Here is a 72,089-nt window from a genome sequence, read left to right on the forward strand (position 1 = left end):
GTCTTAAGATATTTTCTCAACTCATTAATATCATCAGTATGAAAAGCATAAGTAGTTTGAGGTACCTTTGATTCAGCAGCTTCAGAACTGCTTTCAGCACTTGCTTTATCAGCATTTGCCATCAATGCATAATTCTCCTCACTTTCAGAATCTGAGGTGTCTGTCCAGCTTTTCTTCTTTATGACAAGCGCCTTGCCTTTGTCACTCTTCACTTTCTTGCAATCAGGAGATATGTGGCCTTTCTCACCATAGTTGTAGCATTTGACATTTGTATAATCTCCTCTGTCAGACTTTCCTCCTCTGCTCTCAGATTTTCTGAAATTCTTCTTATCAGAACTTGTGCCTTTCCTGGAAAACTTCTTTCCCTTCCTGAACTTCCTGTATGCAATCTTTGTGATCCCTTTCACCATAAGAGCACACAGCTTCATCATCTCTTCATCAGCATCTGTCTCAGGCAAGCTTTCAGATTCTGAGTCATCATCACTTTCAGAATTTGATGACTCAGTATCAGACTTTGTGAAAAGAGCTTTACCCTTGTCTTTCCTTGAGGTAGCTGCCTTGGGGGATTCTTCTTCAGACTTAAGAGCAACTGTCCTTGACTTTCCTCCTTTCCTCTTGCTTCTTTGTTCCATCTCAAGTTCATGAGTCTTGAGCATTCCATAAATTTCATCAAGAGTTGTTTCATCAAGATTATAGTTGTCTCTTATTGTTATTGCCTTCAAATCCCAGCATTCAGGAAGAGCTAACAGGAATTTAAGGTTTGAGTCTTCAAGTTCATACTCCTTATCAACCAGTGACAAATCATTCAAGAGTTTGACAAATATATCATATAAATCAGTCAATGACTCATTAGCCTTTGAGTCAAAGTGTTCATACTCTTGAGTGAGAATTGTCTTCCTGTTCTTCTTAATCGTATCAGTTCCCTGACATCTTGTTTCCAAGGCATCCCATATCTCCTTTGCAGTCTTGCAGTTTATTACCCTGTTTGACATTACATTATCAATGGCACTATCTTAGCATCCTTAGCAATTGATGCGATATCTTCAGCAGTGTAATCACTCTTCTCCTTTGGTACAGTCTTTGCTGCTTCACCTGCAACTGCAACAACGAGCTTGGTTGGTTTGTGAGGCCCTTCCTTGATTCTATCCAGATATTCTGGATCTGTCGCTTCCAGAAACATGGTCATCCTCACCTTCCATATGGGATATTCAGATGGTCTCAATATGGGAACTCTGATAGTCTCATATCGGCATTGAATTTGTGTTTTTGGAGGTTCTTCAGTTTTGGTGGGCTTAGTTGGAGTTTCTGTTTCAGACATGATTGTGTTTGGATCTTAAACTGTTTGTGCATTAACAGATTAGCTCTGATACCACTTGTTAGGTCACACACACATTATAGAGGGGGTGAATATAGTGTATAGTACAATCAAATCGAACTTTAATAACTCAAGTAACAGAAAACATACTTTATTGAATCAATAAACTCTGTTACAGTATGGAACTGTTATCTCTCAGTGATGAACAAAAATATCACGAGAGCTGCTAGGGTTATATTATATAATCTTCTCGATTGTGATAACACTTATAGTGTAAACCCTATGTCTGTGTTTATATACTACACAGTTACAAGATAATCGCTAATTGATATGGAATATAATTCTGCTTCCTAAAATATATCAATCAAATATCTTTTCTTTCAAGTATTCTATTCTTCATAGAATTCCTTCTTCATGCATATCACTTCTTATGTTTGTCTCGATCTTCTCTTCCTGTAAATCAGCTGCTTTCCTTATCTGAACGTCCTACAATACGTAAGTTCTGTTATCCATCTTCTGATGATTATCTCCTGATAATGTAAGTACTGATATCCTTAAGTCCTGATTTCCAGTAAGTACTGATTTATCCTGTTTAAGTAAGATCTGAAAACTAAACATAAACCATATTAGACATGACATTATCAAATATATCTAACATCAAACAACTGGATAAATTGGTCAAAGACTCTGTGAAGATCATAAGAAGTGATAATGACACTGAGTTCAAGAATTTGATCATGGAAGAGTTCTGCAAACACCAAGGAATAAAGCAGGAATTCTCTGCTCCTGGAAATCCACAGCAAAATGTAGTTGTTGAAAGAAAGAATAGAACTCTTATTGAAACTGCACGAACTATGCTTGATAAAGCAAAGTTACCAACCTACTTTTGGGCTGAAGCTGTGCAGACTGCTTGTTTTACTCAGAATGCAACACTTATCAACAAGCATGAAAAGACACCATATGAGATGGTGAATAAAAAGAAGCCAAATCTGAAGTAATTTCATGTATTTGGATGCCAGTGTTTTGTTCTTAAGACTCATCCTGAACAACTATCCAAATCTGATCTAAAAGCTGATGAAGAAATTTTTGTTGGATATAATATTTCCACAAAAGCCTTCAGAGTCTACAATTTAAGAACAAAGGTTGTCATGGAATCTATCAATATCTCTTTTGATGATAAGAAGATTACTGGACTTGAAGATTTCAATGATCATGAACAGCTGAGATTTGAGAATGAAATTTTAAATTCTGATTCTTTAAATTCTAATGGTTTAAATCCTGATACTGCAAACTCTGATAAGTTAAACTCTGATAAGTTAAACTCTGATGGATTAAACTCTGATATTATTGAAACTGTGGTGACTACGACAAAGGAAAATGCACCAGTGCAGGGGGAGCATATTGAAGATCCAACCACATCTCAAGAAGCATCAGAACCTAGGACAGACTCTTCAAATTCAGATTCATCAAGTGCTGATGGGCCAAGTTCTGATAATTCTGGAAACTCAAATTCTGAAGGATCCAACTCAGAGAGCTTAATTTCAGGGGGAGCATTCAATAATGATGATGAAGATAGCATGGATCATGGAGGAGTATCCAGTTCTAGAGATCACCTTCCATCTGCAAGGAAGTGGACTAAAGCACATACACCTGACTTGATTATTGGAAATCCTGAAGCAGGTATCAGAACTAGAACAGCTACAACAAATGAATGTCTCTATCATTCTTTTCTATCTCAGACTGAACCAAAGAATGTGAAAGAAGCTCTTCAAGATGCTGATTGGGTGCAAGCAATGCAGGAAGAGTTAAATGAATTTGAAAGAAATAAAGTCTAGACCCTAGTGCCAAGACCAAAGAACAGATCAGTTGTTGATACAAAATGGGTATTCAGAAACAAAACTGATAGTGAGGGCATAATTACAAGGAATAAAGCAAGGCTGATTGCAAAATGATATTCTCAACCGGAGGGAATTGATTATAATGAAACATTTGCACCAGTTGCTAGATTGGAAGCCATAAGGATATTTTTGGCTTATGTTGCTCACAAACAGTTTACAGTCTTTCAAATGGATGTAAAAAGTGCTTTTCTTAATGGAGAATTAAAAGATGAAGTATATGTTGAACAACCTACAGGCTTTGTAGATTCAAAATTTCCTAATCATGTCTACAGACTTGATAAAGCACTTTATGGCCTTAAGCAAGCTCCAAGAGCATGGTATGAGACTTTAGCTCAGTTTCTTCTGGAAAGTGGATTTAACAGAGGGACTATTGACAAAACATTGTTTTATCTCAATCATGGAAAGGACTTACTTTTGGTGCAGATATATGTTGATGATATCATTTTTGATTCTACAAATGACAGACTTTGTAAGAAGTTTGCCAAGCTAATGCAGTCAAGATATCAAATGAGTATGATGGAAGAACTCAACTATTTTCTGGGCCTTCAAGTCAAGCAGAATGAAGAAGGAACTTTTATTTGTCAATCCAAGTACACCAGAAATTTGTTGAAGAAATTTGGAATGCAAGACTGTTTAAGAGCATCCACTCCCATGGCCACTGCAACAAAATTGGACAAGGATACTGGTATATCAGTAAATATTACTGATTACAGAGGTATGATTGGCTCATTACTCTAACTGCAAGTAGACCTGATATCATATATGCTACCTGTCTTTGTGCAAGATTTCAAGCAGATCCAAGAGAACCTCACTTAACAGCTTTGAAAAGAATTTTCAAGTAACTTAAGGGTACAACTGATCTAGGATTGTGGTATTCTAGGGAATTAGACTTTAAGCTAATAGGTTACTCAGATGCAGATTTAGCAGGGTACAAAAATTGACAGGAAAAGCACAAGTGGAAGCTGCCAATTTTTTGGAGGCAGATTGGTTTCTTGGTTTAGCAAGAAACAGAAGTCAATTTTCACATCAACTGCAAAAGCAGAATACATTGTTGCAGGAAGCTGTTGTGCATAGATTTTTTGGATGAAGAATCAGTTACTGGATTATGGGTTAACATATTCTAAAATCCCTATTTACTGTGATAATCAAAGTGCTATTGCTATGACAGGTAATCCAGTTCAGCACTCAATGACAAAGCACATCAACATTAGGTACCACTTCATAAGGTAACATGTGATGGAAGGTACAGTGGAATTGTATTTTGTTCCAACAGATCAACAACTAGCAGATATCTTCACAAAACCACTGTGTGAAGCTACTTTTACAAGACTGGTAAATGAACTTAGAATGGTTTCAGGTTCTTTCTTTAAATCTGCTTAGTTTATGTTCTGATACATCAGACTTTATGATCAGTATTTACAGATATTACTATCTTTGTGTATTTTATGCTTAAATTGAAATTTTCCTAAGTGCTGATTGTTGTCTGATGTGAATTTCTAAACTCTGATAGTGATATGAATGTTTCTATGATTATTCAATCCAATGAGGATAACTGTGCTAGATGCTAACCTAGTAATCTCTAATATACTAAAGATCCCATGTTTGAAGTAATTGTTTATGTGGAAATCTGTCAACACAAGCAAATTCTAATATTGAGCTTGGTTAGGTTTACTTTGTGTATCTTATTACTAAGTCAAAAACTAGAATAGTGCTTCTTATCTGTTAAGTTCTGATGTTGGTAAATCTTATAGATGTACTAAGTGCTGATAAGCCTCACTTATCAAAAGAAAAAGTAGAAAAAGAAATAAATGACAGGTACTCCTTTGAGATCTAGAGTAAAAATGTGGAAGGGAAGACTCAAGTGCATTTCTGGTATTAAGTAATATGCATTAGAAAAGTAAAAAAATTTCTTGGTGACTTTTAACATTCTATGATTACTGGAGAAATAATTTGACAACAACATAAATTCTGATAAGCAGTTGTGACTCACTTACACTGAGAAGCCACTGTAAAAAGGAATTTCAAAAGATGCATAAAATGAGCACAAAACAGTTGAGGGAGACTCATGCATAAACTCATTATATAGTGGACTTCAAAATAATAACAGATTTTGAGCACAGTTCTTAGTTATGCCTTATTTCTAAGATGTACTGAAGTGAATCAGACTTTACTCTTTGTCTGATATTTAGCTTAAAGCACACACTTACACTCCATATGAATGATAAAAATTACTGTGGTGATAAATGTTGTTTTAGATGAACAGTTTAAGTGTCATTTGCATAAATTCTGAGGACAGGTTCTGATGAAAGTTCTGATGATTAAGTTCTGAGGAAACCATATCAGTATTTGTGTGAAGAATTACAGAAATAAACATTCACTTTTTGAGTTAAGAAGCCATATTCTGATGACCTTTAAATTCTGATAATAATCAAGTTCTGATGCTTACGTGGCAGTATTTATTTACTTGATTTATTTTTGGTCACTACTTGAACGGTTATATTTTTCAGAATATTGGATTATGTGAGATAAAGTAGTAATAATCATTTGTTTAGTGGGAATAGTTTTTTTTGAAAAACTGAACGTGCAAAGTATCATTACTTATTTACCGTGCCCATTAACTTTTGTCTTAACTGCTGCATGGATGACAGGTGTAAAGTCTGTTCCACTTCTCAATAACTGTTGTCATATGGGGTGTCTAAGTAAAAGAGATAAAAGATTTTCAAATCTTTTATTTACATTTCTATTCCATTCACTCTCTCTCTTTTTCTTATTCTCTCACATTTTCTGACGGTTTTCTATACAAACATTTCATCAAACACCTTTCAGGCACTCTCACTTTTCACTTATTTTTTATGGTGCCCAAGGATTTAATTGTTGATGGAGCAAAGTTCGTACCAAATAACTACTCTGCAATCCTTAACAAGGCTGAAGCTCCATCAGATCTGCACTTTGTATAAGATATCTTAGCTAATAGTGAGATTGGGTATGCTCTAACTCAACCTCAATCTATTTCTGGCAAACAAGTGCTCACGTTCTGACGAACTGGGCTATATGATGATGGTGGTGTTGCTGGTTCACCAAGCATCATTTTTACATCAGGAGATGTTGAGTATGTGGTTACTAAATCAACTGTTCGCAAAGCTCTCCATTTACCTGAAGACTGTACATTCTCTACAGTGGAAGAGCCGGTTTTACAGCAGCTTATGGCAAGTTTGGGCTATGAGCAAAGCTTGGGAAAGCTAGGTCAACTGAAACGACCTTATATCAGAAAGGAATGGAGCTATTTCTTTGACTGTATCACCAAGGCATTCACCAATAAATGCTCCAACTTTGATGCTATTCCCATACTGAGTCAGCAAATCGGGTATGCCCTTATCAATCAAACTCATTTTGATTATGCAAGTGTTGTGCTAGGTTTCATAGGGGATAGGATGACAGAAGATAGGAATGTAGTCTATTTTGCTAGATTCTGTCAGCTTAATATACTTTTTGTTGTGCTGATGAACCCCAACTAGCCAGTGACTTAATTTCACCCTTTAAGCTTGCAAAAAGGGCCTTTAATGACCTGTTAAATGCTGATAACAAGAAAAAGGTGCTGAGACCTTTACAAATTCCTCAATCAGTAAAACAAGTCTTGGTAAATGCTGATCCATCAACCTATACAACTGTCTATCCTGATGTCTAACCCACCAACACATCACAGCCAACATCTCAGCCATCAGAAAATACCATCTCTCACCAACAATCACCTCAAACTCAAACACTACCATCAACACATCCAGTGAAGCCTTCATCTTCAAAAACCAAGAGAACACAGACTGTGCCTCAGCCTCAGCAGAAGAGAAGGAGAATCATTCTGAGAGATAAGTCAGATAATGAGGAACAGGTTCCACCATCAGAACCTGTTGTTGTAGTAGCTGAGAAGGTCTCTTCTCAGAAAGCAAATGAAACTGGGAGTTCTAGGCCCCTCAAAAAGCAAAGAAAGTTAAACTGAGATGATGAAGCTCCCAGAGTCTCTACTTCAGCTAAGAGACTTAAAAAGCAAAGATCCAGGAAGGCTGTAAGTGAATCATCAAACTCTGAAGAAGGCCTGGAAGCAGCAGCTGAGGAAGGGGGTCAGGAATCTCTGATCCCAACAGAACCTATTGTGATTGAATTACTTCCCAGTCCTGAACCAGACCTTAATGAAGCTCACAAATCTCCTATTCAAGAGCCAGAGAATATTCCAGAGCAAGTGCCTACACCTCCTGTGTCTCCTATCATTGATCCAGTACATGCTGAAGACTCAGGTACAAGTGATGAGATAGATATTCACAACTTGGTTGTGCCTGAGGTTCTGTACTTAGAAGCTCCACCCACTCAACTTACTCCACCAACAACACCAATTTTAGATGCTGATTTCAATATAGATATTCCAACAACACCTCTTCTGAATCTAGATGCTGAAGATCAGATATTAGGTGGGCATCAGAATTTGGATGTTGATCAGAACTTAGTTGCAGATCAACACTTAGAGGATGATTTTGAAACCTCTATAGCCACACATATTGTTCTTCTATCAGAGGATGCTGATTCTACAGGCTCTGTAAGTTCTGATGCTGCAAATGCTGACCATACTAGTGAAGCTGCTACTAATGTTAATACTGATGCAGCTGGTCCATCTGGACATGCACCTCAACAAGTTCTATGCAAAGCTGATCTAATCAAGAAGTTTGTTAGAGAGGATGCACCAGTACCTTGGAGTGAAACTCAAAGAGGAAAGGAGTGGACCAAGGAGTGGAACAAAGTTGATTTTGTTCCTACTATAAATGTTCTTGCTGAGCACCTGGCTAAAGCTGATGAAATAATGATAAATGATGATTTCAAAGCACAGCTCAGAGTTACTGCATTGAGTACAAGGCACCTTCAAGATCAACACTCATTAACTTAAGCCAAGGTGGACAAAATTCAAGAATCAAGCAAGACATGAATGTCAAGTTGGACAAGAAAAGGTTTTTCAAGCCAACCTTTGACAGAATTGGGTATATTGAGAAAGCTCAGGAGAAGCAACGAGCTCATATTTCTGAAATTTTAATGAATCAAGCTTCTCAGCAAACTCAGCTCAATGAGATCCAATCCTCAGTGGAATTGCTTGTCTCTCTTCTTCTACCTGTTGATGCCAAAAAGGGGGAGAAAGTAATTAAGTCTAAATGCAAATCTATTCAACCACTGAAGGGTAAGGATAATGAAAATGATGACCAGGGAAACTCTGAAAAGGGTAGAGGTCATGGTCAAGGCAAAGGTTCTTCATCTAGGAAAGCAGGAACTTCTACACAGAGATCAAGCTATGATGTTGATAGAAGAATAAATTCTGATAAACAAGTTTTGACTAAGCCTGATGTTCTGATACAGGGTGACAGTCAAGAATCACAGAAGTTTATACAGACACTGAAGCTCAAGGGGAAGGAAACAACAGTCTACTATCAAGACCCCAAGTTACAGAAGCTGGATGAAGAAATTTCAAAAAGATTATTTCTTAAAGACAATCCAGGAAAGGACCTTGAAAGTCTGAAGGAAGAAGAAGCCAGACTTAAAGCAGAAAATATCAAATCCAAGTCTAAAGCTTCTAGTACTGAAAAGAAACTTCCAAAGCCTAAGGGCATTGTGATTAAAGAGAAGACAAATTCTGAGGCAATCAAAGCCAAATCACAAGTGGAGGTAGATCCAAGGTTCAAGGGAAAAGCTAAAGTTGATGATTCTGTAAAAATCTATCTGCCAATCATGGATAAAGAAATAATTGATGAAGAAAATACTAGTCTTACTCTGAAGAAAAAGAAGATTTCTCAACCAACCTCTGACATGGCTCAGGTTGTTCAGAGTCAAGATGTAGTAAGTTCTGATATGACAAGGAAGCAAGCAAGCTCTGACATAGCTCAAGTTGGCTTGATATCAAAAGATAAAAAGAAGGGTACATTAACCTCTAACAGTGCTCATGTTAAACCCAGTACTAGTCTACTACCAAGATTCACAAAAGCTCAACAGAAGATTCAACCTTTGAAGACTACATCAAGTGGTTTTGAAGCAAGAGTTATTCAAGGAAAGGAAGCAAGAGACAAATCAGGATTGGATAGTTCTGATGAAAGAAGAATACACAACACTCCAATGATCCAACTTCCTTAAGTGAACCAGGAGTAGGAGCAACTCCTGAAAGATTGAATCAACTTGAATCTGTACAAATGGTCTACCACTCTGTATTGAAAGAAGATATCATGTTATACTTTATGACAGATGGGAGGATATTTCAGATGAGAAAGAATGCTATTCGTTTGAAGTATTTTAAAGAACTGGAACATGTTCTATTTCTACTTCAAGTGAAGAACAGATCAACAAATGGTGCTGCCAGTTATTTAAGATCTAATATTCAAAGACAGAAGAGAATTTACTCTGTAAAGTCTGACAACCCATACTTTCCAAAGTACAGATCTCACAATGGTGAAATAGTTGAGATGAAGCCTAATACCGCAAAAATCACTACATTTCTTGGTATTAAGGGTCTTGAATTCAATCTAGAGTCTGATAAAGCCTATGTCATCAGACTGGATCAGGAGATAAGAAAAGAAAAAATAAATGATCTCAGAGCTGCTATCTTTCAAACTGAAGAAGATACAGTTGAACTCAAAAATGCTAAAAGGAGGATGATCAATGAGCTTGAATATGCTGAGAGAACTCTTTTGAAGAACTATCCCAGAACAACTCCTGACATCAAAGAGATCATACATTGAAGCCAAGTCAAGAAACTACAATTGCTAAATTCTGAAGGATATACAGACTAAAGCTGATATCAGACTTTAAGGATGGTAAAAGCTGCAAGGACTGTAAGTTGTAGTTATCTAGTCAAATTCTCATGCATTTGTACTTAATGTTTTTGACATCATCAAATATCTATTGAACTTGTAAATTATGCTAATTTACAAGTTGGGGGAGATTGTTAGATATATTTGTGATGTCATGTCTAATGATTTGTGTTAAGTTTTTCAGATCTTAATTAACAGGACAAATCAATACTTAACTGGAAATCAGTACTTATACTGAAGTCAGAACTTAAGATATCAGAACTTAAGTTATCAGAACTTAATTTATCAGAAGAAATTCATCAGAAGATAATATCAGGACTTAAGAAGACTTTCAGATAAGGAAGACGACTGATTAAAGGGAAAGAAGATCGAGACTAAAATAAGAAGAAATATGCATGGAGAAGAATACTATGAAGAATAGAATACTTGGAAGAAAAGATAACTGATTGATATATTTTAGGATACAGAATTATATTCCATATCAATTAGAACTTATCTTATAAATGTGTGTCTATATAAACACGGCATAGGGTGTACACTATATGTGTTATCATTATCGAGAATATTATTCTTTGTAACCCTAGCAGCTCTCGTGATATTTGTTCATCACTGAGAGATAATAGTTTCTTTGTAACAGAGTTTTTTATATTGAATAAATCTGTGTTCTGTTACTTGTGTTCTTAATTCGATTTGATTGTAGTATACACTGTATTCAACCTCATTCTACGGTGTGAGTGACCTAACATAAGAAATAAATATGATGTAAACCCTAAAAAATTGATAAAGTGTGATGTACTCATGTCTATTGATAACATTTAGCATTTTTAGAATCGAAAGGGCCAAAACCGATTAATTGGCTAAACTACCAGAAGCCAAAGCTCAAATTGCATCCTCTACTTGAAGTGCCTCCTCCACTGGGAGTGCACTCGTTTCTTCTTCTGTGAAGTTCCTTAATTCCTTTCAGAATCATTGCATTCACATATCTATAAGAATGCCTGAATATTAACATTGTAGCATTATATCATTTTACAAAAAGGAAAGTACAGTGATCTATCTTTGAGTTTATATTTGTGTTATCAAATCTGGCAACACCAATATAAAAGAGGCATATGTATAAAACTAACAAATTAAACCATAGATAATCAACACAAATTACAGCTGGCATGGCATGGCTTTGAGCAAATGACAGAAAATGTGTATGTGCCCATCAGAATTGTAATAAACAAGCCCAACTTCCCAAGCATAAGTTTGTAAAATCTTACTCACAGTTAAGGAAATAAATTACTGATTATAATTAAAAATTCTAAAGTGCTTTCGAATATATTTATAAGTCAAATAATCAACTAAATTATTGGGTTTGCATATTACAAAATCATACTGGACCAAACTCTTATCAGGGCTTCTTCTGTTTGTTTACTAATCAGACCGGACCAGACTTTACAATCCTTGGAGTTCCAAGCTCTATACCTTATAATATTCAATAAGCCAGATTTCATATATTCATTTTCAATGCCCCTAACAATTACAAGCCTTTGTCGTGTTACATTAAACTTAAAAGTGTTACAATAACAATTATTCTAGCTCAGCATTGAAAGTACTCTAAACATAGCATGATCTGCTACACTTACACTTATCAACTTTGACAAGCCTATACCCTGGTTCTTATCTCCTGTACCACAACCGAAATTCACTACATTCTCCTCTCTTTCGTTAATTTGTTTTATCTTTCCCTCGACCACGATCAACCCAAATAATTCCACCGATTCATTTCAGAAGCACATACATGATTCATCACATAATTCATTAAAGTAAAGCATAAATAAAATTAAACACATTATCTTATTTTGCTCAGATAAGCCACTTTGATTTTTTGAAAAAATCTGATTATAAGAACCAATAAATTTGGCCACTTTTTCATTGATTGTATATCAGCGGTTACACAACGAATTTGTCGTTCGATTACTTGAAAGACCTGCTTTATTTTCATTATAGTAGTTCCAAATCTTATCCCAATAACACGAATAAGTTTGATTATTTCCTTGAATCGGATCATACTAATATTTAACCAAGCATAAATTAACAATATATCTTCTTCAATCAAGAAATTCTTCGATCTTCTTCCTTTTTTTCATTTTGTAGCTTCTTGTTGGTTTTGGCTTTGGGTTTGTGGGGGTGGTCGAGAAAATATTAATTTTTCAAATGAACCATATGTGAATGAACCTTCCATATTCTATCAACAAAACACAAGATGCTGAAAATTTGAAAAACCGCTCAAAAATCCCCAAATTTCTCAAAACTAGAACCCTAATTTTATATATATATATATTTGTGTGTGTGTTCCATCAGTGACAAAGATTTGAAAATTAACATATAATAATAAAATCAAATGAAATAGATTAGAAATTAGTAACTCTAATTGAAGTAAAATTAACAAATTAGATTTGAGACATACCTCTGCAGGAGAAAATAGAGTGGCGGGAGAAAAAGAAAAAGATGCGGGAGAGGGAAAACTAAGCGGGAGATGAGGTGGATGCATATAAAGAATTGATAGATAACCAATTGATATAGAAGAAGAGCAGAGAATGGGTATAAATTTAGCTACCAAGAAAGCAGCGTTTGGAGAGGCTAAAATTTTAAAGATTAGGTAAAAAACTACCACATCAGCAATTATACGTAAAAGCTCTCTCGCTTTGGAGATGCTCTTACCTGCCGTCCTCTTCAGAAAATGTTATTTCATTCTTGGACAGTGTTTCTGGTTTAGTGGAGGAGGAAGAAGCTGTGCCATAGAAACGTTTTCTTGTAACAAAAGCTGGTTCCTTTGGATTTGGAAGGGTCTCAGTTTCACCGCTCAGCATAAAAACTACCTTGGACATGTCGGGACGATCATTGGGGTCGTCCTGTACACACAGAAGCCCTACGGTAATGCACTTTAGTACTTCACTATTATTGCATGATCCCACTAGCATCTCATCCAGTAGAGTCATTGGCTTCTCTTCTTTCCACAAGTTCCACGCCTGAGGCATACTTTCGGATCAGCAAGCATAAATCCAGTGGCTAAACTAATCTAATAAATTTTTAAATTTTACTTACATAACCTAGAAGACTCAATGCAAGTTGGGAGTCGAAGAATGCAGTGATCTTTTTCCCAGTGATTATCTCGAGTACAACTACTCCAAAGCTAAAGGCATCAGACTTAACTGAGAACTGGCCTTCTAATGCATACTCGGGAGCCATATAACCGCTGCATTATATATGCCAAACAATCAAAAAAAATTGTGCCACCAAACATAGGACTTCAGCTTACACAATGTTAATATGGTTGATGTATACTTACTAGGTTCCCATAACTCTGGTGGTGTTGGATTCTGTGTCTCTTCGCCCAACGATTCTTGCCAAGCCAAAGTCAGAAATTTTAGGGTTCATCTCATCGTCTAGTAAAATGTTGCTTGCTTTCATATCTCTGTGAATGATCCTCAACCTAGAATCTTGATGAAGATAGAGGAGACCTCGAGCTACTCCTACAATGATGTCAAATCGTGTCGCCCAGGTCAATAGCATCCTTAGCTTTTCGTCTAGCAAAGTTTTCACAAATCCAAACACTGAGTATTATTTTCACTGACAAACATTCTTATGAATACCAACTTTAGGATATTGAAGTCTAACCAAATAAGAAAGCATCTAAACTCTTATTAGGCATGCATTCATAGAGTAAAATTTTTTCATTCCCCTTGATGCAGTACCCCAAAAGTCTGACAAGATTTCGGTGTTGAAGTTTAGCAATTAACACCACCTCATTCTTAAACTCCTCCAAGCCTTGCCCTGAGTTGCTTGACAGCCGCTTTACAGCAATCTCCGTTCCATCTAGAAATTTACCCTGAAGACATAATCTTAACACGTGATTATTACTGATGAATTACAAAATGTACCAGATTACTGCTAATTTAAGCAACCTTGTAAACAGGGCCAAATCCCCCTTGCCCAAGTTTATGTGCCTGTGAGAAGTTGTCTGTTGCAGCTAGTATGCTTTCCAGATCATAGAAAGGTACGTCGATGTCTTTCTTGTCATCTTCTCCAAACTGATCATCTTGATCCATCAAATATTCACTACCATGTGAGCTAGTGGCTTGATTATCTTTGATATTTCGACCTGGCACCCAAAACACAGAAATGCACCTTATAAATTGACATCTCGATATTATACAAGATCTGAAGAAAGTAAACACATTTGATATAAACATTACCTTTTCCTTTGGCCACCGCCCTTCTATAAGAAATGCAGGTTATGCTGCAAAGTAGTGCAACTGCAAATATGACCGAGGTTGCTATAATAACACCCCTTGAAGTTGAAGATATCATTTTCCTTTTTCGATTCCCTGCAACTGAAGAAACATATTGAAGCTTGTCAATTGTCATACTTCAACTTGGTTTAAAAAAAATTATAATATGAACTACTCCCCAGTCACATTTCAGGTCACTTGACCTCTTTATAGTCACATTGATTATTTATTGCTAATTTTATTATTTTTCACATTTTAATAACAAATAACAAGTTAACATTTATATATATGTAAAATTTAGAGTAAACAAGTTAAAAAATGTATAATTGCTTTTATTCTTCACGTCGGTTAACAAAAGTTTTAAACACGGCCTCATAATTTAGTCTCGCCTTAGGCCTCTTAATAACTAGCACCAGCCCTGCTTGATACAGAGAACAAAAAAACATAGATAAATTTGGTAGTGCAGAGAATAGGAGAAAAAAAAAAGTACCATCACGGATGAAGAGGACACGGTCACTATCAGATCCCTCCTGAATATCATCAAGATTATCCAACCAAAGCCAGCACCCACTATTCCCGTACTGCATCTTATTACTACTATAAGAGTAGGCTTGGCAAGTACATTCTTCTTGGCATATTGATCTGCATTCATCCTTTCCAACTTTTTTAAAATCCAGTGTGTTTGACACCATTTTCACCTTTAGTTCGACAAATGATGCATTAGCTGTTGTACATTCATTGGATTTCTTTTTGCAACCGTTAGCAAAATTACCTGACTTCCACTCCTTCTTGTCTGTAGGTTCGAAACCAGGCAAACAGCTGCACAACCGCATATCAGGATTATGAGGGTCAGGATTACATTTACTAGACTTGCAAGTTCTGAAAACACTACATGGCCCATTTGGTTCTGACCATATAACTGACCATCTCATTTGGACAAATTCCCAGCTCAAATATTTTATTTCTCCGTCAAACTGCATAAACAACCTTGTCTTAATTATATTGTCAGTGCTATTTGCTAACAATGAGGAAACCGAAACACTCATTTGTCTAGGTATGAAGCTATCATTAGACTCACCCCCACTCTTCCAGTATGGGAAAATCCCATATTTCTTAATCACGTATCCTCCTTCCATGTCTTTGTCTAATTGAAACCAAAAGTTACCAGTTGCAGGATCTTGGGTACTTCTCCACGACGTCAAAATCAGACTCTCATCCATTTTCATGCCTGGAAGAAACGTATCAGTGGGGTGCTTGAAGCTTTCCCACAATGTTTCACCTGTTATATCATTAGTCAGCACTAAGTTACCATTATCGTGCAGTTTAACTGTCCTTGAATAGTTCTGCGACTGGGGGCGATTTTCAACATATGTGGAGAAATATGTGCCTGTATTACTGCTGTCTGACACCTCCAGGTTACCGCGTTTTATATCTATGCCAAAAGTTCCAGAAACATTACTTGGTATTGGTACGTCTCGGTTAGCCACCCATACAATTATTTCTGAACTGTTGTAATACCATATTCCAACGTATCTGCGGTCCTTCATTCAGTTTCCCTTGGGTGTAAAAAATCCCAGCCGAAAAATGTAGCCTGCTGACACAATTTCATCCCCTTTGTCATACATCCAATTGCCGGAACTTATGTTATCTCTTCCTGAACAAAAGAATTGCAGATGACAACCACATAACAAACATGTGCACAAGAAGCAGATTAATTTACTAGTACGAGCCATTTTAATGAACTTTTTGCTCTGGGAAGAGGGATAGTGATTAGACTTTAAGTATCAGAAGAATTATTCATTTATTAGTTAATCAAACACAGTCAATCATGAAACTACTCTCAGCTATATCACTCAAATTTTATCCTCAGCTATTTGTCTCTATACTACTACTAGAATACAAAAACAATCAGATACACTATTCTACTAGGGAGGGCTACAAAATTTTCCACACCATGTATAAAACTTATGTGGCTCAAAATCGAGAAATACTTTTCTTTGTTTCTGTGTTGTCATTGGAGAGTCGTGGACCGTGGTCATGGTCATAACATAATCATTTACGTATAGAGAATAGAAGTGAAATCAAAAGAATTGGCGACATATAGTGAGATAAATGTAGTTGCTAAGATTCAATCAATTCCCATTAGCTTGATTTATAAATTCCTAACAACTAACAACGTACGTAATTACATTTGAAACATAATCTGTATTTAAGAGTGAGTTATTATAACATTCAATTCTAGACAAGACCTCCTTGCACAGGTTATTCCCATACTCCACCAGCATATATACCTTTAAGTACCGAATAGCAGCAGCATTCGCAGTAGTAACCTTTAAGCACCATCTAGCAGCAGAATTCGCAGTAATAACCTTATGCACCCCATATCAAAAGACCGCCTTCCATTTTCTGCTGCTTCGCGCAATGGATCAAAAATTAAAGTATAATAATTGCTGTATTTATCACTAAAGACTTCAACTTAATATGTTTTATCATTGTCATAACAATGATATCCAAATATATATAGTGTACTTATTATATCTTCTTTGATTATTTATGCAACGAAGTATATAAATAATATTATTATTCACAAATATGTAAATATATATGTGTTTAAAGTATTATTTATATTTATAGTAAATGTGAATTTATAAATATATAAGAAAATATATTAGAATAATCATATTATAATGGGGCTTTTTCGGGCTTTTAATCGGACCGGGCCGGGCCGAAGCCCGGGCTTTTAATCGGGTCGGGCCGGGCTTTGCCTAAAAATTTAGGGCACGTCGAGGCCCGAAGCCCGGGCCGGTACCGGGTCGGACTTGACCGGGCTTTGACCGGATCGGGCCGGGCCAGATTTTCGGGCCCGGGCTTTTTGTGCATCTCTAGCTTCAAGGCTCAATTTAACTGCTCTTATGTTTCGTGACTCGATCTGCCTTACAAGATGCCTACGTACTTTGCTGTGTGCCAAGGATCAAGTCAAAAAACGTAGTTCTAATTGGTGGGGGTGAGACCACTTATATAGATGTTGGGAGTCCTTAAATTGGACTTGGGTTAGGAGACTTGGTGGGCAGGTCTCTGAATTCGAAATGGACTTTGGAGTCCTAGGAAGTAGGAAGCTGATTCATTATCCCATGAGGTTCCTTGGAGGCCAATCTACAAGGATTTATATCCCCACCAGGACTCATCTTAATAGCTGTTTTTCTCCCTTATTAATTAATTACGAAATTAATTAATATTCAGGGTTTTGGGCCTTGTTAGCTGGGCTTCGTTACTGGACCATATCAGGCTTAATTTAATCATTAATTATTTATCTAGGCTATATTTAGACCCATATCATTTGCACCCCAACTTCTGGGAAACCGCAAAAGATTTCGCAGAAGTTAAGTTTGTTTGTTCCCTTACAGGGTATCGTTTTTGCGTAAAGTGTGGAGAAACCTACACAATCACAACGATTTGCCTTGCTCATGGCTCCAGGGTTATTTTAGAACTTCCCTATTATTTTCGTACCTTCTTCCCTCTTTTTTAGGAATTTTCTGGTATTTTTCGGGATTTTTCCCTTAATTCCTGGGATTTACAGTAAATTTTCCTTAATATTCAGGAATTCTACCTCTATTTTCAGAATTTATCCTTTTTTCTGGATTTATTCTCAATTTCTGGCTCAAAATTGATCAGGAGACGTGTCAAATCGATAAGGATTCCTGATCGAAATCGACCAGGATCCTGATCGAATTAACTGTCAATCTGTCACTCTGGTCGATGGAATTTCGACTAGGATCAATGCAAATCGACCAAGAATCCGGATCGAAATCGATCAGGATCCTGATCGAACTAGTTCAAAATGCGCCACTCTAATTGATGGAATTTCGACCAGGAATCCTGATCGATTTCAATCAGGATCCTGATCGATTTCAATCAGGATCCTGATCGAACTAGCTCATAATACGCCACTCTAATCGATGGAATTTCGACCAGGAATTTTGATCGATTTCGATCAGGGTCCTGATCGAATTGTATGTATTTTTGTCCGTGAGGTCTGAGGTGAATAGGCGAGAATTCCTGATCGAATTGGTCAGGATTCTGATCGATTAAAGCATACTTCTACCTTTTTGTTCGAATGAAAATTCGATCAGGATCTTATCCTTTTTCGATCAGGACTTTGATCGAACTAAATGACTTTTTACCCTTTTAATCGAATGAAATTTCGATCAGATTCTTCCCTCTGTCGATCAGGACTCTGATCGAACTAAGTGGCTTTTTACCCTTTTAATCGAATGAAATTTCGATCAGGATTCTTCCCTTTGTCGATCAGGACTCTGATCGAACTAAGTGGTTTTTACACTTTTAATCGAATGAAATTTCGATCAGGATTCTTCCCTTTGTCGATCAGGACTCTGATCGAATTATCTATTCAAAATTCTGGTCAATTTTTGACCTTTCAGTTTCCATTCTTGCTTCTAGAATATCCCCGAAACTTCCCATGTTGGTGGGATTTCCTCAAGTTGGGCCTTGCTTTATGGGCTTTAAACGCCTCGTATTCCGAGTTTTTCGGCTATAAAAGAGAGATGAGAAGTGAGAATTCTCATTTCACTTTTCACTCAAACTAGTCTCAAAACTCTCTCAAATTTCCTCTCTAGAAGGGCGATTTTCGGCGGTCTCAGCTACCGTAGCTCCACCACCTTCAAGTTTTTCTGGGTTTCAAGCATTCTGTTAGATATGAATACAACACATAGGAGGGTGAATGTGTTTTGGCTTAAATGTTTACTTTTTGATCGACTTTGGGTTTAGCAGTTCGTTGTTATCAATGATTTTATAGAATAGATGTTAAACATAAATAACAATGCAAATATATAAAACAAAGATCTTCAAAACTCACTTAATTTTATATTAAAAATCAAGCAGTGTTTTGCTACAAAATCTCTAAGTTCTTGATTTAGAACTTAGCTTCTTTCTTGAGAGAGAATACTTTTTCTAATCTATTCAGTCCTTATTTTTAAAAAAAGGACCTCAGTTAACTTTATATGATAGTTAACTTTCATTTACACAGTGAACAATAAGAAGTGCTAATCACTTTTCTAACATGTCACTAATCACTTCTATTTAAAGGAAAAGTGAGATTTCCATATCTATATTAGCATATCTTCATCCACTGTGTATTGGTTGATCCTCCTTTGTCAGTTAATCTTCACCATTAATCTTGCACATCTCTCAAGCTGCTTTTTGTAGACTTGTCAATCCAGCTGTGTGAATTGTTTGTTGATTTGCAACCTTGGATATTGAACTGTTCTGCAATTATGTACTTAGAGAAATTTCTTCACTTCGAGATCTCCAATTAAGCTGTAGAGAACTCGATATCTCGATAGGCATGTTGGCTGGTCGATATCTCTGAAACTTCATTGTTGACTTGACTTATCGACAACTCTGAGTTCTCTAGTGAATTTTGGTTTATCGATAACTCAGAGTACTCTAATGGACTTTGGCTTATCGATAACTCAGAGTTCTCTAATGAATGTATACTTGTCGATATCTCTGAGTTCTTGAATGGGTATCTGACTTATCGATATCTCCAATAGCATTTCCTGAGTTCTCGATAGACAATTCCTGAGTTCTCGATAGGTCTTTCTGAGTCCTCGAATGACTTCTCTATAACATTAATTCTGTGACTTGTAGAGATCTTGACTTAAAATATTTTTCACCAAACAGAATTATTCAACTTCAAGCTTCTTCATAATTCTTCTGAGGCATGACCTTCTTGATCTTCTTCCAGATAGAATTCTTAGGCTTGACACTGTTTAGGGAAAAATGCTCCAGTCTGCTCCATTTATATTTTACAGACATTAAGTGTTACAAGTATAAATTACAGATTAAGGTTACAATACAACTAATCTTAGGGTTGTCAATATGACTTAAAATAATTGTATTAGTAAGTTAACATGTCGATTTATATAAGTAAATAATTAGGTGCATGCATAATTAGAACTTTATGTTAAAATTTTGGAGTTAAACTTAACTTAGACTTTTTTAACTACATATTTTAACAGCATTTTATTTATTATATTTATATCTGTATTTTGCATGGATTATGAGTTTCAGTTTTATACAAATAATAATATGATACTATTATTTTTAGTTTCGGGCCCGTATTTTGCATAGGTTACCAACTAGTATGAAGTTAAAGCAAATAAAAATAAATCTAAACTCAAAAATAATAAGACAGCTAAAAATATAAGATAAAAAAAAATTGGTATCAAAAAATGGTGAAATCAAAATTTGGTACAAGAAAGGGGGTGCTAGAGTGGCTTGGACTAAGAGCATCTCCAATGGTTGGCACCCTTAAGGGGTGCCAACTTTGTCACGTATTCAAAAATATCATTTTTAATGTTCTCTCTCTTCCACGTCAATTTTGACATTCTTTTTTCACAAAACACTCCAATAGTTAACTTCACAAAACACTTTGTCACCCATGGATGCTAACTTCACAAACTTAACAAAATAAATGTAAAATATAAATATAGCAGGAATATAATTATTTATCATTATTGGGACCACAAAGGGGACCATAAAAGAAATTGGCACCATACTTTATAGGATGCCAACTTTTGGCACCCCAAGTTGGCACCCCATACCAACTCACTTGGCATCCCAATGGCATCCCAACACTCCAATGGAGTGCTAAGAAGAGTGTCAAGCCACATGGCGTTGGCACCCCTTTTGGCACCCATCATTGGAGTTGCTCTAACCTGTGTCTACCTCGTAACGAGGGTGGCCTGGCCATGAAAAATCCTAGAGACTAGAATAAATCTCAACTTCTCCTATATTTATGTCATATAATCTCAGGTCATTCCTCTATGTGGTGCAACTGGATAACACTACAGCTCTTAAAAGATGTCACTTCTGGACTATGGACATCCCTACTGAATGTTAGTGGATATGGAGACGAATTCTGGAACTCAGACCCCTAGCTTGGCAGTTTCTCAAATTTAAAGTTGGAAATGATACTGCATTCTCCCTGTGGTTTGACCCTTGGTGGCACAACTCTTGCATCAACCAACACATATCCCATCATCACGCAATCAGGTATCCCTTCTTCAGCGAAAGTCTCTGCCATCATCCTTAATGGTACCTGGCTCCTACCTCAACCAAGTACGAGAACTCATCACCTTAGTGTTACCTTTGCTTATTGGTTAAACAATTTCGATCCCCCCGTTTTTTACTTAAACACCTCAGCCTTAAACACCTCAGACACCATTTACTGGAATGACTTCATGATTACCAAGTTGAAGACCAGTCACATCTGGGATTCCATCAGGTTCAGACTTACAAGAATTACCTAGTTTAAGTGAATCTGACATAAGCTTCATGTCACCAGGTATGCTCGCCATGAATGGTGGGTCTGCCTTAACAGGCTTCCTACTCTTACCCGCCTTACTGCGTTTGGTTTATCCAACACTACTGCTTGCTTCTTGTGTGTTGGAGGGGTCGAGCATTTGGATCATCTCTTTCTCCGATGCCCGTACAGTAACTATGTTCTTCGAGTTTTATCTGTCATCATCCAGACTTATCCTTGCTGACAGCTCAAATCTTTGCTTACCACATTTGACGAGAACGGAATGTGAGAACTCATAACAAAGGAATTTTTGGCCCTTCTAAGATTATCTCAGCTATTGTTGTAGATATTAAAACTCGCATTACTAATTCTAGTTGGCTTGTTAAACATGATTGTTTAGCTACTATAGCTAGTTGGCTTGTTTGAGGGTGACGCCTCATTTTGCTTTCTACTTTCAATCTTTCTTAGATTGATCATAGATGGTCCCATCTATGACTTGTCATAAAGTTAGGGAATTTTCCTTTTTTTATTTCCTGTTTTTTCTCTAATATACAAAGTTTAGCAAAAAAAATATTATATGTCATTTAAAAGGGTTTACTTATTAATAAAGGTTATTAATTTATGGTCTATGGCATGTCTGACGGCTTTAAAATTACATGCAAAATAGACCCAAAATAAATTCATGCTTATTATTTTCAGTAAAAGGCGACCCAAAATAGACTGAGTTACATGATGCATAAGCACATTTGGGATTAAGCTATTCCCATCCTGCACTAGAGAAGTATCTCTTCAAGGCTTCGTTTGGCTTGATAAAAGTCACTTGCTCTCTTACCGGCCATCCTCTTCAGAAAATGTTATTTCATTGTTGGACAGTGTTTCTGGTTTAGTGGAGGAGGAAGAAGTTGTGCCATAGAAACGTTTTCTTGTAACAAAAGCTGGTTGCTTTGGATTTGGAAGAGTCTCAGTTTCACTGCTCAACATAAATACTACCTTAGACATGTCGGGACGATCATTGGGGTCTTCCTGAACACACAGAAGACCTACGATGATGCACTTTAATACTTCACTTTCATTGCATGATCCCACTAGTGTCTCATCCAGTAAAGTCAACGGCTTCTCTTCTTTCCACAAGTTCCACGCCTAAGGCATAACTTCACGATCAACAAACGTGCAAAGGAGTGGCCAGAGCAATTGAATAAGTTTGAAGGCAAACTAGTACTTTACTTACATAACCAAGAAGACTCAGGGCAAGTTCGGATTTAAAGAATCCGGTGTTCTTTTTCCCACTGATCATCTCAAGCACAACTACTCCAAAGCTAAAGGCATCAGACTTAACTGAAAACTGGCCTTCTACTGCATATTCTGGAGCCATATAACCGCTGCACTATGCAAAATAATTAAAGAATTTGGGCCACCAAACCATAGTATTTCAGCTTACATTATGTTAGATGATTCATGTACTTACTAGGTTCCCATAACTCTGGTGGTGTTAGATTCGGTGTCTCGTCGCCCAACAATTCTTGCCAAACCGAAGTCAGAAATCTTAGGATTCATCTCATCGTCTAGTAAAATGTTACTTGCTTTCATATCTCTATGAATGATTCTCAGTCTAGAATCTTGATGAAGATAGAGAAGCCCTCGAGCAACTCCTGTGATGATGTCAAATCGTCTTGCCCAGTTCAACAGAATACTCAGCTTTTCATCTAGCAAGGTTTTCACAATTCCAAATTTCAATATGTTAATATCACGCCACAAAAAGAATTATAATGTATATCAACTTCAGGATTAGATGGCTAACCAAATATGAAGGCATCTAAACTTTTGTTTGGCATGTACTCGTAGAGTAAAATCTTTTCTTTCCCCTTGATACAGTATCCCAAAAGTCTAACAAGATTTCGATGTTGAAGTTTAGCAATTAACACCACCTCGTTCTTAAACTCCTTTAAACCTTGCCCCGAGTTGCTTGACAGCCGCTTAACCGCAATCTCTTCTCCACCTGGAAACTTACCCTGACATGTTGTCAAACACATGTTAAAATTTGGATGGATTATTAAACGTACCATATTACTTCTAGATGCTAATTCGGTATTGTAGATAATGATGAGGCACCTTGTAAACAGGGCCAAATCCCCCTTGTCCAAGCTTATACGCGTCTGCAAAGTTGTCTGTTGCATCCACTATGCTCTGAAATTCATAGAAAGGTACATCGATGTCTTTCTTGTCATCTTCTCCGAATCGATTATCTTCCGTCAAGTCTTCATTATCAAATAACTGAAGAGCTTGATTTTCTTTAATATTTTGATCTGGAACTCAAAACAATGATATTTACACCTTATAAATATTAGATTCAATCAATCAATATCTTGATAGTATGCGAGATTTATTAAGCTTAAAACATCTGATATTAGTGTCACCTTTTCTTTTGGCCACAACCCTTCTATAAGAAATGCAGGTAATGCTGCAAAGTAGTGCAACTGCAAAAATTACTGTGGTTGAAATGATAACTCCTCTTAAGGTTGAAGGTTACATGTTCCCTGATTGATCTCCTACTGCTGGCGGGAAACTACTGTTTCTTTGTTGATCCCCAACTGAAACAATAGAAATGACATTATATATGTTGATGATATCATGGAAGATAAGGACCGATTCTGTCATAATCCTCTGGCATGAACAGAACTCTTAATTTTTAAACAATATCTATCTATTGAGCTACAAACCTGATAAGCCTCTTCGCTAACTGATCAGTTTTTTGTTCAAACTATGTCATAGACAAGTACAGTTATAAATGTGACATTGAAAAGGATCAGCTTACTGTTGTTTTTTTTGGTATCAAAGAGTTGCTGTTAGCCTGTTATGCAGGACCCAAATCACTTAGTTTATGAGTTTATTGATCACCACATGGCTCTTGACCAAAAAAGTTAAAAAACGAAACATGAAAGTAATAAAGATGAAAACAGAGACAATCAGACACATAAGAAAGTACCATTAACTGAAGGGCGGTCGACACGGATGAAGATGACATGATGATCACCGTCAGATCCCTCCTGAATATCGTTGAGGTCGTCAGACCAAAACCAGCACCCATTTTTCCTGTTATAACTATTAGAATAAGCTTGGCATGCACATTCATTTTGGCATAATGAGATGCATTTAACACCCTCTTCAACTGCTTGAAAAGATTGCGTGTTTGACCGCACCATTGTCACATTTAGTTGGACGAATGATGTATTACTAGGTGTACATTCACTGGAAATCTTTTTGCAACCCTGAGAATTGTCACCTGGCTTCCAATTTTCCTCATTAGTAGGTTCATACCCAGGCAAACAGGTGCACAACGCCATAGTATGATTATGAGGATGAGGATTACATTTGGCAGAAGACCCACAAGCTTTAAAAACACTACATGGCCCTTTTGGTTCCGACCATGAAACTGACCATGTCATATTAACATTATCCCAACTCAAATACTCTATCTCCCCATCAGACTTCATAAATAATCTTGACCTTGAGCTATTGGTGGTATTCGATAACAATGAGGAAGCTGGAATACTCATTTGTTTCGATATGAAGCTATTTATACGCTTTCCCCCACTCTTCCAGTAAGGTATAAACCCATATTTATCTATGGAGTATCCTCCATTAACCTCTTCATCTAATCGAAACGAAAAGTTCCCAGCTGCAGGATCTTCTTCACTTTTCCATGACGTTAAATTCAATGTCTCGTCCATTTTCATTCCCGGAAGAAATGTGTCAGTAGGGTTTTTGAAGCTTTCCCACAATCTTTCACCTGTACGATCATCAGTCAGCACCAAGTTACCATTATCATACAGCTTAGCTGTCCTTAAATAAGGCGATTGCTTAGGGCGAACATATGTGGAGAAATATGTGCCTGTGTTATCACTGTCAGAAACCACCAGGTTGCCACGGCGGTTATTATCTATGCCAAAACTTCCAGAGACATCACTTGGTATTGGCATTTCTCGGTTGGCCACCCATACAATCACTCGTGGACTGTCGTGATACCATATTCCAACGTATCTACGATCCTTACTAATGTTCCCACGGGGTGTAAAAAAACCCAGCCGAAAAATGTTGCTGGCTGACACAATCTCATCATCACCATCATAGATCCAATAGCCTGCAGTTATGTTATCTCTTCCCAAACTAAAATATTGCAGATGACAAACACATAACAGAATAGTGCACCAGAAGCAGATAGATTTACTAGTATGTGCCATTTAGTTTCCTAGGCTCTGTAAGAAAAGAAAGTGAAATATTAAAAGAATCATCAATTATTAGTTAGCAAAACACAGTCAACCTTGAAATTTCTCCGGGACTCCACTATCACTCAATTTTCATCCTCAGCTATTCAGTTTGTCTATTTATGCTAACTTTTCCAAAACACGATTTTCCAGAACATGTCTAAACTCATGTGGCTCAAAATCGAAAAATACTTTTCTTCGACATGTCTGTGTTGTCACTATTGATCATGATCATGACATCATTCACATATTGAGAATAAAAATGAAATTAAAAGAATCTGCGGACTTCATTAGTGAGATATGTGTGTGTGCTGTGACTATTTAGACTCCGATTCTGTTGGAAAAACTTAGAGAAGAAAAAGACACCTACATTTTGCAGAGAACTTGTACTGCTATTTTTACTTACTTTTTTCTTCTTCTAAAACTCAAGGTAAACTAGCCATTATATAGGCTTTACAAACATATTAAAACTAACTATTACTAAAACTAACCACTACTAATTAATGGGTAAATTACATGTCCATAATTTACTCCATAACTCCACTACTCCACTACCCCACTACTAAACAATTCTAAATTAATATTTTTCTCTAATAATTAATCTATTGCTAAATATCTAATAATTAAATAAACAAATAATTAATAACTAAATTTAAGATTATTCCAACATTCACCCCATAATCTTAAATTTACGAAGCACTTTCTCTTCGCCTGTGATGCACTTCTCACCACCATCAATTTTGATGCACTATCTCATCAAAAACACTTTGGAGCACTTTCTCTCCAAAAACACTTTGGAGCACTTTCTCTCCACAACTCTAAAGGAGTGGTTCTCCCTCGATCAATTGTGTCATCCTTTCTTCATCATTCTGAAATCTACAATTCTTTGCCAGATGCCCATATTTTTTGCATTTGTAGCATTGTGGCTTTCCTTTGTACCAGCAGTCTTTTTCTTCATGTCCCATCTTATGACAATGGTTGCATTGAACTTTGTTACCTGTGCCTTTTGAGGATGAAGCTTTAGCTAATAGCAGTCCCTCATTTTTTCCTCCAATTTCTTCCTCCCTCATTGATCTCCTTTGGTCCACGGCGTGAAGTGAATTGATCAATTCTGAAACAGTTAATTTCGAAAGATCTTTAGTATCTTCAAGTGAGGAAATTTTAGTTTCATACCTCTCAGGAAGAGTCACTAAAAGTTTGTCCACTACTCTTTGACTTGAGAAATCTCCACCAAGTAGTTTGATTTGGTTAACAATGGACATCAACCTACTCCCATATTCCTTGACGCCTTCATTATTTTTCATTCTCATCATCTCAAACTCTCTCTTGAGGTTCAGAATTTGCATCAGTTTGGTTTGTTGATTGCCTTCAAATTCTTCCTTAATTTTTGTCCATGCTTCTTTAGGAGTATCACAACTCATAATAGTTGTAAAGATCTCTTCCGACACAGCCGAATGTAGACATGAAAGTGCCTTTGCTTCTCTAGCCACTTCTTCATCACGTTTTTTGATTTGGGCTACTGTTGGATTTTGTGGAAGAAGGGTTGGCTCAACATCACTCTCGATTGCTTCCCACAAACTCATAGCTTTCAAATATGATTTCATTTTGATAGCCCATGAATTATAATGATCTCCTTTGAATAATGGAATAGAGACGGAGAAATTGTTTGATGCCATGGAAAATATTAAGGATAATATATATATGTATATGTGTATTTTTATAAGAGTTTTATAAGCCCCGGATCATACGGCTCTGATGCCAATGTTGGAAAAACTTAGAGAAGAAAAAGACACCTACATTTTGCAGAGAACTTGTACTGCTATTTTTACTTACTTTTTTCTTCTTCTAAAACTCAAGGTAAACTAGCCATTATATAGGCTTTACAAACATATTAAAACTAACTATTACTAAAACTAACCACTACTAATTAATGGGTAAATTACATGTCCATAATTTACTCCATAACTCCACTACTCCACTACCCCACTACTAAACAATTCTAAATTAATATTTTTCTCTAATAATTAATCTATTGCTAAATATCTAATAATTAAATAAACAAATAATTAATAACTAAATTTAAGATTATTCCAACAGATTCAACTCTCATTAGATTGACTGCTAAGTTCTTAACAACTTATAGTGTAATGAACCTACACTTGTAACATAATCATTCAAATTCAACTCTAGACATGCTTGCTTGTACAAGTTATTCACATTTTCTGCTACTTTACTGATTACTGATTATGTATAAGAGAAGCACCCTTTGTAGGTTTTTAACATCGTACTAAATATAAATACTTTGACAACTAACAGGAAACGAGAAAATCCCGTACGAGGAAAATGTATCAAGTGATCCTGAATTCATTATCTCATGTTTTCAGTCTAATAGCTAAGCGAACAGTAGCCAGTAGGTTAACTGAGGTGTCTCCTTTGGGCCTCACCTTCCTGGTATAAATCAATTTTTTTTTAATTAATATAAATAGTTCAAATCCATTATATGTCAGATTAAATTTTTAATATACCTTTTTTTGAGAAAAAAAATATCTGCTTTACCTATCTCACATTTTTCTATTTTTTGAAAGAAATTAACTATCATCCTTGAAAATGAAATCTCTCCATCTAAATTAGAGTATAATATACTTTTTCCCTTTATTTATTTAAATAAATTGGTGTATAGTGTTTACTTTTAAAAAAAATATATATACTTCGAAAGATCATAGTTTATCTGATTAATTCATATTAAATTTCTAAGTTTAATGTATGTTATATTATTTATATATCTGTATTATTAAAATCTTTAATAAAAATGTTAATGATCTTTACATTATTTTTAATTATAGAGTCAAACTTGAATTTGATTATTATTTTAGTGATTGATTTTTAGTAAAGATCTTTTAAATGATTAAAGTATGCATGATATTGTATTATAATTATTGATACAATATATAGTTAGCATATATGAATAACGAATGAATAACGAATAATATTCTGAAATTCGATTGCTCGATAGATAATATAATATTCTAACTGATATGGCAAATGGGACAGTCTCTTATGTAAATGGGACAGACCTTTTACGAATGAGACAGGCAATGAGACAGTCTCAATTACACTGCAGAAAATAAATAACAGAAATAAAATGCAGAATGCTGAAAACTGAAAAGTAAAAACACCAGAAGTTTTCACTTGGTTCGGCCCCTACACCTAGTCTATGGCCTACATCCAAGTCCCTATGCCAACTAGCATCAACTTTAATAAAAGAACTTACATTCTTTTCCTTGATTACAAATATAGCACCTGAAAGAAACCTTTTCCCAAGCTACCTTGCTACCTAACCCACTGCTATTCCTTAGCCTTCTAGCTACCTTACTATACTTTGAAATCAAGCTTGCCACAACCCGGCACAAAGTTGATATGAATACACGAGTACAAGAATAAACAAATTGATTACAACTCAAACTAGGCTTCTTGTTTGACTGGATATTCAAGAGATATAAAACAAGAATGGTGTTTCAGATTATAAAGATAGAACATGGAATCATTATGTGTAATCTAAAAACATGAGATGTGTCTTCTTAAATAGAATATTCAAGAGAATGAAATAAGAAGAGTTTTTCAGAGAATAAAGATAGAACGTGGAATAAGCACTCTTGTTGAATCTGAAAAACAAGATGTGTATTTATATACACAAATCTAACGGGTTTGATTTTCAAAACAAAGAAGAGATAAGATTGGACAATCTATTTGTTTGAAAATATTTGAATAAGTCTTTGTAAAACAACCCGTTAGTTGGTTGTAAAAGATAAACCTTAGAAAGGATAAGATTAGAATAGTTCAAATAGGTTTATCAAGATAAAGTTTGTTTTGGAGATAAACTTGTTTACCCAGTCAAATAGAATTACACCAAACCCCATCACTTACAACAACTAAGACCCATAATCTGCATTCTCCACGTACATCTTGAATTAGGTCATCATCAGAAATCTGCAAATCAACATTCTCCCCCTTTTATGATGATGACAAAGAGAACAATTGCTCCCCCTATCAAAAACACTTTAAGCTCTGTTCAAGATGTTAGTAACAAGAAAATAGCATATGCAGATTATATCTTTATGCAACAAATATAACAATAAGTATAGAATCAAATGAAATTAGTACATAATCAAAATCTAAAAATAACTCTTTCACCCCCTCAACATCATAAAAGGGACAAAAGAACTAATCAGACAAAGAACACATACCAAGTTCTCGACGCATCAACCAAAATCTATCTTCAGCTAAAGGCTTAGTGAAGATATCTGCACGCTGTTTCTCAGTAGAAATATAAATAAGCTCAATATTACCTTTAGAAACATTATCTCATAGAAAATGGTGACGAACATCAATATGCTTAGTACGAGAATGCATGACAGGATTTTTAGAAATATTAATTGCAGAAGTATTATCACAATAAATAGGAATATTTGAGTAAGAAATACCAAAATCCTGCAATGTTTGTTGCATCCACAAAATTTGAGCACAGCAACTTCCGGCTGCAATGTACTCTCCTTCAGCGGTAGAAAGAGCTACTGAAGTTTGTTTTTTACTATGTCATGCAACTAAACAATCTCCTAAAAATTCACAAGCACCACTTGTGCTTTTTCTATCAACCTGTGACCCTGCATAGTCAACATCTGAAAAACTGATTAAGTCAAAGGAAGAGGAGCTTGGATAAAATAATCCCAAGTCACTCGTACCTTTCAAATATTTAAAAATACGTTTAACGGCATTCAAATGAGATTCTTTATGTTGAGATTGAAAACGAGCACACAAGCATACACTATACATAATGTCAGGTCGTGAGGCAGTTAAATATAACAATGAACCAATCATACCTCGAAATTTAGTGACATCTACAGGTGTACCTTGTTCATCCTTTGTAAGCTTAACTGAAGTACTCATGTACTTGCCTTGGTGAGACATGATCAAGTGCAAATCTTTTGAGTAAATCTTTTATGTACTTGCCTTGGTGAATAAATATTCCTGCATTAGACTGATTAATTTGCAAACCTAGAAAGTACTGTAATTCACCCATCAAACTCATATCAAATTCCTTATGCATACAATCAGAAAATCACTTACACAGAGATTCGTTAGAAGATCCAAATACTATATTATCAATATAAACTTGAACTAAAAGAAAGTTATCACGTTTATGAAAAATAAAGAGAGTTGGATCGAGTGTACCACGAATAAAACCATTGTTCACAAGAAACTGACTGAGACGCTCGTACCAACAGCGAGGGGACTGTCTCAATCCATAGACAGAGTTCTTGAGCTTGTAAACAAAGTTAGGGTACTTCTCATGAATAAAACCCGGAGGCTGCTTCACGTAGACTTCTTCCTTGAGATAGCCATTTAGAAATGCGCTTTTGATGTCCATCTGATAGAGCTTGAACTTCTTGTGAGCTGCAAAAGCCATTAAGATTCGAATAGCTTCTAAACGAGCTACTGGAGCATATGTCTCGTCATAATCGATTTCTTCCTGCTGGTTGTATCCCTGTGTAACCAAACGAGCTTTATTTCGAATGATATTTCCATCTTCATCTTTCTTATTCTTGAAAACCCAACGAGTACCAATGATCTTGGCATCCTGAGGAGGTGGAACGAGTTCCCAAACTTCACAACGCTCGAACTGGTTCAATTCCTCCTGCATTACAACAGACCAGTGTTCGTCTGCAACTGCTTCTTGAGCGTTCTTTGGTTCGAACTCAGCAACAAAAACACAGAATGCACATAGATTATGAAGTCTGCTTCGAGTAGAAATCCCTTGATCTAAATCAGTGAGAAGATTATCTGGTGGATGATTCTTCACAGTCCTAGAAGACTTAGGAAGTTGAATATTACTCATCTCTTCCTCATTAGAATTGTCTGCCTGGAAATGAATATGAGTTGTCTCATTCAAAAGAGACTGCCTCATTTCCGCTTGTGAAGATTTATCCGGAAGAATAACAGAATTCACATTTGAAACACTATCGGGAGTCTTTGGAGAGCCAGAAGATTTATCTGAAGCTTGAGTAGATCCTGAAGAATTGTCAGAAGACCGCGAAGGACCTGGAAAGTCCTGACTGTTCGACTTGTCAGAATGAGACTGTCTCTTTTCAGAATGAGACTGTCTCATTTGGGAATGAGACGATAGATCCGCAGTGTCTTCATCAATTTGAGATATATTCCTTGAGGATTCATTGAACGCAATATTGATGGATTCTTCTACTTTGTTCTTGACAGAATTGTAAACACGATAAGCTTTGCTTGTTGTAGAATATCCCAAGAAGATTCCTTCTGTAGATTTCGCATCGAACTTGCCTCGATTATTTTGAGTATCTAAAATAAAACACTTGGAACCAAATACTCAAAAATAACTAATGTTAGGAGTCCTTTTGATGTGGATCTCTCCACAAAGAAAGAAAAGAAGAAGAAGAAAAGGGATAAGAGAAGAAGAGGATATTTCAAAAGAACACGATCAATCCAGAAACGTGAACTTTGAATCTCAAATTGCTTTAGATCAATCCAGAAACTAAGTAATTCGAATCTAACCTTCAAAACAATCCAATAATTGAAGTTTAGAGGGAAGAAAAACTACTCATAGTTTATCTCAAAACAAAAGTTTTATATCATCCATTTTCTCCCTTAAAAGATTACATGAGAAGGGTGTAATCAATAACAAGATTCGCGACATTCTCCACACTGACAAAGTCTTCTTCTTTAGTTTCTTTTGAAAGAGTAAACTCGTGAAGGGAAGACTTCAATTTCTCGTCTTGTTGAAAAGATTCAAATTCCAAAGCAAGATTGCATACATCATTAAACGAGATATATGGACTTGATTTAACCTTTCGATAAATAGGCAAATTCAATCCACGAATAAATCTTCCAATTTTAATTGTTTCCGTCTCCTCCAAGTCACAAATAAGGCGCAATCTATAAAATTCAGAAGTATACTCGGAAACACTCATAGTACCTTGAGAGAGGGATGTCATCTTTATTATACATTCGAATTTATAATGTAAAGGAATATATTTTGCATGAAGTTTCTTCTTCAGAGATGTCCAAGTCATAATCTTTTCTTTTCCAGATCTAACTCTTTTTGTGATTAGATTATCAAACCACAAGCCTGCTTTCTTTGTAAGTTTAAGCGCTGCAATCTTGAATATTCTCATCTTAGTCCAACCTGTAGAAGCAGAAATCTTGTCGACTTGTGTAACCCATTCAACAAAATCATCTATGCTACCCAAACCTGTAAAATAACCAAGATCTATACCAGGATCATAGACTTCATCACTATCTTTCACCTTAACTAAAATTTTATCCAATTCATCAAACCTCGATTCCGTTGAATTAGCAAGCTTTTGAGTACGTTTATCAATCTCATCCAATTTTCCAAGTAATTTTCAGAGCAATTCATCTGTATCCATAAGAAAAATCTGAATTTTTTTTTGATGAATAGTACCCGTGAACAGTGCCAATGAACCGTTCCCGTGAACAGTACTCGTGAACAGTGCCTTTGAACAGTATTCGTGAACAGTACCCCCGTGAACAGTACTCGTGAATAGTAATTTTTTTAAACCTAGCTTTCCCAACAATTAAGAAATTGGAGAAAAAACCTTAGCTCTGATACCAAATTGATGTGGATCTCTCCACAAAGAAAGAAAAGAAGAAGAAGAAAAGGGATAAGAGAAGAAGAGGATATTTCAAAAGAACACGATCAATCCAGAAACGTGAACTTTGAATCTCAAATTGCTTAGATCAATCCAGAAACTAAGTAATTCGAATCTAACCTTCAAAACAATCCAGTAATTGAAGTTTAGAGGGAAGAAAAACTACTCATAGTTTATCTCAAAATAAAAGTTTTATATCATCCATTGTCTCCCTTAAAAGATTACATGAAAAGGTTATTTATAGGCTTAGACAATAACCCCAACCCAATAGAATTCCAAGAGAAATTCAATATCAACTTAAATTAGCCAATATCTGAATCCTTCCAGGAAACAAATTTAAAAACCAAATCCGAATAGAAAAAAGACAAAAATCAAATATAAATAGGAAAATAAAATCCTAAGTACTTAAAACAAGAAAAACCCTTTCAAGTGAAAGGTAAAAATTTGCAAGCAAAATTCGAATTAATAATTATATAATAATCAGCTACTTGTCCAACTTCATGCATCGCTCCTTTATTCCTTGTTGTCCAAGTAAGCTGCATAACTCATGTTTGCGTCCTCTCCAATTGAACATCACCACGAGCACACATAACCAAATCCAAATTAACATATTCATTCATTGATCCTCATCACCTTTTCTTAAGCAATTCATACGGAGTTTTAAGCAAAATAGGACGAATAAGTACTCTATTTAAAACATAACAGGAAGTGTGTACCGCTTCAGCCCAAACTTTTCTTGGAAGCTTACTCTCATGCAGTAGAGTTCTGGCAGTTTCCTGTGAAGTCCTGTTCTTGCGTTCTACTACTCCGTTCTGCTGAGGAGTTCGAGGAGCTGAGAATTCATGAGTGATTCCTCTTGATTTGCAGAAGGTTATGAAATCCTTCTCGAATTCACCTCCATGATCACTACGAATAGTATTGAGCTTAAAAGAATACTTAGTCTCAAGGTTAGTAATAAGATCCTTAAACTCAACAAAAGCTTCATCCTTAGTTCGTAAAAATAATACCCAAGTAAAACGAGAATAGTCATCAACTATAACAAAAGCATAATTCTTACCTCCCAAGCTTACATACCTTTCTGGACCAAAAAGATCTAGATGAAGAAGCTGCAAAGGGACAGAAGTTGATACTTTATTCTTAGCAATAAAGGAAGTTTTCACCTGTTTTCCAAGTTGGCAAGCTGAACAAGGTTCTATTTTCTTGTACTTCTGCTTTGGTAGACCTCGAACCAGATCATGAGAAGATATCTTCTGAAGAAGATCCATGTGAACATGGCCTCGATGTCGATGCCAAAGATTCTGCTGATCTTGAACAGTAGCAAGACAAATTTCCTCCTGTTGTTCATCAAAATCTAACACGAAAATATTTCCTTTTCTTTTGGCAACTAAATCAAACTCGTTAGTCTTAGTACCAATATAACATACATCTTTATCGAACTTAACCTTATGACCAGCATCAGTAAGTTGACTTACACTAATGAGATTATATTTCAAACCATCAACTAAACGAACATTAGAAATAGCAAACCTGTCATTACCAATGGTGCCTTTTCCAATAATTCTGACGGTGTTTGAATCTCCAAGAGTAACTAAGCCACCTTCCTTGGAAACTAGAGATAGAAACTTGGATTTATCACCTGTCATGTGACGTGAACAACCACTGTCGATGATCCATTTATTTCGCGGAACATGGACCTTCAAGCAAACCTGCAAGAATTGCTTTATCTCTTAGGTACCCACTTAAACTTGGGTCCTGGTTAATTAGTATCACAAATCTTATATAAATGTCTATCTGATTTCTTAATCCACATCTGAACAATATTAGCAGATTTATATCTAGTAGATGACTTATAAGATGAGTTAGAAGGGTGGCCCTTGATACCACATAATCTAGATTCAGATGTAGGGTGGCCAGCTTTGCTACAATCTCGACATTTCTCATAAGGCATCTTATATTTCATAGGAGCTCGCTTATACCCTCCTTGAAATGCATGTTTCTTGATTGATTCACATCCTAAACCTCCTTTATCAAGAGAAGATTTTTGTTATCCAAGAAGAGCATTCAAAGTTCCTTCTCCATGGAAACATTTAGCTAGATCCTTTTCAAGCTGTTCGACTTTCTGCTTTAATTCAGGAACAAGGGGATCAGGAGCACTGTCATCTTTAACAGTTTCTGGATCAACAGATATTGACTCTTTCTTCAAGGCTTCAAGGCATACATCCTTCATCTCAATCTCATTTTTGAGATATTGATTTTCTTCAGTGAGTTTTGAAACCCTTTCAAGTAAGGATTTGTTTTCAGCAACCAAGGCTTCTTCCTTCATGGAGTCATCCATTTCACGAAGAACTTCACTTAATGCTTGTTTTAAATAAGCATTCTTTTCTTTTAATTTCTTAACCTGGACCTGCAAATTCAACATGGATGAAGATATACTTGAATTATACTTAATATTCTGTACCTCATCATTATCACTTGAGTTGTCCTCTAGTCCAGCAAAGCAAAGTTGAGCAATTTTATCATTTGAATCTATCTCCACGTTAGATTCATCATCACTCCAGGTAATTAATGCCTACTTTTTGTTCTTCAGCTTGTAGCAGTCCTTTTTGAAGTGCCCTTTCTTTCCACACTCAAAACAGGTATCCTTGTTTTGATTTGTTTTACTCTCTTTGCTCGGATTAGATTTGAAGTCCTTCTTTGGAAACTGTGACTTCATAGGTCGTTTGGAAGCGTTCCGTTTGGCAAGAAATTTATGAAACTTCTTTGTTAGAAGAGCAGTCTCTTCATCAGAATCATCAGGAGACTCGTCTGCATCTGCATTAAGTGCAAGAGTTTTCTTACGAGGAGCTTCATCTTCTTCATCATATCTGCGTAGCTGATTTTCGAATTCTTCCAATTCACTGAACAGTGTTAGAGTATCCATAGTCGAAAGCAGTATTGAATCCTGCAGAATGGTAACCTTTGGAGCAAACTTCTTTGGCATTGCTCTGAGGATTTTTCTATTAATCTCAGATTGAGGAATGATCCTTTCCAGAAGTGAGATAGAGTTCATCAATGTCAGAAACATCCCTTGAGCATCTCGCACGCTTTCATCTCTTTCCAACTTGAAACCTTCATAGTCACTCATTAGCATACTTAATTTTACTTCACGTACCTTAGATGTGCCTTCGTGGCTGACTTTGATCGTATCCCAGATCTGTTTGGTAGTAGTACATGCTGATACTTTTCTTAATTCTGTAGCTACCATGCCATTGAGAAGTGAGTTCATAGCTTTAGCATTGGAGTTCATTGCATTCACTTCTTCAGGAGAAAGATCTTTGAGAGATTTCGGCTTCCCTTCTTTCATAGGAATTGTAAAACCATTTTCTACAGCATCTATTCGAAAGCATCACGCTGAAGAAAGATTTTCATCTGAAACTTCCAGTCATTGTAGTTTTCAGCACCATGAAACAATGGTGGATAGTTGTTTGAATACCTATCTGGTTAAGCCATGGATCACTAGCAAAATAAACACTAAAAAGAGAATTAAATGCACCTGCTCTAATACCAAATGAAATTCGATGGCTCGATAGATAATATAATATTCTAACTGATATGGCAAGTGGGACAGTCTCTTATGTAAATGAGACAGACCCTTTACGAATGAGACATGCAATGAGACAGTCTCAATTACACTGCAGAAAATAAATAACAGAAATAAAATGCAGAATGCTGAAAACTGAAAAGTAAAAACACCAGAAGTTTTCACTTGGTTCGGCCCCTACACCTAGTCTATAGCCTACATCCAAGTCCCTATGCCAACTAGCATAGAGAATGTATTATATCAACTTTAATAAAAGAACTTACAGTCTTTTCCTTGATTACAAATATAGCACCTGAAAGAAACCCTTTCCCAAGCTACCTTGCTACCTAGCCCACTGCTATTCCTTAGCCTTCTAGCTACCTTGCTATACTTTGAAATCAAGCTTACCACAACCCGGCACAAAGTTGATATGAATACACGAGTACAAGAATAAACAAATTGATTACAACTCAAACTAGGCTTCTTGTTTGACTGGATAAGCTTGCCACAACCCGGCACAAAGTTGATATGAATACACGAGTACAAGAATAAACAAATTGATTACAACTCAAACTAGGCTTCTTGTTTGACTGGATATTCAAGAGATATAAAACAAGAATGGTGTTTCAGATAGAACATGGAATCATTAGGTGTAATCTGAAAACATGAGATGTGTCTTCTTAAATAGAATATTCAAGAGAATGAAATAAGAAGAGTTTTTCTGAGAATAAAGATAGAACGTGGAATAAGCACTCTTGTTGAATCTGAAAAACAAGATGTGTATTTATATACACAAATCTAACGGGTTTGACTTTCAAAACAAAGAAGAGATAAGATTGGATAATCTATTTGTTTGAAAATATTTGAATAAGTCTTTGTAAAACAACCCGTTAGTTGGTTGTAAAAGATAAACCTTAGAAAGGATAAGATTAGAATAGTTCAAATAGGTTTATCAAGATAGAGTTTGTTTTGGAGATAAACTTATTTACCCAGTCAAATAGAATTACACTAAACTCTATCACTTACAACAACTAAGACCCGTAATATTCTCCACGTACATCTTGAATTAGAGTCATCACAAATTTGCAAATCTAACATTTTCGTGTGTGCATGTTTTGTTAAAAAAGAAAGTCAGTCTCAAATCTACATTCTATTATTTATTTAGCAACCTTTGAACTACGTAAAATCAGTTGAAATGTGTTATCTTCTAAATATGAAATGAAATAGAATACATCTTGTAAATATATTTTGGACCTTATAATATTTAGTGAAACCGAACTTTTTTAAAAATAATAATATTTAAGGAATTTGGAAGTTGGCTTATTCCCGCGTCTTAATTTTACACTCAATGAATTTAAGTTTATTAAAAAAATAAAATAAATATTTATATATTTAAAAATTATACAAAAATTATAAATACTGAACCAAGACATTATGTTATACATATTTAAAATATATCTAATAAAATATAACATAGATAGGCGAAAAACATGAGAATATTAAATGTTAACAATAAAATAATTATGAGTTTCGTGTGGTTTCGGATTTTTTAATATATATTAAAAAAATAGATTGAGGCCTATGAATGCATAGTGAATAATAAAAACTTTGGACAAAAATTTTGGGATCGTTATTGTAGGCCCAAAACATACGGACGTACTGAGACAACGAGAGTGAGATAAAAAGCAAACAAGAAAGACCGTCTATTCTAAATATTTGAATAGTATACTTCTCTATAATCAGGATGTGGATTGTTATTCGATGATAGAATAAACGGGCCTTATGTTCGTTTCTATCTATATCCGTCACTAGTCATCACTTTTCGGCCCAAATATATGTTAGGTCAGAGTCATATGACTATTTGGCCCAAATATAGGTTCTCGCAAGAACCTTTCAATTGTTGCATGGCCTTTATATGTTTGGGCTTATTTTCAAATTTTTCCCTCGTCCATTTTAAAATTTAGGGTCGACCACAACTAAGAACTCTTATTATATATTTCAAAAAAAAAGAAAAAGAACTCTTATTATTGTGAGATCCAATCTTAACTATTTGCTCCCACCTATTGATTAGTATATCTAGAAGTGTGACATCGATATTAAGAAAAAGTGTAGCTTAGGGGATAAAAATAACAAAATGAATAAAGTGGTAGAATCTATTAATATTTAAAGTATAAAATGAGTGTAGTGGAAAAAAATCGTAGACGTGAGTGGGTTGTTATTTTTATATTACAAATGTTTATTACTTTTGGAACGTATACAGAGTGACGTTCCAAGAGTGACCTTCCAAAAAGAAAATTGTATGGAATTGAAGGGAATACAGAGAGTATTCATTTTTATACCCTATATTAATATCTCACCATAGATTAATTTTGTATTTTTTTAAATACTTTAACATCATCTTCTTTCTTTTTTCAATTACCTTATGGCTTAGACCCATAAATATCAGACCCACGGAAATTACAATTAGTATGGACATATTTTTAATTTAAATATCACATATATCCAAAATATCCATCATAACCAGAATCGTCAAAACATGAAATGAAAAACTATAAACACTTTTATCACTCAATGGTCGAAATAATCATTGAGTATAAACTGTTTCGAGTAATATTTTTCGTACACATCAAATAAATTATGAAGGATTATACATATTATTTTTTAATAAACCCCGTGCAAATTGAAATTTAAAAATTATACGCTGATCATTACGAAATATTGCTAAAAATGGCTCGTGTCTCGCATGGACTATTATACTAATAGTAGAATTAATAGATAGATAGATTATAAGATAATATTAAAAAATAAAAATCTTGTTTTTTTCTAAGTAAAGAAAAAAGAAGCTGATAAGTTATACAGCCACTTGTATTGTAACGCGTGAGGAACAGGTGCCGACGTGGACTAAATCATGGGTAGAAGCGAATCAGAATCTGGAAGAGCAACAATCCATGTCACCCAAAAAATATCTTCATCCTGCTTCCAACAAATTAATACTACTTGGCCTTCTACGCCACACAACCTCTTCTTCCTTTCACACCCTACACGTGTCATCCTTTCTCACCACTAATTTGCCCATTCCTATTACACAATATCAATAGACCCTTCTACCCTTGTCTCTGTTAATACCACAAACAATCTTTGTTTATTTCCACATTCCCCCTCAACAAATACTTTATTTTACACATCCTCCACCTCAAACTCAAATTCTTCAGATTGTTTTTCTTTGAAGTTGTTTGTAAAATGAAGAAAAATTGTGAGCTATGTAAGGGTGCAGCCAGAGTATTCTGTGAATCAGACCAGGCTCGTCTGTGTTGGAGCTGTGATGCAAAGGTGCACTCAGCGAACTTCCTGGTGGCTAGGCACGTCAGGTCTCTTCTCTGCCACTCCTGCCACTCTCCCACGCCCTGGAGTGGCTCCGGACACAAGCTTGGTCGTACTATTTCCATTTGCGAGCCTTGTGTTAAGCCTCGTGTTTCGAATAATACTGAAAGCCGTGGAGCTAATGACGAGGAATCTGAATCTGGAATTGATTATGATACCGATGAAGATGTTAATGAGCAAGATGAATTGGTGGAAGAGAATCGAGAAGATGGTGAGGATAATCAGGTGGTGCCTTTGTCTTCTTGCTCTTCGGAGAGCCACCGATATCGACCTGACATCGATATCAATATCTCTCCGGAGGGATCAGATGATTATGTAGCAGCAGATCTAATGTCCAAGGTATATTTTTATTATTTTATACTAAACAAACGGTTTCATAAAAAATTAAATATTCACACATCTGTATGTTTACATGAGTTTTTTTTAGTGTATGCGTGCTGATAAAATGTACGGAGACCTTATTTACGATTATTACAGATTTTAATTAGGAAAAATTTCCATTGGACTAATTGTCTTTTCTGTATTACAGGATGATTTGAAAAGTTCATCTCCTCGCCGGATGGATACTGTGGCTGGTAGTTGCACTGTAGGTGATGAAGACTCATACATTCATGACTCTTCATCAATAAGGCCTTTTAAATTGAGGAAACTAGAAGCTAACCGAGTCGGCGTTGCACAGAACAGCTCAAGTTGTTCAAGGATCGGGGAGGCATTACGAACATTCAACCATCGCAAAGACAGGAAAATTCTGGGAGGTGGAGGTGGAGGTGGAGCGCATGAGTGCTTTGATTTGGATCTGAACGAGTGTCCTTCAAATTAATCAGATAGGATGTCTAAGCCTCTTGTTTTGGATTTACAAATGGGCTGCACGTTTGTGTCACTGACAACATGTTAGATTAGCGGAACTAATCCCCCCATGTCACTTGAAAGCTCCTTCATTTTCGATATTAGCTTTTGGATTCAAGAGATTTATATGGAATCGATATGTATATGCACTAGTTTGATCATTTTGATTTTTTTGTTAAACATCCGGATATATAATGTAATTGCCGTTTAATGGCTGCATTTATTTGTTCTTGGTTTCCAATTGCAAGTTATATATGCCAAGTACCATCTGATGCTTGGAGATGTTATATCGAGTTTAGGTTTTACATGTTTTATTTGTTGCAAAACAATGCAGTAAGATATCTCAGATAAGTTTGTACATGAAGAACATGAATTTAAACGGGGATGAACACTAATAACAAATTTTTAGTGTGCTCGGACAGAACTGAACAAACCTAGTTTGCAGTCCTGGTTTAGATTTTGAATTCCATTCTAAGTTATCATATAAAATTGTATAGACAATAACTTCAATATTTTGGTAAAACAATTTTTTTATTGAATATTATCCAAACTATATTATTATTTATTCAAATATGTAAAACTATAGCATGACACATTTAACACCGAAAACATAACGCGAGAATTATATGGATAATAAACTACCACACGTTAAAGAGATGGAATACGAGAGCCGTTGTAATTTGAACTGTACCAGAAAACATACTTTATTGATATAGAGAGTTTTAAAATGTAGTAAAATATATTATCAAAAAAAGAAAATGTAGTAAAATAAATAGAGTACAGTGCAGCATAGTTTCTTGTGAGGCGAGCTACGCTACCATCATGACTACCACATATCGGAAAGCAATGAATTTTAAATATGGTATGTGTAGCAGTAGGCTCCATTTTCAATCATACTAAAACATTTTACTTGAGTGTTACGGTTGTATTTCAAACTCATTACTACCTACATAAATATTTCCTACATTTTTTGTTAATCATCTGAATTACTTATTTAATTATCAGTTCATATTTAATCAGGTCTTAATTGTAACTATTAAAAACAATAAAATCCAATATTTCATTACTTCTATTGATAGTTTCGAAGGCTGTCATAAAATTATGCAATGCATCGTTAAACTGGTACTAATGTACTATTAAACACTGATAGCCAGCCAACCAGCCAGCCTCACACTCAATAAATAATATATATCCACAAATTATTAAGGAAATAAACTTGAACAAATGTGTTAACAAAAGAACTGAATAAATGGACCATGTTGAATCAGGGGGGCTCGTTTTGATACAAGCACCCAGTTTTAGTTTTCAGGAAAAGAGAGTACTAGTTTTTTGGATGGTATTAGTCAAGCATAAAGTTGACTTCAAAAACCACTATTTTAATGTTTATCACATAATATCTGTACTTAATGAAGTTGATGTATATATTGTGGGCTATATAGCCAGTATATTTTAAGTCTGTCGTGGCCATGCATCATGCCATGTGGTGTGGGTGTGAATAAACAGGATATTGTCATTTTGTCATACCCTTCCCCATAAACATGACTTAACACATACATTAATCTCATCTTAAACAAGATTAGTACAAACAACATGTATTATTTTACTATTTCCAATTGTGGCTAGGAATTTTCAATTTTCATCACAATCAAATGTAATATACCACTCGTATGTCCCCATTCATTTTCAAACACATTTCCTTTTTTCTTCTAGCTTAATTTTATAATATAAAAATTAATTATATTTAATATTTTATTCAACTACACCAAAACATTAAATACTATTTAATTTTATCATTTTATCCAATTTTCTTACTTTTACTCAATAATTGATACTTTTTTTTGTACTCAATCCAACGTCTATAATTCAATGGGACGAAGAAAGTAATTTATTAGTAATATAAAAAACAATATTTAATCATAAAGAAGAGATGGTTGAGTGAATAATACAGTAGTACTACTTATTAAAGAAGGTTGGAGTATTGTTTAAGAAAAGAAGTTACGGGTCCACATTGTTTTATCTTTGTGGTTGAGAATTGAGAGATATTTTTTTTGATTTCGTGGTTATTGTTGAGTCCTCTCAACAACTATGAAAGATATTTGTATAAAATGGATGGCTTAGACTTGATCTAAGTTTTAGAGTATAGCATCTTTTTTGTAGAGTAGCGTTTAATTCTTTCCTGTGGATTCTGACTATTCCATGACCTAAAGAATTTTAAATAACAATGTGATATCAATGCAAGTTTTCTTATTCTTGTCTTCTTTGCTTGTGTTCCCTTTCCAACCATACATCCTACATACATGCCGCCTGAAGGCTTAATACACTTGTACCTAGACTCTCCCTGTCTCTATATACTTCTCAAGATCAAATTACAGCCACTGGCTAGTCTAGAGTTTAACGCAAGTTACACATTCGTCACATACATGGGGCAGCAAGTGTGATTATTTCAAAAATTACTATACTTCCTGTACCATTGACCAGGACTCCTTACAAGTTCCAAACCGATTTCATATAATCAAGACATAAATTTTGAAAATAATTTCGTTTAATCAAGTCTCCCTCCACCGAAATCGTCATGTTTAACACAACCGAAGGGTGATAATCTAACAATAATAGTTCAAGTGCGCTTTTAACATTGACACGCCACATTATGTATCAAGCGGTTTTTGCATGGACACGCAACAATACGCATCACTTTACCTAAAATTTTATAAATGAGGAGGCATGTAAAGATATGGATCCCCATATGCATTAACAATGCGTCAGCTGTGAAAGTTCTAGTCTCTATATTTTTGGCACTACTAGTATGTACATTGAATTCTAGGATGATGATGGGCATGGTTGCGAGTTGTAAATATACAGGAATCAGATGGTTTTGGTCCACACCACACATCTTGGTAAAGTAGAGTGAAACATGTAGGTGAAACTTTGTCAGTCTACGCCTCACAGTATTGTCAGTTGTCTTGAGGGGAACCACAAAACTCTCTTCCAAAATCATCTTCAGTTCTATATTGATTGGCAAAGAAGTGATGTTATAAAAGCAATGAGATTACACCACTTTACGTAGGCAGATGAAAGACTTTAACCATACAAGCAAAAGAAGGATGGGACTCCATAACAAACAGACCACACACCACACCAACACCAGCAACAACTTGATTAAAGAAAAAGTTAAGCGAATACTGGCAGCTAAGAGCTACACTATATATACCTACCAGTAACAACCTGCACCTCCCCCAAATTAACAACAAATCAACCAAGACAAACTACTATTGTTTCAGAAAATAGATCAATTTACTGTAAAATTATCCAAATTTTAACTACAGAGACATATATATAGAACTTGCATGCGTAAGAAATTAACTCAACAACACCACCTTTAGGTCTGAAGCTATTAGGACTTGAACACCTGCATGAACAATGACCATTATATCCTCCTTCATCTTGGACTTCTTTCTTCACCTGCATGAAACAGCTGTGTCTTGTTGGGTGGTGATCTTACTTACTGCGGAACTTTGCAACAGCTTGTAACTTAAAATTACTTATTTTATTAAAGTTTAAACTAATAGGAATTTTAATTCTTTTGATGCAGAACAAAATTCTAATATTAATTTGTATTTATTTTAGGTTATTAATGAATAATAGCTTTGAATTTTGATTGTAATTTATTATGTATTAGTTATATTAAATAAATAGATTATTAAGAATATTTTAGATTATAGGAATATAATAAAGAAAATATTTTCTTTATTTGAAGCTATGTTACCCGGACACAAGTATGAGTGTTTGATACGGAGGCATATCCAAGTGTCACAATCTTTATTTAAAAATAAATAAATTAGAGCCCGTGGATATGGATCCGAAATTGGACATGAGTGCGGGGATTCGGCATCTAACTTTTACATAAGTGAAATTATTTCTACTTTTTATAATTTTGTTAATTAGTGTCTTCTACCAAATAAAGTAAACATGTACATAATTATTTATGTCATATCAATAGCATAAATCAAGAGGATAACATGAAAGTAGTAACTTATGGACATCACTCTCTAGAATTAAGATATTGTGTGAGACCTTATAAATCATTTCGAACTAGATTTTTTAAGGTTAAAGTGTCCGGTTTCTAAATGAAGGATCCCACACATCCATGTCATGCCTGGTAGACACATGTATGAGGGAAAAATTCAAGAGTCGGGGTAACGTAGATTTGAAGATTTTCACTTGGTGGCCAGATACAAACCAGATATCATAATCATTCATGACAGGCGTTCGTCCACACCACAAATACCCACAAATACATTTCATAATACTACTACAATCTCCGGAGTATACAAAACTTCAATTTCTCCCCAAGTCCTGACTATTCCTAAGAGAGAAATAAATAACATGAACAAAAAGCTTCGCTTAAACAAGACTTGCTATGAAATTTATAAACTTTATAACTTGATCGCGTATAGAAAAGATATGAGTTCTTAAGCCTAAAAGTAAAACGTCATCAAAGCTTTTGCCAAAGCATCTAAATCAAGTTTACGAGAGACTAATTGTGTTACCACATAACTGCTCCAACTCGCTTTCCAAAATTTCAAACAGATAGTTTTTGGTACGCCTGTAAACCCAAGCTTCAGCATTTCGATCCCAATCGAATCTTGATGGACCACTGCAAGCAAATCATAAACATATCATATAGGGGCCAATAGGTGGTTTTTCTCCAACAATTTGCAAAGCATAATTATACAACTCCAGAACAAATGGTCATCAACTGAACTGCCAGAATATCCAAGCAGATTTATGTCGAACCAAATCCTAATTTATCTAACAATACATTGAGATGCAAGACATTGACATTGCAACATTCCCATCCACGCATACACTACATAAATGATAAGCCCCTAGCATATTTATATATTATTTCTAAAAGTTACTTTAAGTAATTGACGAAGAATTCAAATTTTGGCTCAAGATGCAGATGGGCTTGACACAAAGTAAAGATTTGATTGATAATCAGGTTGAGTACATTAGCCAGGCATGACAGTAGCAAAAAACAACCCGACTTATATTTGAATTTCTGAGTGGATTTTAAGTTTGACAGTCACGGAATATTGAAGAAGACATAGTCTCAACATTGCGTGACATAGTTGCTAAACCATCTCCTAATAACATAACTTATTAAACTTGACACTGGCCATGTGTTTTTAATAATATGTTTACTAGTGTTCTAAAATTCCTGCCCTGCCTGATGATGGCCCAGAACAAATGACTGACTTCGCTTGACCTGCCTTAATTCCAGCAAGCTAAAGTTGTATTAAGCATATGCCTCCACAGTTACCAGCCCCGGGGAGAAGTTTCATAACATCATCAACTTGAAAGCTAAATTCCTGTATTGATTAGTGACAATCTCCAAAATTTATGTTGATTTATACATTTGGTCTTAACTCAATAAAGTAAAATACAAATAGCAAACATAATAATCTCCACAAAGATTTTATGGACTATTTCTTTCAGCAAAATTTATTTGACAATTGAAGAGTTTTTTGAACCAAGAGTTTATAACGGGGACTTTTGAATAGTCCTCCACACTGGACTTATTTTCAAATGAGGTCTTCTGACTAATGTTCCTATTGTGAGAGCACTTCTAACTTAATACAAGAGAATTAAGGGTGACGGTCTTTATGATTGTGATTACAAATTGCATACTTTCACAATGCCCCTCCCCCCTAAAAAAACTACAGCTCTTCAATAATCAAGTTACACTTCTCAACATTGAAGAGTTTATGATTCTCAACTCATAATTACTTGTCCTTTTCAACTTAAATAAGAGTGTGCATGGAAAGGCCAACTGTATTTGGATCATAATCCACAATACACACCCCCTCTTACATAGAAAACAATTTCAAGCAGCATGGAATTGCAATGTGATGGTTGGAAATAATATGTAACTGTGTAAAAAAACATAATTATTTCTCTAAATAACGCAGCACATGCATAAAATATGTGTGTAAAAACATTCAACGACTACCTAAGTAAAGAGTTACTACCTCACAGGCGACGACATCCAAATTTGTCTATTTGGCGTTTGCTTGTTCAACACATACGTTCCCAAATTCCCAAATTTGACAGTTAGAACTTGGTTCTACAAAAAAACAAGCATATGGAACGAGTAAAATAACAGAGACAGTATATTTTGGATAGATAGCCATGTGAATGCAACAATAGTTCTCACCCTGTAATCAATATCAAAACCATCTATATCCATAGAATCCCCAAATTCCTGAGAACAGAAGTACTCGGTTATCAAAAGCGGAAAGGTTGTAAAATTCAATATTAATAAGAAAATACAGTCTTAAACTCAAACCAAACGGAATTTCTGAAAATCATAAGCTATACACCACATAAGAACCTTTTCTTACAAAGGACAACATAGTGTTAATTTCTCTAGATCAATTAGTGACACGGAGCAGATTGCGTCGGGTTATTTGGATAAGTTCGATTAATTACTTTCTTGAAGAATTTTGTCCCTTGCTCCAGCATATTAAACCAGAATCTTCTGCCCTCTAATCCCGTGGCGCGAGGGGTACCTGGCCCAAGGCTTTTAGGTCAAGCTAAACTGGTTTTTATTTACTGAGATGCGTGTTTGGTTATTTTGTGGCCCTTCTATTTTTTAGGAACTATATCTAACTGGACTTTTTTTGTTTCAGGAGAGCTATTATTAAAATGTGACATTGAATCTTTAGATTTCCTTTTATTCGGTATTCTTTCAGTGAACATGTTGTAGAAGATTAATATTGTGGTATTTTGGGAAATCAACGGAGTAGTGATTATTCTGACTTTTATTTAAATTTCTGCTACATCAACGAGGCAACTCAGTTAAGACTTAAGAGGTCCAAAAGAAGAGTGGAGATAAAAGAAGAAGACTGCAGTTGAGAACTGAACTACACCATCATAAGTCCTCTTATACTGCAACTCACCCGAGAACTTTGACAAATCTTCACAATTTGCCTCCCATTCTTTTCAAGAAAAAAAATGAGCAACGATTCTACACTTTTTCAGCAGATAAAAATTTATAATTGTCAATTTATGTTTTTATTAAAAAACGAAGCCCTGCAGATAACTACATAAATGAAACTACAGTGTTTCCGAAACATTTAATATCAATATATCATCCATTTCATTCCAAAACCAGTTATCTTCCAGATAAAGGGAAGTCGTAACGTAAGATTGCTTTACAGATTGTTGAGGGGAATTATTAAACTTCAAAGACTGAGTGAAGCATTAATATGTAAATGAAACACGTAGAAGGAACATCAATTTATGAGTACACTAGTTCAAAATTCAGCGTTTAAGCAAATATTGTTCCGCAAATTCTTATAGAAAATATCGAATCACGAATAACTGTTTTCACCAGAGCGCGAGCCTAAATTTACATATATATAATTCAAAAATGTAAAATACCTCTATCTTCTCAAGGAGATGATGAATTGTGGAATCAGCCAGCTTGTGAAATTCATCCTCCTGTAGCAGACCACTGTGTGCATATTTTCACTTTATCAAACTTACACTAATAATCAAAAGAGAAATAAACAATTTAAATTCCATTATAAAAATTAATATGTAACTTAACATGCCTGTAATCAACAGCTACTGGACCGAGAGAAGCATTGTCGTCTTGACCCGACGGCCCAGAAGAGCAGAAGATTCTAGAAACATAGGGGGCTGATGTGGAATAACAATTAGAAGGTTCTAGAAGAAATTGGGGAGGCGAGAGTAGTAGGGATCGTGATATTGGTGATGATAAACGAGAAGAAAGTGGTGATATTAGAGTTTTTGCTTGGAGGAGCCTTCTCACTGCGTTTAAACGGCCCATTTTAGGTGGAGATTTCGAGGAAATATGTAAATTACAGATATCTACGTTTTTTTTTTTACCTAAGACAGCAATTCCAACATTATACTAGTAGCTTCTTTATGAATAATATAAAATATTAGCTCTCGATAATTTTAGATATAACTAGCTTAAATCTCGTACGATGCACGAGTTCCCGTTAATATTTAAAAAAAATTATTTATCTCATCATATTATAATTTTAAAATATTTATATAAAAATATAATAAGTATAAATTTATAATAAAAATAATTGAATAATATGTGATCGTATTTTAGTAGAATAAGTAAATTATATCTAGTAGTTTAACAATTTAGTAGTTTAACGAATATATATCACTATTTATTTATTTTTTTAATAATAGGATAAGTTATGATCGTAGTTTAATAGGATAAATAGACTATGCCTAATAGTTTAATAATTTAATAATTTAGCAGATATATAATACTATTTATTTATTTATTTATTTTAATAGCCGAAATTAGAGAATAATCATTGAACTATTTTATATCTTATTCCAATTATTATAATATGTTCGTGACATTACCCACGAATGGATTAGTAATTTATATAAATTTAATCATGCAGTTGGAGCGATTTATTCAATTGATTGTGTAGTCGGACCTAATTGATTTGAAGTTGTTGGCTATAGGAAAACTGTTGTAGCCTATAACTGTATAACAACGAATTTATGGAGATTTGATGTAGATATCGTTGGTAGTTGGTATAGTTTTAGATTATTCACATAAATTTAATTATATATTTTTGTTTTTAAAAGATTAATAAGTAAGGATAATCCGATAAATTCAGCGTGTACCAAAAAATAGGTACTATATCAAAAATTTTAATGTTTCGTCTTTTATATAATAATAATATATTTTATATTTTAACTCCAACAATGATTTTTATACTCCTTCCTTATTATTATTATATTAATAAATTTAAAAAGATATGGACAAAAAGTGGAATAAAGAGAGGGAAAATAAAAAGAAGGGAGAGAAATGAATTTTTTATTGTTAAAAGTGTAATATGGAGCACTAGAAATTCCTTAAAGATAAAGAATGAATCTCATGTCTTAGTGATTTCAGTAAGCACTCGGACACTGTTGTAGTGCCATTTTTGTCAAAATTGTTATAATTGAACTTAAAATCTCATATATGGGAGCTGTTGGACTTGCTTTAAAGATAAAAAAAATGAAGGTAATGTCTTAGTAATTTAAGGAAGTACTAAGAACTGTTAGAGTGTCGTTTTGTATCAAAATCTTTATAATTAAACTCAAAAGCTCATATAATGAAGTTGTTGTACTTGTTTCAAACTTGTAACTGAACTGGGCTTTCTTTGGCCCATACTTTGGCATGCAACCTTTTAATGGTTCGTTTGGTCCACAAGACCGTATGAGTTTGGAATAAGTAATCGGGTTAATTTGATATGGAGTTCAGGAATCATTCCTGATATTATGTGTTTGGTTCGATACTGAAATGAAATATGTTTAATTTAAATATTTGTGATTCATTTATTGAATCAATTTTTTATATATTGCATATGTGGAATTTAAGTTGTTATACAACTTACAAACAATTTTTTTTAAATATAAGCGATTAAAAAGTTAAAAATTAAAATATTTCAACATTAATTTATAATTTTTAAAATAATTAAAATATTACTAATTAGCATTAAATAAAAATAAGCATAATTTTATTAAAATTAAACAACATGATATTTAACATATATGTTTTAAGATTGTATCTAACATTATAAATAAAAATGAAATAAGGATATTTAATTTGATACCTCATACCCATCTTTCAAACTCAAGTCCCCCATAGGGTATCAAATCTGATTCCAGATGGGTTTAAGGAATGAATATTGGATTTTAAAAACAGCCAACCAAACATGGGGTATGAGTTTGAAATGAACAAAACTCATACCTGATACTAGAATGAGCTGAACCAAACGACCCTTAAGTTTTAACTGATTGAGTCCCTTTCGAGACCAATTTTGCTGATTCATTACGTGTATAAACTTTTTTCCTGTAAAAAAAATCGGCTATAGCTATATTGGCCTGGTTTGGAAGTTAGCTTTTTGGTACAGAATTAGTTTTTTGAATCAAGTTAGAGGTTTGACCAAAATGAAACCTCTAATATTAGTATTTGGTAGTTAGTCTTTTGAAATAGCTTTTTGTCCTAAAAAGTTAATTTTGAAAAAACTCATTAGAGGAGTGTTAGATATATTTGATAATGTCATGTCTAATATGATTTGTGTTTAGTTTTCAGATCTTACTTAAACAGGACAAATCAGTACTTAACTGGAAATCAGCACTTATACTGAAGTCAGAACTTAAGTTGTCAGAACTTAAGTTATCAGGAGATATTTATCAGGAGATAATATCAGGACTTAAGGGGACTTTCAGATAAGGAAGGCGGTTGATTGAAAGGAAAGAAGATCAAGACAAACGCAAGAAAAGATATGCATGAAGAAGGAATTCTATGAAGAATAGAATACTTGGAAGAAAAGATAACTGATTGATATATTTTAGGAAAGAGAATTATATTCCATATCAATTAGAGATTATCTTGTAACTGTGTAGTATATAAACACAGACATAGGGTTTACACTAAACGTGTTATCATTATCGAGAATAATATTCATTGTAACCTAGCAGCTCTCGTGATATTTGTTCATCACTAAGAGAGGACAGTTTCATATTGTAACAGAGTTTATTATATTGAATAAAGTATGTCATCTGTTACTTGTATTCTTTAATTCGATTTGATTGTGCTAAACACTGTATTCAACCCCCTTCTACAGTGTGTGTGACCTAACAAGTGGTATCAGAGCCTTCTGTTAACACACAAATAGTTTAAGATCCAAAATCTATCATGTCTGAAGCAGAAACTCCAACCAAGTCCACCAAAACTGAAGAACCTCCAAAGACTCAAATCCATAGTCGATATGAGACTATTAGAGTTCCCATACTGAAACCATCTGAATATCCCATATGGAAGGTGATGATGTCTATGTTTTTGGAAGCTACAGATCCAGAATATCTTGACAGGACAACTCAGTTAAGACTTAAGAGTTAAGAGGTCTAAAAGAAGAGTGGAGATAAAAGAAGAAGACTGCAGTTGAGAACTGAACTACACCATCATAAGTCCTCTTATACTGCAACTCACCCGAGAACTTTGACAAATCTTCACAATTTGCCTCCCATTCTTTTCAAGAAAAAAAATGAGCAACGATTCTACACTTTTTCAGCAGATAAAAATTTATAATTGTCATTTTATGTTTTTATTAAAAAACGAAACCCTGCAGATAACTACATAAATGAAACTACAGTGTTTCCGAAACATTTAATATCAATATATCATCCATTTCATTCCAAAACCAGTTTTCAGATAAAGGGAAGTCGTAACGTAAGATTGCTTTACAGATTGTTGAGGATAATTATTAAACTTCAAAGACTGAGTGAAGCATTAATATGTAAATGAAACACGTAGAAGGAACATCAATTTATGAGTACACTAGTTCAAAATTCAGCGTTTAAGCAAATATTGTTCCGCAAATTTTTATAGAAAATATCGAATCACGAATAACTGTATTCACCAGAGCGCGAGCCTAAATTTACATATAAATAATTCAAAAATGTAAAATACCTCTATCTTCTCAAGGAGATAATGAATTGTGGAATCAGCCAGCTTGTGAAATTCATCCTCCTGTAGCAGACCACTGTGTGCATAGTTTCACTTTATCAAACTTACACTAATAATCAAAAGAGAAATAAACAATTTAAATTCCATTATAAAAATTAATATGTAACATAACATGCCTGTAATCAACAGCTATGGGACCTAGAGAAGCATTGTCGTGGTGACCCGACGGCCCAGAAGAGCAGAAGCTTCTAGAAACGTAGGGGGCTGATGTGGAATAACAATTAGAAGGTTCTAGAAGAAATTGGGGAGGCGAGAGTAGGAGTGATCGTGATATTGGTGATGATAAACGAGAAGAAAGTGGTGATATTAGAGTTCTTGCTTGTAGGAGCCTTCTCACTGCGTTTAAACGACCCATTTTTGGTGTTGATTTTGAGGAAATATGTAAATTAAAGATATCTGCGTTATTTTATTTTTTACCTTAAGCCCGTAATTGAACTGGGCTTTCTTTAGCCCATACTTCGGCATGCAACCTTTTAAGGGTTCGTTTGGTCCACAACACTCCAGAGTTGTAAATAAGAAAATGGGTTTTTAATGGTTCGTTTGGTCCACAACACTCCAGAGTTGGAAATAAGGAAACGGGTTAAGCTAATATGAGGTTGATGAATCATATCTGATATTATGTGTTTGATTAGATAGTGAAATGAAATCTGCTTAATTTTAATATTTTTTATTCATTTATTGAATCAAACTTTTATATATTGCATATGTCGAATTTAAGTTGTTATACAACTTGCAAACAAAAAAATTTAAATATAAGTGATTAAAAAGTTAAAAATTAAAAAAATTCAACATTAATTTATAATTTTTAAAACAATTAAAATATTACTATTTGGTATTAAATAAAAATAAGCACCACTTATTTAAGATTAAACAAATTGATATTTAATATATATGTTTTAAGATTGTATTTAACATTATAAATAAAAATAAAATAACGATATTTAATTTGATACCCCGTACCACTTTCAACCCCAACTCCCCCTAGGCTATCAAATCTGATTCCATATGGGTTTAAGGAATGTGTATCGGATTTTAAAACAGTCAACCAAATGTCAAGTTTGGGTTTGAAATGAATGAAACACATACCTGATAGCAGAATGAGCTGAACCAAACGACCCCTAAGTTTTAACTGATTGAGTCTCTTGGGAGACCAATTTTTCTGATTCCTTACATGTATAAACTTTGTCCCGTGAAGAAAAAATCGGTTATAGCTATATTGGCCTTGTTTGTAAGTTAGCTTTTTGACACAAAATTAGTTTTTTGAATCAAGTTAGAGGTTGGACCAAAATGAAACCTCTAATATTAGTGTTTGGTAGTTATTTTTTTAAAGTAGCTTTTTTTCCAAAAAGCTAATTTTGAAAAAACTCATTGGGGGAGTTTTTTCAAGTATATAATATTATAAGCTAATTGAAACAGCTATTTACCAAATAGTTTTATTCGAAACAACTAAATTCAATCAGCTAGTCAAAACAACTCATTCAATCAATTAGTCAAAACAACTATTTCAAACCGCTTACAACTAACAACTAATTGCCAAATAGGGCCATAATAATGATTTTTGCCGATGAGGAATAATAATGGTTTAATAAATATGATAATGAAATGAGATTATTTAAATTATTTGCTAAAAACAATATAATCATGTACAAATTTTGTGTAATGTCGTATATCTAACAATTTTCTTTTTTACACGTGTACCAACATCTCCAAAATATGAACAAACTCAAGAAAAATACTTGACCCAATTTGATTACGACCTAAATATAATCATATGTTCTTCCCATTGGAATGGTGAGTTAGTTTTACTTTAATATTGCATTTTTATTCAAAATTTTAATGGCAGAAAAAAAATACCAGCTCAGAAGATTGAGGATAGCATCGCTATGATTGAGATTGAGGATGAAGAAGGGGGAGGGTTGACGTACGAGGGATATGATGTAGACATTAAAAAATGTGATTGATAGAAGCACGTGGAAGTTTGGGCGATTCCAGTTGGTTTTGAACGAATGAAGACGATGAATAATCCGAGAATAATAAGTATAAATAATGTTCGGTTATGGGTACAACTTCACGGGATGTATCCGGGATTCATATATTAAAGGGTGGTACAAGAAATATACAATTATAACGGCAACTTTGTGAAATCAGACCCAAATAATTTTGCGAGCGTTTGGAGGGAATACTTGTGGGTGAGGTTGATAATTTTCGTTGGAGAAACCATTAAAAAGAAGAATAAAATTTAAACAAAGCGGAGAACAGTGGTGTTGGGCAAACTTAAAATATGAGGGCGTGTTGATCATCTGTTTCATTTACGATTTGATCGGTCATAGTGAGAAATATTGTTACAGGATTTTTGAAACACCACTAAAAATGATAGAGAAACCAAACGGGTTATGGATGAAAGCAGAACCACATTGGAAGAATTACACCATGGTTTCAAAATGGCTCGGATAAAGAAACTCAGTCTTGGTTGGTAAAACGGAAGTGGAGGAGGAACAGGGGCCTGATAAATCAAATCCCAAGATTGATGCACTAGGGAGAGAAACTGCGTAAATTCATTTAAAATAGTAAGGGATATTGTTCAAGGAACATAAAGCTATAGTTAAGGGGGCTAATAAAGGTAATAAGGTGTTAACTAAATTGACTTCTGCTAATAAATTTTTAAATGAAGAGCAGGAGATTAGATTAGACAGAGGGATTTTTCTATGAACAGTTTCAAACTAAGGAATAAATTTTTAGTGAGTATGTCATGTATGAGTTAGGTTTCAAATTAGGAGACATTAAGAAGAGAAATAAGAACATCTATTATGCTAGATTCTTTATGATGAAAGCTAATCATGTTTCTAAGGATCTCTCTATTGAGAACCCAACAAATAAGCTTGATTGTTGGGTCCAAGAGAAAAGAGTTATTGCTGATTTAAACAGTGTAAATCACCATAGTGAGGTTCCCCTCATCTATTTGCCAATCATGGAGGCACCTCATGTAAATGAGTTAAACACTTATGTCTCTACTACTTCCCAACCACCAGTTTCTTTGCAAATTTCGGTAGCAATGGCATCTGTGACAATGACCAAACAGATGCCTACCCAAGCCTCAAAATCAAAAGTTTCACAATCCAAGTATAATAAACCCCACTCTAGTTCCTCTCAAAAGGGACTAGTTTCAAAAACTACTACATCTAAAGAGGGGAGTGTGAAGGGGAGTTAGGTTGGTGAGGGACAGGGTGAATATCAAAGAAACCCTAAGAATAAGGAGAGTGAGGTATGTGTAACCTAGCCTAGCCACACTGCAGTTTCCCAATAAATTGTAGTGCTTAATAAGGATTCTAGCTCATTACTAGTTGCATCCTCCCAAAAGGATGTGATTATTGAAACAAGCTCTCAACCAAGAGCACGGGCCAAAAGGGGAAGGGACACAGACCAATATCAAACTTATATAAGAAAGAAGAAATAAAAACCTATAGGAAAATCATAGGGTGCAGACACAAAATCATATTGATGTGGCTCCAATAAATGTGGAGTCACAGCCAAAATCTCTCATAACTGAAACACCTCACACACAAAATTCTCCCATAAATTAACTGGATGTGGACATGATAAACACATCAATTCCTGATTCTCCATCTTTAACTCTCATAGAGGAGCCAAAATCTCAAGCAAGTGAGCATCATCTTTTAGATGATTTGTTGGCTCACTTGCCATTTCTTTCTGAAAATATGAGAAATCTGTGGATAATCTCAAATCAATCACCACATATTCTACAGTAGTTTCTACTTCAAACTCTTTAATTTCTAATCTCTCAACGGATATTGTTCATCCGTTGACTAGTGATTGTATCTCAACGGATGTGCTTAACAGCAATTATTCGTTGAATTTCTCAACTACTATTTCAACGGATGTTTCTCATCTGTTGAAAGTCTCTGCACCACTTGAAATTTCAACAAATGTTACAAGTGCATATGACTTATTAGTTGTTCAATCACTATTAGGATTAAGGGAAGGGAGTGAACGGAGTGAGAGGCTGAGTTGCACTCAGGCAAAAGGAGAGGAAAAGAGTGACCGAATGCATGCTATTTTTTCCAGCATAGCAAAAGTGAGTGAAAGGAGTCCCATCTTAGATGGTGAAGATGAGGGTGTGAGGGTGGGAAGCCAAGGGGAGCCCTTGATGCAAGAAAATAGAGATAATGAGAGAAAAACAGGTACAGATGAAGAATGGGAAGAGCCCATTGTTAGTGAGTTAATGGATGTCAATGAAGCAGAAAAGAAACAGCTATTTCAGCAAGAATATCAAGTTGTTTTAGACTTCGTTTCTGTTGAAGCTGGGGCATTTACTCATCCTGTTTCAGCTTATTAAATTCTAGCTGAACAGGGCAATGAGGTTGCTGAGAGAGCCTTAAACTTGGTGCACACTACAACTTCTATGCTAAGAGCCAATGATGCAATCAACTCACTTTCACCCATTTTGAGTTAGATTCTAGTGGTATATTTGGAGATGCTTCAAATGAGGAAGATGATGGCATGACCATAGGGGGAGATGCAGGTCCTAGCTCAAGCACAAGCACTCCAGCCTGGATGTTTAGCAAGGACCGCAGTGACCATCATTTTAAATCCACTCTCTTCCAACTTATCCATCAAACTCAAACAACTCTTCAAGCCACTACAGATGCTAACACCGAAAGTATTCTCAAAGCCCATCTTGAATCTCTACAACTGCACAAGATTCAATCTCTCAAAAAGAGTCAATATATGGATGACATCAAGACAAACATTGCACAAGTCAAAAAGGATATCAATGAAAGAATGGAGTCTAAACTTCCTGAAGCTACAATGAGAGACATTCACCAGAAAATCAGGAAGGATTATGACTTAAGTAGCAAAATTGATTCTTTGGACACTAGGCTGACAGCACTGGAAAATTCAATCACCAAGATCCAGATCAACCAAGTCCATCAGACACTCCTTCTTCAGAAATTGGTGGTTGCTCAAACTTCAACCCCTGCCTTACTTGATGATAACAAAAAGGGGGGGAAAGATGTTATTGTCCAAGCTAGTGAGGGGGAGAATGATGTGCACATTCACGTCAGCAAAGTGATTGTTCCAGCAATTGCTTTCTCTAAGCCACCAGTTATGGATAACATTAAATTGATCAATATTGTAGCAGCTGAGCTCAGGCTGAATGAACAAATGAAGCAGATTGATGAAAATGTTTTTGGTCCAATTGCAAAGCAAGATAAATCTGTGAAACACATCACACAATTGAGAAAAATTCCTATCAGTGAAATGAGCTTGAGGATTATGGAGAGAGGTCAAACCTCCGCTAGAAGACAATCAAAGGCCAATGTGATCTTGAAGCCCAAGAAACATTCATCAAAACATTCTACCAAGAATCCTTTGGACCTAGTCTATGCTACTCCTCATCCTGATGAAAAGAAATTGTTTGGTCACTCTATTGCAAACATCAAGGAACCTAAAGACTCAGTTTTAAAGAAAAGAATAGTAAAAGTATACAAACATGGAAAAAAAATTATGTGATGGTTGTACATCCATAATTTGCAGAAGTCAAGAAAGAAGAGAAACTGAGACTCAAGCATCAGAAAAGGCAGGCTGCCTTAGAAGCTAAGAATTAAGTTGAAAAGGTTGCTACCAAATCAAAAATTCAAAAGCCTGGCTCAATGACTGAAACTGAGAAGAGTGAAGAACCAAAGCAGAAGACTGAAAAAAGAATGAGAGAGGAAAGAGCCAAAAGGAAGTTCGATTTTGAGGAAGAAGAAGAGAAAGAGGATGAACCTGAGCCTACCCAGTCTACTACTACAGATCAATCAGATTGAAAGAATAAGACAAAGTTGGAGAGACCCAAATGCACTCCCAAGAGACTTAAGTATTTCTTATACTGGGGATAGAGTGCATTTGAGGCCATATTAGCTAATGGAATTCAAGGATGAAAAGAATATAAGAAGATTCTTCAGATTAGATGATTATCTAAAGATATCAAGCAATGAAACTCTCAAGAAAATGTAGGAGATGCTAGATCAATCAAATGAAGATGAATCTGAGTTTTACAGACAACTCCAACTCCAGATTGAAGAGAATAATGAAAGGCTGGGTAAGAAGGCTAGACATTCAAGGAGAAAAGATTAATTTGCTCAGACTAGAGGAGCACCTTGAAAAATGGTTTGTGAGATTTCTATGAACTTTCTTTTGTATAATTTTCAATAAATCGCAACACTTATCAGTTTTATCTACGGTTAAATAATCTCTATGTAAAAAGGTGTTTTGTCAACATCAAGTCCCTCTAAATTTATGCCTACAATTCCAGTAGACATAAATTGGGGGAGATTGTTAGGAATATGTTATAGACTTGATGATATGCTACAAAAATGCCTTAGTAGATTTGATTAAGTGCAATTGTAGCTTTCAACGGATAATGTACTCTATCATCCGTTGAAAGAGTAGCTTATGTTTAAATAAGTTTTGGTAGAACATTCCTGCATATTGTAATACCTTAAAGAACTAGAAGTTGTAGGATATTTTAAGTCATGTTGACTACTAGATTAATATGCAAGATAGGTTGGCTAATTATAAATATTAGATGTCTTGTAATCTTGTATAAGTGAAATAGAGTTAACTGCTATGAAGATGCTCTCAACGGATGTTTCACAAGGTTTCAACGGATGATCAACCAGACTCTCAACGAATGATCCAATAAAGTCTCAACGGATGATCCAACAAAGTTTCAACGGATATCAAATTCAAAAAGCAGTTGATAGTGACTTTACAGTCACATGGGTTGATTGTATGCAAATGGAATGTGGCATCCTATTAACAGGTTTTAGGGAACAAAGAAGTATTTCCACTTCCATGCTAACTTGAAGATATTCAAAGATGTTGGATGGACAAATGGAGCAGCATGTAATTAGACTAAGACACTTTTGTCTTATTAGTTTTTCTTTTTATCATGTAACTCGGTGATATATAAACCAAGAGTAGCAAGTTGAAAACTAAGAAAGCAAGAACTGAGAAATAGAAAAAGTTGTATATGTTAAGAATTTCTTTATTTTACGTGTATCATACTTGTAAGAAGTTGTGTGAATTTTTGCATCATAGAGTTCTCATCAATATATATATATATATATATCTGGTGGGTAAGTTCAATCCACCAGAAAGTTTTTAATCCTTGTGTTTAATTACGTTATATTTGAATACATCTATATTTTCATTCCGCACTTTTGCATATTTAAACACTGATATATTTATATATGTGAGAAGTTCTCAAAATTCAAAAAAAAACAAGAATTATATTTAACCCCCCTTCTGTAATTCTAGTTGTTAGATTGTTTGGGAATTACAGTTTTTCAGCATACATAATGTACTAGTCAAATTAATAATATGGCGTTATGCTAAAAAAGTTGATTTTAACAATTACATCTCATATTCAGAGAATAGAAAATAAATTATTTCAGAAAAAAATTCACAACTATATTGATTCATGTAGTTAAAGAAAAATGAAGATATTTCCAATTATACTTTCGAAAGTAACACATATTATTATATCATAATCAGTTGCAGTGGATGTTGAATGTAAAAAGTTGCACCATAATTCACAAAATTAGAAGGAATTGGTGCTTTTAAAACATCAACTAGAGCGGTCATCCTTTTACCAGTGTTGGAAGCTTTAGTGAACTTAAAATCAGATGATCGCAGTTTGTTTTACATTTTTTACTTTAATCGTCCAATTACTGTGTAAAACATATGCTTTTGGAATTTGGATTATTTTCTGTTTGTTTAAAATAAGGTAATATTTTACCGTGCACAATACATTAGTATCGTTTTTTTCTATTGAAGTAACTATTATCTAATTATTTCCAATGTCCTATAACCTATTTAAGAAAAAAATAGAAAACAGGTTGACATTTATGCGAACATGATGTGAATGCAAACAATATGACTCATAATGGATTATACTGAATATGTTATATATACTTGGTTTTATATATGGACACAGGAACATATATGTTTAGGAACAGACCCACCAACAAAAGCTAACATGTTTCTAGCAGACAAAATAATAGTCATTGAGTGTTTCCAATTACCAAATCATGTTCCATCAAATGGTTCACTGACCAATTTTAAACAAGAAAAATCAGAAGATTAAATATGATTTGATTTATCTTGATATAATTATTGAGAATCAACAGTATTCTCATGATTTGATAGTTCATTATTACGAGTATTTGATGGATCCATAGCGTACTCAAACGATTACTCAAGAAGTGATAAAAATATCAATCAAAAAACTAATCATTGTACTCGATAAAATAGATCGAAAAATATATAACAAATAGATCGTAGAACACATAACAAGCAAATTAACCGTGTTTAACTCGTGAAAATGAAGAAACTAGTCAAATGAGAACGTAGTTAAAAAGAGATTGATGAATTGAAACAGATAGAGATCAAGAACGATAAACGAGAGAGATCGAGAGATATTGAACAAAAAATGAGAGAAATTATTAACTAGGACAAGAAACGAAGAAAGATCAAATAAAGGCAAGAACCGATAACACCTTTTGCCACGAAAAGATACAGTCCTTTGCAAATCAATTATATCATTGAAACGAAGCAATCTTGATCTGATACCATGTGAAAACCTAACTTATTTTATTAAATAAGAAGAAGAAATTACAAGTTGTTGTTCAGTTACACTGATTAAAAAGAAAGTAATATGTTCCAAATTTTAAGAGGTAAGAAAGAAAACTAGAGCTACTTATATAGAAGATCTAAATAAATAACTAATTCTAGTTGACCAATAACTAGATACTATTGACTAATGCTAATCTTGGTTGACCAATACTAATCATAAGCTCTAACACTTTTGGATCACTGGTATCGAAAACTCTTATCTTTTCGAGAAACCGATCCAAAAGATCTAAATTAAAAAACAATATGAAGCGCCTTTAAAATTAAAAAGATGATCCATAAATGCCACCATAGTTGAACTAAATATACAAACCGAAAGGAAAATAATATATTTTCATTTTTTTTCTCAAAACTTTTGGATATCAAATTGTGCGTGATTCATGTTTTTTATATTTTCTTGTGATATCACAATTTAAATCATAACATGTATAAATTAATCTACATTGTAGACAATTTCCACAAATAAAGGTTTCTAAAATTAACTTTAAAAAATCTTTTTAAAATTATTAGAATTTTGTGTATGAATGTTGAATCACATTTTTGTAATACTAGAATTACCCTTTACATTTATAAAAATAGTATTAATTTTGTATTTGATATGGGCTAGAAATATAATTAATGTCGAGTTAATTAGACCTGATACGATTCAATAATGAAGCCCAATTAATGAGGCCCAAAGCCTTGATTATTTATTATTTTCGTAGTTGATAAATATGGGAAAAATCAGCTATTAAGATAAGTTCTGATGAGGATATAAGTCCTTGTAGATAAGCTTCCAAGGGACCTAATTGGATAAGGAATCAACTTCCTACCTCCTAGGACTTCAAAGTCCATTCTAATTCTGAGACTTGCCCACCAAGTCTCCTAGACCTATTCTAATTCAAGGTGTTCCACTCCTATATAAAGGGTATCACCCTATCAATCAGAAATACGTTTTTTGGATTGATTCTCTAGATTACAGAGATACGTAGGCATCTCGTAAATGCAGAGTTAAGCTGCGAAATACGAGAGCAGCCATTAAAGGCCTTGAGCTCCCGAATCTTAGTAATAAATATAACAATTAATATACCCTAATTTTTTATCCATAACATTTGACACCGTCTGTGGGAAACATAACAACCATGGCAAGAACACGGAGTGGACACAGCGCCCCTGAAGGAACACCAGCTGGGACAACTCAAACAATTTCGTCGATGGTGGAGATACCCCCACACTCCTCCTACGCCTCCACCCAAGGAATAACCCTGATAGCGGCAACTGAGCCTCAGCCACAAGGGAAGAATCCCCCGGCTCCTCAAGAGATGAATCCCCAACTTCAGCAGATACATGCACTTGTGAACTCTCAACCCGCAAGGTATGAATATTCAACTATTGTTACCACTAATCCCCCCTACGGGATGCCCCTGTACCCCGAGGTTGGAGGAAGTGGACATAATGGATGGAGTGAAGCACGGGTGCAAACACCCCCTACATACGAGGTTTGGCTCCCATTCTGGAGGACCAAGAATTCTCTGGACCTTACACTGAAAGAGACTCCGAATCTTCGGATGACGATGTGGCTCCAAGGAGGAGGCGTTCTGGTAAAGAATCTATGGTTGAAGCTAATCGACGCCCCAGAACCACACAATGGACGAATACCCAGGAAGTACATGAGAGGATCAGGGCTCATGAAGCTGAAATCCAAAGGCTTCAGCGCGATCTGGAGACGCACCTAAGACCCCCACTACCCCCGAGGAGGAGAAATCCTCCAGTCATAGACCTGGATGGTCCAATACCAAGAAGGGATGTTGTCCCAAGGGCTGATCCAAGTGATCTTCTGCCCCTGAGAGATCCTGATGATCCCACTCCACCATTCACTGAAGAGATAATGAATGTCCATATATCAAGGAAGTTCAAGATGCCCACCATCAAAGCTTATGATGGCATTGGAGACCCAGCTAATCATGTCAGGACATTCTCTAATGCACTGTTGTTGCAGCCCGTGAACGACGCTATTAAGTGTCAGGCCTTTCCACAAACCCTGCCGGGAATGGCTCAAAGATGGTATAGTCGTTTACCCCCGAATTCTATTGGGTCCTTCATAGAACTAAGTCAAGATTTTATTAAGCAATTCATCAGTGGGAGAGTGCATGAGAAAAGTTCAACATCCTTCATGAGCATTATGCAGGGAGCGAAGGAGTCTTTGAGAGACTATCTGAATCGTTTCACCAAGGAAGCTTTAAAAGTCCCAAACCTTGATGACAAGGTAGCTATGATAGCACTGCAACTGGGGACTTGGGAAGAGTTCTTCAAGATGTCCCTGGCCAAACGCCCCCTGAAAGTATGTTACAGCTCCAAGATAGGGCGTGGAAATACATCAAAGTGGAGGAGAGCATGAGGAAGACAGTAGTGAATAACGAGCCCGCTGGTAGAAAGAAGCAAAAGACTGATCTGGAATATATTTCTAAGGACAAGTATTCTAAAACTGAGCAAAACACTGATTCAACCCCAAAGAGGGGAGGACCTGGGAAAAAGTTCACTGAATATGCTAAGTTGAATGCTCCTAGAAGCCAGATCTTGATGGAAATTGAGAAAGATAGAGATGTTTGTTGGCCTAAACTCCTGAAGGCTGATCCTACCAAGCTAGATAAGAGCAAATATTGCAGATTTTACAAGGATGCTGGTCATGACACCGATGAGTGTAGGCCATTGAAAGATGAAATAGAGTTCCTCGTTCGAAAAGGAAGGCGGAGCAAGTACACTGGAGATGGGGGAGATAGGACTAACAATGAGAGGAAGAATTTTGATGATCGTAGGAGGGACCGAGACGATCAGGGCTGAAATCCCCAGCCTAGGGGACCGGTGATAAATGCAATCTTTGGAGGACCACGACCCCGAGGTCCTGTGATAAATACTATCTTTGGAGGGCCAATTGTTGCTGGTACATCCAAAAACTCAAGGAAAGCATATACTAGAGAAGTTATGCATATTGTTGAGGAAGCCCCGAAGAGGGCCAGGACATGCGTGACAATGGCATTTGATGATTCTGACTTGGAGGGTGTAAAATTTCCTCATGACGATCTGCTGATCATAACACCGATAATTAGGAACAGCCCGGTGAAGAGGGTCCTCGTAGATAATGGTGCCTCGGTGAACATCTTGCTTCATGATACCTTTTTAAGGATGGGTTACAATGATTCTCAATTAACCCCGACCGATATGCCAATATATGGATTCAGAATGTCCCGTGGAAGGGATAATTAAGTTGCCAACGGCCATAGGTCAGGAACCAAGACAAGCAACACAGATGTTGGAATTTGTGGCGGTGAAGGCTAGTTCAACTTACAACGCAATCATGGGAAGAACAGGAATACATGCCTTCAAGGCAGTCCTTTCTTCCTACCATTCAGTGATGAAGTTTCCCACCCGGAATGGGATTGGAGAAGAGAAATGAGATCAAAGGATGACAAGGAGTTGTTATGCAGCCTCTCTTAGAGCCGATAGAGTTGGGGGTGGGGGTAGGTTCTACCTATTGAAGACCTGGATATTCGTGAGAATGATGAGAAAAGAAGGAAGCCAGCAGAAGACTTAGTTCCGATTCCTTTGGCTCCCGAGGATCCTGAGAAAGTGACTTTCATCGGAGAAATGCTAGAGGGGCCCCTTAAAGGGAAGTTGGTGAAATTTTTACAAGAAAATAGTGATGTATTTGCATGGTCGGCAGCTGATATGCCAGGCGTAGACCCGGAACTGATCACTCACAAGCTGAATGTGAATCCAAATCGAAAGACCGTGAAGCAAAAGAAAAGAAGCTTTGCTCCAGAGAGGCAAAAAGCCATTAAATAAGAAGTAGAGAAGCTCTTAGAGGCTGGTTTCATTGAGGAGATACAGTTTCCAGAATGGTTAGCAAACCCTGTGACGGTAAAGAAGGCTAATGGAAAATGGAGGATGTGTGTGGATTTCACCGATCTGAATGACGCATGCCCTACGGACTGTTTCCCATTTCCAAGGATAGACACATTGATAGATGCTACTGATGGTCATGAGATGCTGAGCTTCATGGATGGATTCAGTGGATACAATCAGATCAAGATGCACAAGGATGACAACCCAAAGGTATCATTTATTACTGACTTTGGTGTTTTTTGTTATCTTGTTATGACGTTTGGTCTCAAGAATGTAGGAGCCACCTATCAAAGATTGGTGAATAAGATTTTCAAGGGCCTTATAGGCAAAACTATGAAATTTTATGTTGATGACATGTTAGTCAAGAGTCTAGTGAAGACTGACCACATAACCCATTTGAGGGAAGCCTTTGAGGTCCTGAGATATCACAAAATGATGCTAAATCCTGCAAAGTGTGCTAAAAGACTATCAAAGATGTTCAAAAGCTCACTGGAAGGGTTGCTGCGTTGGGACGGTTTATCTCCAAATCTGGGGACAAGTGCTTGTCATTCTTCAAATCCTTGAAGAAGGTTAAGGATTTTGTATGGACTGAGGAAAGCCAGAAGGCATTCAAAGAATTAAAGAAATATATGGCTCAGGCCCCGTTGTTGGCCAAGCCAGCTCTGAATGAAACTTTATACTTGTACCTGATCGTTTTAGAAAATGCCTTGAGCACTGTATTGGTTAAGGAGAAACTTAAAGTCCAGAAACCCGTATACTATGTTAGCAAGATTCTGCATGAAGCTGAGTTGAATTATTCGACTATTGAGAAGTTTGCTTTAGCCTTGGTAATGGCCTCAAGGAAGTTGTACCCTTATTTCCAGGCTCATAAAATTGAAGTGCTAACAAATCAGTTCTTGAGAAATATTATTCATAGTCCCAAAGCTAGTGGGAGGCTGATTAAGTGGGTAATAGAATTGGGAGAATTTGACATCAAGTACAAGCCACGAATGACAATAAAAGCCCAGGCATTGGCTGACTTCGTGGTGGAATGTACCATACCTAACCAAGAAGTCGGGGGGGGGGGGGGGCAGGAAGATATTATGCCTCAAAATACAGAAGGCGATAAAGGAGACAAAGAAAAGGACGTTAAGGAAAAGGAATATTGGGTTCTCTATTTTGATGGAGCATCAAAAACAAATCCAAGCGGAGCAGGGCTAGTTTTACAAAGCCCCGATGGGTTCTTGATTGAGTATGCTATGAAGCTAGACTTCCCAACTACAAATAATACAGCAGAATATGAAGCTCTGATAGCTGGCCCCGACCTGGCATGGACATTGAAAGTTAAGAACTTAAAAGTCTGTGGAGACTGGAAGTTGGTCATATCCTAGGTCAAGGGAGAGTTTGAGGCAAAGGATGATACGATGGCTAAGTATGTCCGCCTAGTAAGGGCTGTGATGACTCAATTCGATGAATGCCATGTTGAGCACATCCCAAGGGAGGAAAATGCTAAGGCGGATGCATTGTCAAAGTTTGTTTCATCAGAGATAGAGGAAAGTTCAGGAAGTGTGTACTTCCGTGTTTTAAAGACACGGAGCATTGATGTTAAACTTATAGCTCCCATAGGGTTGGGGGCATCGTGGATAGATCTAATTAAGGCCCATATCCAAACTGGTTGGCTTCCAAACGATGTGAATGAAGCACGTAACTTGGCTGTTCGAGCGCTGAGATATTCTTTAATCAATGAGATTTTGTACAAAAGATCTTATGTGGTTTCCTACTTGAGATGTCTCAGGCCCGATGAGGGGAGCTTGGCTCTCGAAGAAGTACACGAAGGTATTTATGGGCAACACCTGGGGGCAGAGCACTGGCTCATAAGATAACCCGTTTAGGCTTCTATTGGTCAGAGATGATGGACGATGCCAAATAGTATGTGAAGAAGTGTGATCGCTGTCAGAAATATGCACTTGTTGTTCGATAACTCCTCGAGATGTTGACCTCCATCAACTCTTCCATCCCCTTTGCCATGTGGGGAATGGATATACTTGGGCCTTTTCCCATGGTCGCGGCACAAAGGAAGTTCCTGATTGTAGTTATTGATTATTTTACTAAGTGGATTGAAGCTAAACCTTTAGCCAAGGTCACAACTACGCAGGTTGTACAATTCCTGTGGGAAATTATCGTGTGTCGATATGGAATTCCCAGTATCCTTGTTACTGACAATGGAACACAATTCAACAATAAAGAATTCAAGAAGTATTGCGAGGAGAATGAGATTGAGTTGCGGTTTACCTCCGTAGCTCACCCGCAAGCCAATGGGCAAGTAGAAGTGGCGCATCGAATAATCCTGGATGGACTAAGGAAGAGGATCGAGAAATCAAGAAATAATTATGTGAATGAAATACTCCCAATACTGTGGGCCTATAGAACAACTTGTAGAGTTACTACTGGAGCAACTCCCTTCATGTTAGCATATGGGGCAGAAGCAGTTGTTCCTGTGGAGATATTGAAATAGATATATCCTAAGTCCAATCATGTATGAGGATTTAGGAATAACTTTTATGTAATCTGTTTTGATTTCATTGATATTAATAAAAGACTTGTTTTGTTTTTATTGCGGGCTCTATCTATTTAAATGTTTAAATAAGATATACCACAGTTTAGAGTAAAGCTTTTTATGGATTATGATGAGATCATAATAATGAGACCTAAAAGATAATAACTCTAAACTTAAATAGTTCCTGGTCGTAGGATTACTAACTGGTAATTAATAATCCGCAAAGATCGGTACATACTATGCTTGCTTCATTATGAAGGATGTCTGTTCTCATAGACATTTGTGTGGTGACACTATAGCTAGTATGTAGGTGCTTATTATAGAATAAGTTCACTGAACATGACTCACACAGCTGAACAACTGATGGAGTTCACTCACGTGTCAGCAATTGTTCACATAGTGATAGTTGTACAAGTATCCTTAAACTTGAAGTCATCATAGTCATCTTTTGTACCCTGAACTATGCTTTGGTTTAGTTCTTAGTCTCAAGGGACAATTATAAGGGTCTACCGGGTGTAGGAATTTGTACACAAAGATAGTGTATGATGAATAAAGGATCTACCTCTTCCAGTGTAGGAAGAGAATGTTCAATGTTGATCCACTTATGTTAGTTCAGGAATCTCTGGCCAGAGTGAATGAAATTAGAAAGGAGTTTCTAATTTACATTAAATAGAACTAAGCATAGTGAATGGGAAAGCAAGTGATTAAATAAGATAGGCTTGACACAAGTTCCATGCCTTGAATTTAATCCTGACATTGCAGGGTAGAAGGAATTAATTGTACGGTAACTACTCACTGGATAGGTTCTTGGTATTCTAAGCAGTGAATTCGTATTATCCGGATAGTCGGGATATGCTGAGAAGTATCCCTCACGATGTAGAATAAATATGATTAATTAATTAATAATATTTAATGAATTAGAGAATTTATATAAATAATGATAAAATAGTTTTATTATTATTTATTTATACTACCGGCTTAATATTGAACCTATAGGGTCACACCATAAAAGAGAATGATTTAATGGTGGAGGAATTAATTAATAATGGCTGATAATTATTTATTTATGAAATAAATAATTAATTGGCAAATTTAATAATTGATTAAATGAGATTTAATTGATTATAAATTAATTAAGAAAAGGTTCTTAATATTATTAATTAAGAATTTAATTTTTGGAAATTAAATCAAGAGAGAGAATTATTTCTAAAGTGTTTAGAAAAAGGATTAATAATTAAAAGGTGTTTTAATTATTAATGAGAATAATAAAGGGTTAATAATAATAATATTTTATGGGAAAATTTTCAGCTGAAAATTTTGTATATATATATACTATTATAGACCCTATTTTTGCCTAAACCAAAAAGATTTACAAAACCCTAATTCTCTCCATCTCCGCCTCCTTCATTACATCATTTTCTTGGTGGATACCGATGGAGTGCTTCACACTTGAGGAGCAGCTGCTAAGGATCTCCGTTCATCGTTTTTGGATCGCCATTAAAGACCTCCATCTTTCCATTAACGTAAAGCTTCTTAAGGTAAACATACTGAACTACGAATTAAATATTATTTTTCGCATGGATCCTGCGGAGGGTTTCGGTTTTTTTTAAGATTTAAATTTACATTTTCGCTGCATTTATGTGCTAAAAACCCTTCAATGGCATCAGAGCTACTTGCGAAAAGTTTTTAATTCGTTTATGTGTTTAACTATTTTCGATATATGAGCATGTACGTGATTCGCCATGATTTGATGTTGATATAATATGCTTATATATGTATGGTTTTGAATATATGATATTAATGTGAGTTGTATAATCATAAGATGATTATGTAATCTGTATATATATTGATATATACATGATTTATGTTTGTTCTAATTATGAGAATCATAATAGATACGGATTCTGAATTGTCTGCTGCAGATTTGCTGAAATATGGGTCTGGTGTCCGATTTACGCAAATGAATACCCTATTCCATAGGTAAACGAGCTTCTGAACAAAATCGATAGATAAAGCTATCAACGACTCGTCTGTAAGGCGTTTGACGTCGTTTACTACCCGTAAACAGTGATTCTTGTTTTTCTGATAATGATTCTGATTTTTGTCATAACTTTTTTATGATTAAATCATGGATAATATGATATGTTAAGATCAGATTATGTGTTTTAACATGCTTTTATGTGTTGTATGAGCATGGTGAATGGTTATGGCCTTTCGACCTTAGTGTAATGGTTTTGATTTTGGTTTTAAATACGACTTGCATGTCGTCAATCTTTGTAATCATAAATCTCGAATGTAACTCGAGTTATTCTTTTAAGTTCATTAGATTAGTTTTACTTTCAATCATGTAATGTAATTGAAGACTCAAGAAGGCTATCCAATGGAGGTGATACAAAGAAGAAGACGAGGCATACAAGAAGTCTAAACAAAGAAGAAGACTTATGTAATAAGTAGTTGTATTTATTTCCATCACCATATTAGATTGACCTTGATCTTTATCATGAGCTTGATAAAGATCACATAGGATGGGGCCATAACCAAACACATTTACTTTATTTCACTTTAAATTTACTTGTTTATTTAATTTTATATATGAGATATATGGCTATATTTACCATGCGATGATAGATTTAGGTGACCTTAATTGACATAAGGCGTTTGTTAGACAATCTAGTATAGTGAAATTGTTTCATGACCTTAATATAAATATTATGAATACGATCATCAGATTCTTGTGTTTATGAAACACGTAATTGAATATGAATTTTCAATATTGAGAGAAAGGATGATTCTGTCAACAACAGATTTCTATCTGTAAGAAATGGTTATTAAGTGACGCCTCTTGACAATGCTCCACCCGATCTGGGAATCATCTGATTATCGATTATTGATTTGAAATATTTGATTTAAAAGGAAGAATCTCTTTATAATATGATTATGATTATAACGTAATATAATCCCTCTAAAATTAAATAATATCAAGTAGTAATTGGCCAATGACACAACGGGCTTGTGTCGGTCAAAGCCTTCCAACATGGTAGAAAGTAGTTCTTATTTTTGAATCATTGTCGTTTCGTGCTACAGCCGAGGGCTTTGATTTCGAAATAAGAAATACTTGTCTATTACATAGAGATGTGTACATTGAATTAAAATCTAAAGGTCGTTACGTGCCACAGCCGTGGGCCGTTGGAGACTGATTCAATTGTACGAAATTTTGGGTTAGACTTGACTTAGAATATTGAGTTTGTCGTGCCACAGCCGTGACTCAATTATTCAAGAGGCTAAAGTTATATTAGGGAATAATATAAGATGTAATTGATAAGAGTTGTCTGCCTATTGAACATCACATGACGTTTCATGCCACAGCCGAGGTTGTGTGATGGAATGTAGGATCCTTATTCCCACTAGCATTATGAATGCTTAATTTCACTTAGGGGTTGAATAAATTAGATAAACTAGTGGGAGACACTTATGAATAAAGACCCGATTCATATAGTGTTTTGAAATGAAATTGAATATTTGCAAAGTGTTGTTATGTGTCTATTATTTACAGATTTACCATATTCGTCATGTCTTCTGCACTATCACTCCGGAGCATACTAGATGCTCACAAGTTGACTGGTCCTAATTTAGCTGTTTGTTTTCACTATAACAAGTTGGGGCACTGGAAGAGGAACTGCAAGGTTTACCTTGCAGAATTGAAGAAGAAGAAGGGTAGTAAGACTACCGCTTCTGATTCAAGCATGTTCATGATTGAAGTTAATATGTCACTAGGTCAAATTTCTACTTGGGTATTAGATACCGTATGTGGTTCTCATATTTGCAATTCGTTGCAAGGACTAAAGGGAAATAGGACTCTTGAAAAAGATGAGGTGATTCTACGTATGGGCAATTGAGCAAGGGTTGCGGCCATATCTGTAGGATCATTTAGTTTACATATGCCTATAGGCAAGACTATTATTCTAAATAATTGTTATTACGTTCCCTCTATTATGAGG

General features: G+C 35.2%; 3 protein-coding genes and 1 pseudogene across 3 annotated transcripts; 1 reads left to right on the plus strand and 3 right to left on the minus strand.

Annotated features, from left to right (window-relative positions):
* Nucleotides 1-10,753: 10,753 nt before the first annotated feature.
* LOC141695339 (uncharacterized) lies at nucleotides 10,754-25,985 on the minus strand (annotated as a pseudogene).
* Nucleotides 25,986-26,727: 742 nt separating this feature from the next.
* On the minus strand, nucleotides 26,728-27,513 carry LOC141695340 (uncharacterized). Its single transcript, XM_074499595.1, has one exon. It carries the CDS (start codon nucleotides 27,511-27,513, stop codon nucleotides 26,728-26,730), a length of 786 nt encoding a protein of 261 aa, XP_074355696.1.
* Nucleotides 27,514-40,296: 12,783 nt separating this feature from the next.
* Nucleotides 40,297-41,615, plus strand: LOC141698526 (uncharacterized). Its single transcript, XM_074503232.1, has 2 exons — nucleotides 40,297-40,885; nucleotides 41,076-41,615. The coding sequence occupies exons 1-2, from the start codon at nucleotides 40,406-40,408 to the stop codon at nucleotides 41,364-41,366; spliced, it is 771 nt and encodes a 256-aa protein (XP_074359333.1). The 5' UTR covers nucleotides 40,297-40,405; the 3' UTR covers nucleotides 41,367-41,615.
* A 4,046-nt stretch (nucleotides 41,616-45,661) lies between these two features.
* Nucleotides 45,662-49,299, minus strand: LOC141695066 (frataxin, mitochondrial-like). Its single transcript, XM_074499302.1, has 5 exons — nucleotides 49,012-49,299; nucleotides 48,839-48,911; nucleotides 47,610-47,657; nucleotides 47,425-47,519; nucleotides 45,662-46,046 (listed from the first exon to the last, which is right to left on the minus strand). Exons 1-5 carry the CDS (start codon nucleotides 49,248-49,250, stop codon nucleotides 45,917-45,919), a joined length of 585 nt encoding a protein of 194 aa, XP_074355403.1. The 5' UTR covers nucleotides 49,251-49,299; the 3' UTR covers nucleotides 45,662-45,916.
* Between the last annotated feature and the right edge of the window lie 22,790 nt (nucleotides 49,300-72,089).

The sequence above is a fragment of the Apium graveolens genome, chromosome 11 (assembly GCF_009905375.1).
Source record: "Apium graveolens cultivar Ventura chromosome 11, ASM990537v1, whole genome shotgun sequence".
Lineage (NCBI taxonomy): Eukaryota > Viridiplantae > Streptophyta > Magnoliopsida > Apiales > Apiaceae > Apium > Apium graveolens.

What these genes read in the sequence shown, in the direction of transcription:
- LOC141695066 (XM_074499302.1), bottom strand. Translation starts at nt 49,250, where the DNA reads ATGGGCCGTTTAAACGCAGTGAGAAGGCTCCTCCAAGCAAAAACTCTA. An exon ending in GTTTTGATATTGATTACAGG is followed by an intron (nt 47,520 to 47,609) that starts GTGAGAACTATT and finishes GTTTTTTTGTAG; the next exon opens with AACCAAGTTCTAACTGTCAA. An exon ending in TGGATGTCGTCGCCTGTGAG is followed by an intron (nt 46,047 to 47,424) that starts GTAGTAACTCTT and finishes ATTTGCTTGCAG; the next exon opens with TGGTCCATCAAGATTCGATT.
- LOC141698526 (XM_074503232.1), top strand. Translation starts at nt 40,406, where the DNA reads ATGAAGAAAAATTGTGAGCTATGTAAGGGTGCAGCCAGAGTATTCTGT. An exon ending in CAGCAGATCTAATGTCCAAG is followed by an intron (nt 40,886 to 41,075) that starts GTATATTTTTAT and finishes TCTGTATTACAG; the next exon opens with GATGATTTGAAAAGTTCATC.
- LOC141695340 (XM_074499595.1), bottom strand. Translation starts at nt 27,513, where the DNA reads ATGAAATCATATTTGAAAGCTATGAGTTTGTGGGAAGCAATCGAGAGT.